The 72,089-nt window shown below is 32.3% G+C and overlaps 2 protein-coding genes and 2 long non-coding RNA genes across 4 annotated transcripts; all 4 read left to right on the top strand.

Annotated features, from left to right (window-relative positions):
* Positions 1–14,461: 14,461 nt before the first annotated feature.
* Positions 14,462–17,914, top strand: LOC134687633 (uncharacterized). The gene is made up of 3 exons (XR_010101784.1): positions 14,462–14,537; positions 16,310–16,363; positions 17,809–17,914. It is a non-coding gene; the product is annotated as an uncharacterized LOC134687633 (long non-coding RNA).
* A 46-nt stretch (positions 17,915–17,960) lies between these two features.
* Positions 17,961–20,602, top strand: LOC134686419 (uncharacterized). Its single transcript, XM_063546087.1, has 2 exons — positions 17,961–18,192; positions 20,340–20,602. The coding sequence occupies exons 1-2, from the start codon at positions 17,961–17,963 to the stop codon at positions 20,600–20,602; spliced, it is 495 nt and encodes a 164-aa protein (XP_063402157.1).
* Positions 20,603–36,789: 16,187 nt separating this feature from the next.
* LOC134687306 (uncharacterized) lies at positions 36,790–49,007 on the top strand. The gene is made up of 3 exons (XR_010101759.1): positions 36,790–36,906; positions 47,298–47,357; positions 48,902–49,007. It is a non-coding gene; the product is annotated as an uncharacterized LOC134687306 (long non-coding RNA).
* A 46-nt stretch (positions 49,008–49,053) lies between these two features.
* Positions 49,054–55,427, top strand: LOC134686418 (uncharacterized). Its single transcript, XM_063546086.1, has 4 exons — positions 49,054–49,288; positions 51,360–51,542; positions 52,731–52,821; positions 54,492–55,427. Exons 1-4 carry the CDS (start codon positions 49,054–49,056, stop codon positions 54,985–54,987), a joined length of 1,005 nt encoding a protein of 334 aa, XP_063402156.1. The 3' UTR covers positions 54,988–55,427.
* Positions 55,428–72,089: the final 16,662 nt, after the last annotated feature.

Here is a 72,089-nt window from a genome sequence, read left to right as displayed (position 1 = left end):
TTTTTGATAACAAAAGTCTGACAACTACATTATTAACAATTGTTATAATTCATTTGATAATACTAGGTATTGTATAACATGAATACTGTATGATAACCAGAATAAGGAGATGTGGTATGAATTTCAATAAGACGACCATCAATCGTAAGCCAAGTGATGTAATTGTTAGTAACTGTACATCCTTCAACAATGAGCAAAATCAGTTCCGCATAAGTGTGATAATGAAAAACCTATAACAGGCCTAGCCATATTGGATGATGTAACACAATGTAAACAAGTTTAGATGAGAAACCCAAGTTTGATTTTTATACCATGTACACAAAAGCAACATTGATACACCAATGATGACAAATATATTGTGTTTAACCAAAGACTTGTACTTTAAATAGGTGATTTTCTGCCCTTATTCATGTTTTTTTCTACAAATCCATTCTATCTGCTTTTGAATAAATGCCTTCTTAATATATGACCTAAGATGTTGAGCAACATTTTCCCATTGTTTTCCATAAACACAATAAGCATTACAAAGTCATACATGTATAATGCACTAATAGTGAGCTGTTTGTTGTAATTTAATTATAATATTTATGTTTGGAAGCATATTTTTGGGGTTTTAATTTGCTATTGTCCAGTAGCAAGTATTACATGCATGTTCAGGACAAAAATAATTTACAATGAATACACTTGGTAGGTTCTTTAATAGTTGCCATCCGGGATGAAACAAGTCACAAGTCACTGAATCTGTGTATTTGTATACCCCCACTTTAAAAAAAGGGGGTATACTGTTTTACCTCTGTCTGTCCGTCAGTCTGTCCGTCAGTCAGTCCCTCCCATGAATATTTTTCGTTGCAATTTTCTTAGGAACTACAATACTAGGATTTCGGAAATTTGGTTTCAGGGTTTATCTAAGTCAGCTATACAGTGTGATGCGTTTTCAGATTCATCACTTGACAACTTCCTGTTAACTGAACACTTGTATGATTTTACACATGAAAGCCAAGTTGAAAATTTTCGTCACACTTTTCTCAGGAACTACAATATAAGTTCTGAAATTTGGTTTCAGGATTTATATAAGTCAGCTATACCGTGCGATGCGTTTTCAGATTCATCACTCGACAATTGCCTGTTTACCGAACACTTGCATATTTTTACACTATTTATATTATCCACTTGCGGCGGGGTATCATCAGTGAGCAGTAGCTCGCAGTTTCACTTGTTTTTTCTAAGGTGTATATATGAATTCAGAATATGGGACCCATTTTCGTAATTTATAAATGTGACCATTTTTGAAATTTCACTTACTGTACTGTCATAGATAAAGGAAGATTGGGTGTGTGTGCCAATGAGACAACTCTCCATTCAAATAACAATTTACAATAGTAAACCATTATAGGTCAATGTAAGGCCTTCAACACGGAGCCTCGGCTCACACCGAACAAAAAAAATATTAAGGGACCCAGAATATTGTCTACATCTAGTAACATTGTTAGTTTTCTTTACTAATTAAATAGTATGTCATTATTGTACAAGCTTACAAGATTAAATAATTTGAAGTTGAACAATTGAAATGGGAAAATATTTTGGATAAACGTAATTAGTACGACATCTGATCAACTGAAACCACGTAAGAGAATCCGATGTCAGTCTTTAGAATTGACCAAATACATCAAGTTAAAAACCATGATGTGAAAAAACATAAAAGAAGATTTGATTTTCCTGTCTGAAACAATGCGAGTTTTCTTGTTTTGAACATTTGAACTTTCACTTGCGCTAGTTATTTTTGTCGGGTCTTGTATGAACATTATGTCCAACTACTAGTATTTACAAATGTACAAAATATGTATGGTAAATTGTTGGCGAAAAATCCGGTGAAAATATGATTTATCTCGCGAGTGATAATATTCGTTCACCTTAATCGTGAATGCTGACGTGCTATTTATATGTATCATGTGTATCAATTACAATTGAACTCATTGACCATTCCGTACAATATGAAGAATATACAGTACAAAGTCGAGTTAATATTGAACTATTCTAAAATTAAAAAAAACGATAAAATAAAATAAATTAAATTTGGATAGATTTAAAATTTGTTTTCCATAGCCGCTAAAGATGTGTTAAATGTCCGTAATAGCTTTGATTATATGTTTTACATGTATAGAAATCAATATGGCTAATACGGCAATATTTATAATTTTAAAAGAAAAAAATGTAGCCCCGAATAAAAGCTCAAAATAAGTGTCTGAAATAAGCCCTAAAAAAATATAAAGCAGTTTTATATGGGGATAAGTTTGACAAGTGTGTGTATAAGGAGTTCCCGGCTAGGTTTAGAGTATTTCATGTATATTAGCGTTATTATGAAGTAATGTGATTCGTAAAACTACGGGTATTGAAAACAATTGTATATGCATGAATGATTTCACACCTAACTAATTTAATAATAAAATAAAAAAAATATTAAAAATTGTCAACTGTTAATTAAGTTATAAAGATACGTTTGGTTTACAAATACATTGGGTAACGTTTTTCGCTTTTTCTGTTGGCAGTTATATTTTATCTAGGTATCTATGGCTGGTTCCGATTTTATTTGTTCGAAGAGATAATGGCGAGGAAGTGTTAAAAAAATATATAAATTCAGCACATTCACTAAATAACCGAGGAATACAAAAATGTGTTCAGCAGCAAATATTTCAAAAAACTATTTTTTTAAAACAATATACATCTAAAATTAATGTATTAAATGGGAATGAAAGGTGTTTCTCTTTGTCACAACCTTATATTTCACACGGTAAAATTGTTTTACAAATAATTTAACCTTTATCCCGGTCCTGGCTGTCAGACAATTTGTATCCGTGACTTTTAAGTGTACACGAATATCAATGTTTTGACGTTGCTATGCTTATAAATTAGCTAGGCCTATACAATGGTTGAAGCTATTATATTTTAACTGTTACAACTTTTTCTGCGTTTAAACAGTTTATTTATGACTGTTTCAACGTTTTCCGTGTTGGGACAGTAATAAAATAACTGTTACAACTTTCAAATAGTTGCATCAGTTTTATTACGACTGTGACAACTCTTGAGGCGTTTAATCAGTTTATTTATGACTGTTGCAACGTTTTTCGAGTTGGGACAGTTGTAAATCAACTGTTACAACTTTGAAATAGTTGTATCAGTCCTTTAATGTCTGTGGCAGTTATTTCTTGCGTTGTTGCAGTCGATTTATGTTGTAGACAAACACTTTTAAAGTTGGGACAGTTACAAAATAACTGAAGCAGTGAAATTTAACAACTGTTACAACTTTAACAGGCCTTATCAGTCTTAGAACGACTGTTACTGGTATGGACAGACGTTTTTTCGTCCAGTAGTGAGAACGTGAATATAATCATTCGGATGAATACTCTTGGTTTTCAATTCAGCCCTGTCGAACATTACTGTCTGTAACAACTGTATTACTTTTTTGCACTTGCGCTTTATGCCACATGTGAAGCAGGATCTGCTTACCCTTCCGGAGCACCTGAGATCACCCCTAGTTTTTGGTTTGGTTCATGTTGTTTATTCTTTAGTTTTCTATGTTGTGCCATGTGTACTATTGTTTGTCTGTTTGTCTTTTTCATTTTAAGACATGGCGTTGTCAGTTTATTTTCGATTGATGAGTTTGACTGTCCCTCTGATATCTTTCGTCCCTCTTTTATCAAATAAGGGTTCTTCAAAATATTGAGCATGTGAAAAAAATCTTCTTCCAAGTTTTGTATTCATTTAAAGGGTCTGTTGAAGATTTCATCCATGTTGATATAATTGATCATCTTATTCTTTTTTTTTTTTTTTACATTTCTGCTACTTGAAATTTTCTCTTTAAATTTGAATTTTGGTTTCTGCTCAAGTGTTTAAAAGCGTTTTTCAAACGTCAAAATTCATTTAATGATTCAATTGAAAATTAAGCTACGTTGACAAAAATTACATTTTGGTTTACTCAACGCGTTTAATTCTAACATGCATGTCCAAACGTTTACAATGAAGCATGGACAATGGACGATGAAACTCTCAGATTTCTCATCTCTTGGTAATTTTTAAGGAAATTTTGCTATTTTTGGTTATTATCTTTTTTACTATTATATATAGAGATAAACTGTAAACAGTAATAATGTTCAGATAAAGTAAGATCTACAAATAAGTCAACATAACCAAAATGGTCAGTTGACCCCTAAAGGAGTTATTGTCTTTGGTAGTCAATTTTTTACAATTTATATTAATTTGGTAAATCTTGGTTTTTACAAAATATTTTCCTCTGTAACTAAAGGGCCAAGTTCATGACAGATAGAGAAAATTGTAAGTAGCAAGAATGGTCAATAAAGTAAGATCTACAAACACATCACCATCACCAAAACATAATTTTGTCATGAATCCATCTGTGTCCTTTGTTTTATATGCACATAGACCAAGGTGAGCGACATAGGCTCTAAAGAGCCTCTAGTTCATTATGTCAGGATGTCTTAAAAAAGGCTTCGAACTCAGGACAATATTTATGGGATGTTATTTCAAATTAGCACGAATATGATGTCACTACCTGGAGATTATTAAACCCCGAATGTATAATACAAGCTAAGTAGTAAGGCTTTCGTTTATATTATATCTACATGTTTATTAAGAAAATAAAATTCCAACTCCCTTTGACCTTTACTGAACTTGGCTTTTCTGTTAAAATCCCTGTTTCATATATTATTAGAGGCATTTCTACATATTTATAAATCCCTGGTAAATCATGAAAAAAAGCTTTGGACAAACATAACATGAAAAGTTTTATTTTCATACGCCAGTAGAGTAAAATATTAACAGTCAGTCAATGTTCTACTTCCACAGAAATAAACTAAGTCAAAAGAATAGTAGGATTTATATATATTCAGTATATTTTGGTGACAAACCATAATTATGAATGTCATGGTACACTGATAACTTCTTATCAGGTTATTAGTTTTAACAACTGTAAACAAAACTGTGGAAGAAAAGTGTTAAACCATCAATAACTAGATATCTATAACATAGGATGAACAATTTTCAAGACCACAAATTAAGAAATTCAAAACAAGTGACCGCTATTCTACCAACAACATCAAACTAGACAAGAAACATATAAAAACTTAGCTAGCACTAGCAATTTTTCAGACAGGGATCAGAAGACATATAAATATAGAACTGGGTTAAACATTTTTATATTTACTTTTCACTTAGTTGCAGACATGTGTACAGACGATTATGCAACCGAAGAGAACGTTGATGGAAGTAGCACTGTTGACATTTTATTATTACGTATACCTAAACAACAAAACAACTTCATATGTCAGGTTAGTCTTCACAATTATGCGACAAATTATACCATATTCATGTCTAAATACGACGGCCAAAGAAGTGCTGGCCCGGAACAACAAATCTGTGGACTTGCAGTCGAAGTTGATTATGTAGATACATCGAATACAACTCGATCGCTTCTTCCGATCGAATGTACCAGATGGACTGATATAAGGTCTTTCAGTTTGGATGACAATAAACTGAGATTCGAATCGAGAATTATAGGCGGTACCTTCACCAGGGGATACTTTATGCAAATATTTTGAAGTAAGTAATTGCTAAATAACATATGAATTTAGTACCAATTATAAAAATTCAATATTGAACATACGTGTTGATACATTTAGTTAAAAACAATTCAACACGCACATCATTTTGGATTATAGCTCTTCATCTTTTATATAAGCTTTGGATTTCAAATATTTTGGCCACGAGCATCACTGAAGAGACATGTATTGTCGAAATGCGCATCTGTTGCAAGAAAATTGGTACCGTTAATTTTATCATTCAATCATAATAGTGTAAATACGATAGTGCAGTTTGCTGATATTCCGCAGTAATACATCAAATACGCGAAAACAAATCCGGGTCGCGAACCAACTTTAAGGAGAAGAATAAATGGGTTTGCATTTGTTTTATTAGAAACACAGATGGTATATCTTTCTAAAGGCAAAACCAGAAGAACTCTTAGGCACTGGAATTATCAAATGTGTCGTACGACATTCACTTCTCATGTTTTAATTTTTTTGTAAAATGTTAACGCTTTGCGTTACCGTGATACATGAAGCAATGCAGTGAGCGTTTTGTATAATCAGCATCTGTATGTCTCGCATTATTTGTAAAAGTGTACAAGTTTCTGTTAAAACTTTTCCAATATCTTGCTATTATACATCATACAGTGTTAAGAAAAATATACATGATCATTTTTATTATCATAAACAAACCTTTACCGAAAACAAATCAAATAATATGTCTACCATATAAATTTAACGACACCGTGCGAACATGTATTAATTTCAATACGCACATATAAGAAAGAAGATTCTGTATGATTGCCAGTGAGATACTTCTTCACATGAGAACCAATGACACGTACATTTACAGCTATACGTTTTATATTGTTGAAATGCAAGTGAATGTATATTTGCTATGCAAAGAAATCATTTTTGCAGATCAATCAACAAATCCTTGCGAAATGAATGCACGAGTTAACCTCGTGGGTAGAGACGATGATTGGATACAAACACACGGAACCCATCACAAAACATTTAATGAATGTGAACGATACTGCCTTCAAGAGACAACATGTGTAGCTGTTCATTATGAAAGAAGCTATTGTTTTGTATACAAAAAGAACTCAACAGTTTCACAAAAAGATGATGCAATGTATTCACAGAAATAGTGTGTGGAAACCAAAAGTAGGTAGACATTGATGAGTGTAACTAAATATAAATGTTCCCAACAGACCAAAATCTAACGTTCAATGATCAAGGAACCCTGTTAGTGTATGCTCTGTACCTTAATTTATGTTTATTGCTGCTGAATTTGAAAACCAATATATTTAAGAATAGAAAGTGTGCATTAAACTGTACCATATCAATTGCCTTACTATACCATTCATATTTTCAATTTTTTTTTATTGACTTTGAACCACATCATCATGAAATCACTATAATGAACAACTCACATACACCTGTGGTTTGAATCAATCTTTAAAAAAATCAAAATCCAAATGTAACAGTCCGTGTTAAGAATTTGTCGTTTTTCTTAATATGTACCTTCTTATAATTGATAGTATATTTCGTCGGCTTATAAAGCACGTTTGATGATTCGCTCGTTTTTGAAAATAAATAAGGAAAAAAAAGCACTAGATCAGACACCGAAAACCAGAACGAACGATAGGCTGACATTTAAAACCAATGTGATTTGTGAATTTTTAACCATTTGTATAACCATCAGATGTTGGATGATTGCAAAAAAACAACTATTAACTGATGCCGGCCTATCAAAATGAATAAAAAGTATACCTCATAGAAAACTGTTAAAGTCCCTAACATGAGAAAACAATAATCAAATCATACGATAACAGTTTTCTTGGTTTATAACAAATATACACAAATATTAAATCTTAACATTGATAAAAGGGACAAGGTTAACAAGAAAATCTGCGGAAATCGCATGTACTCAAAAGGATTGAGACCGGGCACACAAACCCATTCTTTGCTGAAAATATCTGAATACGTATCCACAAATCAATAAACAAACATTTTTTTCGATGATGATGACTTCGTTTAGTTGAACGAGATGGCATTGTTTATTTATGGAAATTTATATAATATATGCAGTCAAAATAAAACATGATTTCGCAGATCAAACATCTTTTTCGTGTAATATGATTGACCCCCAACATCATACAGCAGGAACAGATGGTAACTGGATAGAAACACAAGGTACACAACACACATCATATGATGAATGTGAAAGATAATGCCTGCAAACAGAGGCTTGCCAAGCTGTCCATTATGAGTCAAACTATTGTATTGTTTTGTTTACAACAAGGGGACAACAGTTTCTCCGAAAGATAAACGTATTTACAAAAACATTGTGTAGACACCCATAGTAGGCAGATATATATGGTATTTTGTATAACGAAAATTTTCCTAATATGAAACTACTAGTATTCCGCAATATCTACTATACCCTTTTCATTGAATATTTCCCTTTCGTCATTCAGGTCGACTTTCCTCGCAGAGCTTACTTATCTTGAATATGCATGTAGTATATATTGCTTGGTAGAAGCAAGAATATTTCTTATTGGAATGAGCTATTGGGTACTTAATGAACAATTGAGGGCTATGGCAGTTATTTTATTATTAGTTTCATTAAATACCGTTTGTATCATATATCATATTTGACGGGAAAAAATCCCACAATATATGCAATATGTGTGCTTTAAAACCTTTCAATCGTTTATGGGTTGATTTAACATCCACAAATAATTCAAAAATAAGACTGCAATGAATGAGGTTGTTACATTTAATATATGCCTTGTTTGTTTATCTTTGTTACATAATTGTTTGGATTAATTGTTTTTAAGATGCTTTTGGTTCTTGTACATTATGTCATTATTGTTTATAAAATGTGCTTTGTCTATATGTCATTTGGTGCTACTTCGAATACTTGTTTGTTGCTCGTCTTTCATTTTTGATATGTGCTTTGTCTATATGCTTTTTTATGATTCTTTGTTCTGTGTATGGCGTGGCTCTGTATTTATACATTCCGTCATTGTGTAATTGTATCATGGTAAATTTGTGTATACTTGTCTTTAACTTACTTATATGCTTTATCTGTATGCAATTTTGTGCTTCTTTGTTACATGTTTGTAGGTTTTTGTTTAGTGATTATGATTATAGCACAATGTTGACAATAATTACTGTATTATTGACATTTTGACCTGTTGCCAATTCAATGGAATTTGATGTAACTGTCATACAAGAGGGGGGTTTAGCTAGCTATAAAACCAGGGTTAATTCACTATTTTCTACATTTTACAGTATCAAGTCAGGAATATGACAGTTATTGAGCTTTCGATTTTGCCACTTATTTAGAGACTTTCCGTTTTGAATTTTCATAGGAGTTCAGTGTTTTAAGGATTGTACTTTTTGTTTTAGAACTGTTTAAATGTTTGAATTGAAGCCACGAACTGGATTATACTAGTTCAATTAAATCATTTAATCTATGAAATTTACAGAATTGCAAATAAGGTGTTTCCCACCTGAATTAACAACAAAAACTGATCAGGACAATACTTTTGAGGTCAATCCTTCAATAAAAACGGAGGCAGTGACCACCCGAATACGACAAGACACTATCTTGGGGGACAATCGTTCAACAAAAATGATAACAGTGACAACAACAGCAAAACTCATATGACAAATTATTATTCAAATACTAAGATAATTAAAAAATTTAAAACTGGTATTTAAAATGACTTATGCAACTCTTTGCTTTCACTTTCAAATGTATTGATGATGCCCTGTCACCAAATACACCACATTTACATAAGTGATGGTACTCATTTATCCAAGGAAAATTCCGAGTAAGATACTACTGACACTAGAAGATTTATATCGCCTATTTTTTCCCTTTTAATTCAATTCACAAATTGCTACGCACACACAACAAAAACATAAAAAAGGTAAAGGCAAACTGCTTGTATTGCAATCTCTTCATCTTAGGTCATAGTAAGGCCTTTTTTGTACTCTTTGAAAACAAATGCTCTCGGTAAATATCAATTGTATTTGGCAAAAACTATTACGGTATCGAGCATCACCAAAGAGACCTAATAGTCATAATTGGAATCTAATGCAGCACCATAAGTACCGTCAATCTTATAATCACTATTTTTCTGAGTCTCTAAGTGATTAGAATTAACCAGAAGTCAACAATATTCAAAATTTGTAAGAGAATGAAAAATATTGAATCTTGAGTTTTTCAATCTAACCTACGTGTTTGTCCAATTTGGAGACTGTCGAAAATAACTTCGATTATAATATGTTTGTTTATGTAATATTCATAGTTCTACCTTACCCACTTGCATACCTCTGTACATTATTTGTATGTCATACTATATCCTGAATGTTATAGGTGGAACGGTTATTATGCATATTCAAAATGTGTCAGGAAGTGGTGAAACTTTTATAAATTGTTACTCGGAAGGAGAGTTGTCTCATTGGCACTCATACCACGTCTTCCTATATCTATATTATTTTTTTCAGACATGATTTCAGATTTGTACGTTTATATTGGAGCTGTAATTGGAGTGCCAATACTATTAATAATCGTTCTGATTATTGTCTGTATAAGGTACTTTATCAAAGATTTCATTATAAATCAATCCATTGTTTTACGTTATGTGGAGCTCTTACCTATACTCTTTTGTTTTATCTAATAAAACAATGTATATTGCTGTCGGAACTCATTCAATTTGTAAGTTTATCATCATGAATGTATCTTTTTTTAAGGAAATGTTCCCACCAGACATATAAAACAGAAAATCAGTACGAAAATTCAATGAAAACTCACAATGACAAGACAGGCTCAAATAACGACTATGATGAATTGAATGGGGAATATATTACTCTTAAAATAAAATCCAGCAACATTGCGAGCGACAAGAATATGTTTCAAAGCACATCTGAGCCAGTTTATAAACAGAAAACGAACACATATGAACACATTAATCTTCAAATATAATCAGACTGTTTATCCTAGGTTGTCATACAGTTCATAATGTACAGTGGCAACTAGATGGTAAACCTTGTTATTCAGATGTCTGTCAATCTAACGTATCTTGCAGTCTAACAAATACTTATTGTTTATGTATGGTCGTCTAATAAAATTGAGAAAGGAAATGGTGAATATGTCAAAGCGACAACCACCCGAACATAGAGCAAACAACATCCGAAGGCAACCAATGGGTCTTCAATGTAGCGAGAATTCCCGCACCCGTAGGAGTCCTTCAGCTGGCCCCTAAAATATGCATAAAAGTACATTGATAATGGACGTCATACTAAACTCCGAATTATACACAAGAAACTAAAATTTAAACATCATACAAGACTAACAAAGGCCAGAGGCTCCTGACTTGGGACAGGCGCAAAAATGCGGCGGGGTTAAACATGTTTATGAGATCTCAACCCTTCCCCTATACATCTAGCCAATGTAGGAAAGTAAAAGAATAACAATACGCACATTAAAATTCAGTTCAAGAGAAGTCCGAGTTCGATGTCAAAAGATGTAACAAAAAAAAATAAATAAAATGACAATAATACATAAATAACAACAGACTTCTAGCAGTTAACTGACATGCCAGCTGCAGACCTCAATTAAACTGATTGAAAGATTATGTCTTCATCATATGAATATCAGGTACAATCCCTCCCGTTAGGGGTTTAGTATAATAACATACAGTTTGAGATATGACATTAAAATTAAGTATGTGTGTACAATTTAGTTCATTTCTGTGTACCCGATATTTGAGTGTCAGGCATTTGTTCAATTTGTAGAATGAATTCATCACAAAACATTGAATTTGAATTATTTTTTTAATTAAATTAATACCAGGTGTACCTTTTTTATCAGAGGTTTTTGAATATCATTTATCAAATAACACACGTAGTCCTGTCATTTGACCTACCGAATTATACCTTTACCTTTATTTGTGACATTGTTACTGATTGTGTCTTTGTTTTGTTCACGTATCATTATACAAGACGCGACTGTCATACAAGTGAGAGGTTTATCGCTGTAAAATCAGGTTCAATCCACCATTTTCTACATTTTTAAAATGTCTGTACCAAGTCAGGAGTATGAAAGTGTCGTCCATTCGTTTGATGTGTTTTGTCATTTGATTTTGCCATGTGATTAGGGACTTTCCGATTGAATTTTCCTCGGAGTTCAGTTTTTTTTGTGATTTTACCGTTAGCCATTCTCATAGACATTGCTTTCAAACACTAGATTCGCAATAAATTTATATGAGGACCCCATCACTTTACAACCCAGTAGGTAAACAATTTAGTCATCTTTACATTCATGTTTTGTCCCCCGCTGACAGTTTTGTGGGACATAGATATTCAGGGAGTCTGTTCATGCGTTCTCGTCAATACGTCCAGTATTATACTCATAAGCATTCAAACGTATGCTCAAATCAGAGAATTATATGAACAAATCCTGTCACAAGTTCTGTAAACTGGTTCCAATCAACTATTTATAAAAGATTGATCCGAGTAATGTTTAAAACATTTAAGAATAATGTAACCGATATCCATATCTTCAAAAGATTATTTGAGTTGATAATTAAATCGGTTATGTACCCATTACCTAAAAGATAAGATACAACATCGTTTCAGGTATCTTAAGATTAAAGACCGCGAAACCATATGAATATAGATATAAACAAGTTTGAACTGTATAAAAGCTATGAACGGCTTCGCTCTATCTTTATTTAAGGTAAAGGACGGACGAAATATACCAGAGGGATAGTCAAACTCATATATCGAAAATAAACTGACGACGCCTGCCAAAAAATGAAAGAAGACAAACAGACAAACAATAGAACACATGACACAACATAGAAAAAAGAATAAGCAACACGTACTCCACCAAAATCAAAGGGTGATCTCAGGTGCTCCGGAAGGGTAAGATGATCCTGCTCCACATGTGGCACCCGTCGTGTTGCTTCTGCTATAACAAAATCCGGCAAATATAAACAAAGAAGATGTGGTATGATTGACAACTGTCCACAATAGACCAAAATGACACAGACATTATAGGATACCGTACGGCCTTCAATAATGAGCAAAGCCCACAACGCATAGTCAGCCATAAAAGGCCCCGATATGACAATGTTAAACAATTCAAACGAGAAAACTAACGGCCTTATTTGTAAAAAAAAAAATGAACGAAAAACAAATATATAACACACAAACAAACGACTACCACTAAATTACAGGCTCCGGACTTGGGACAGACACATACACATACACATAGTCTTATTCGGTAGGTCACATTCATGAAAGAGAAAGGAAGTATGTGTGCATGTGGTGGTTAATTTATTATTGGAAATTCAGTATTCTTAAATACCACATTTGATAATATTAAAAGCTCAAATATGTCAAACGAATGAGAATCAACTATTTTATTCCTCCTTTGGTACAGGCATTTCCTTATGTATGAAATGGTGTATTAAACCTATACTACCCACTTCTTCGACAGTTTCATAGAATTCCAAAATTTGCGAGCAAAACATAAGTAAAAAGGTAAACATATCGAGAAAAATACGGTACAGCAGTCAACATTGTGTTATTATCTTAATCACTATAAAAGTCAACAACTATGTCAATAAAGGAAAACAATACTATGGCATATTATTCTAACTTTGTGAAAGTGACGACTAAGCTTAATAAATGCAGTTTTGAATGTACTTATTCATCTTCATAATCTCTAAATTCGCACAACCTTGTGGATAATTAAGGAAAAGATTTAAACATGAAACAGACCGTCTTTTTATGTAGTATACTTAATCTCAATTCTATTGGGATATGGAAACATATTCATCAATAAAAAAGTTCAAAACATGCATTCTATTTACATTTATTTAGCAAAGGATGGATTCAGTTTCTGGTAAACTGTTTATCCAATGATATCAGCTCAGTAGCATATTTTACAACGGTAAGAACACACATTTTTGCATTGCCAACCGTTGATAGAATTAAAAAACTTTTAAAAGCATAATGTTTAAACATCTTTTTATAAAACTGACATTATTAGTACCCGGCCACGTCCACATGTATTTTTTGTCTATCTGATGAGTTAAGCCTTTTTCAACTGATTTTTATAGTTGTACTGTTATACCACTGTCCCATGTTAGGGGAGGGTTGGGATCCCGCTTACATGTTTAACCGCGCCACATTATTTATGTATGTGCCTGTCCCAAGTCAGGAGCCCGTATTTCAGTGGTTGTCGTTTGTTTATGTGTTACATATTTGTTTTTCGTTCATTTTTTTTACATAAATAAGGCCGTTAGGTTTCTCGTTTGGATTGTTTTACATTGTCTTATCAGGACCTTTTAAAGCTGACTATGCGGTATGGGCTTTGCTCATTGTTGAAGGCCGTACGATGACCTATAGTTGTTAATGTTTGTGTCATTTTGGTCTTTTGTTGATAGTTGTCTCATTGGCAATCATACCACATCTTCTTTTTTATATGAGTGGATGTAGCACTTCTCATAAGGTCCGTTTTGCTTATGCAGCTCGCCAAACGGGCTCGTCTAGATATTCCACCTATTATTCTATATATATTATTTTAAGTAGAAAAAGATATATTAACGATAAAATAAAGTCGTCTTCATAATTTACTTTTGTTTTTGAAATAGGGTATGTTTTCTTACAAAGGGATAAAAATTATCAGATTTACTATACATTATTTATTAACCGTCTTATTCATCTTTGTTAAAACACTTAAATGCACAAATGCAATATGAGTGACAGGAAATTACTAGACTGTGAAATATTCACAAACTGATCTACATTTACAAGATATCACTTCCTCAATCATATGGTGTAATAGAAAAATAATAACAATGAAGTTTAAGACATCAATAACGATTTTATCACTTGTTATTCTTAAAGGTAAGATAATGATCAAGTACTAAATGATTTGTATATCGATTGTCAATTCAATAATTCCCCCATGTTTTAAAGTGTTTTTTTTTATTTTCTTTTTTATTTAATTTTCACGCCTTTCTTATATCATGTAACTCTGGAGATATGAACATGAGTATAATTTTAGACTGTTAAAAACTTGACTTAGACCTATTCTAAATGTATTAAGATTTCTTGTTAGATAATAAATGACATTCGTCTATGACAAAAAGTTGATTTCGTAATTGGACACCCAAAATTTCATTCAGCTAATTATCTTTTTATTGCCCGGATAATCCTGTATATCATTTTTTACGAATTTATTAAACAGCAAAAAAAGTTAGGAGTTTTTTTTCGTTAAATACTCTTCATATTTAAATTACAAGTTAGATGGCCCTACTTCCAAACATCAATGATTTGACAAAAATTAATTAAGATCAGAATTTTAAAGCACCTCTGAGAAAGAAAAAAAAAGGGAATTACACAAAAACTGACAAAACCGAACGCTCGACTATACATAGGAACGTCTGACCAAATCTATCCTTATTTTTCATGTAAGTATATTTTCAAAGTTTGCCTATTTGAAGATTTGTAACACGTTATATCCCTAACACTGATTGCATGAAATTGAAAACCGTTAGTAAAAAAAAAAATTCTTACTAGACTTAGTGCCTCCAAATAGCGTTTCTGGATAAAAATCCAACAGGAGCGATCAACAAAGAAAATGAGGAGACATATGACTAGAATTGTACACCAAAGATTGTTTAATATATACTAGTAAAGTAGTAAGTGTTTTGGAACTGACGTGATATGAAATGAACCTTTTGTTATAGTATACACTATCGAAATCATTATTAATATATTCTTCGGTCTAAAACCACAGCAATTTCATGGTTTTAGAAAATCGACCATATAATGTTCAATACAGAAAACTATTGAGCTGTAGTGCATACCATCTAATGAAAATAATACTTTTGTCACTGTCAACAATTTGTGTGTCTACTGATCGAGATTGAATTAAAAGGAGGGTTGTATTCACCTTTGAAATCAATTCAGTATTTCTGTTAAACCATTTAACTTGCGTTCTACAGTATAGGTTAATCATAAATGTAAAAGGTCCACAAACAAGCTAAGATCAAACAATCGGATATTATAATTGATTGAAAAATTAACACGAAGCATACATTTTTTACATATTACTTGGCTCTGTACTTATACATCCCGTTATTTTGTTAATTTGTGAATTGTGAAATTTTATTTTTGCTAATATGCTTTGTATATATGCCTTTTTGTGTTTTTCGATACAGTTGACGTGGCTCTTTATTCACACATTTCGTCATTGTGATACTGTGCCAAAGTTTGTTGTAATGGTGATTAAGAGAATAACACAATGTTGACTGCACATTGTTCTCAATATAGTGTAATTGTATGCAACTGTCATTAAATTGAGAGGATTGGCTAGCTATAAAACTAGGTTTAATCAACAATTTTATATTCAAGAAAATGCTCGTACTAAGTCTGGAATAGGACAGTTTTTTTTCTATTCGTATGATCTGTTTAAAAAATAATTTTGCCATGCATTTGATTAAGGACTATCCGTTTTGAATTTTCTCTGAGTTCAGTATATTTGTGATTTTACTTTGTATACACGTTTACAAAAATCTATACAGAAGACTGATGATATGACCTTAATATGAATGTCGCCCTCTTGTTTGAAAAAATAGTATTTGCGCATCTTAAATATTGTTTATAAATTGTAGTTATACATGCAGCAGTACCTGAAGATCCTTGTCCAAGTAATATTAACGATATTGGTATGTAATATTAACTGTACTGTATTTATATCAGATATTAAAAAATATCAAGTAAATAAATAAAAGAGAAAAAAGTGTTATCTGATAATATGTGTGACATCCTCTTTTAGATTCATAACGACATTTTATATTAATTGAGAAAAACAGCTACGGACGATTGAAATAGTTATCAAAGGTACCAGGATTATAATTTAGTACGCCAGACGCACGTTTCATCTACATAATACTCATCAGTGACTCTCTTATCAAAGTATTTATAAAGCCAAACAAGTTCAAAGTTCAAGAGCATTGAGGGTTCAAAATTTCCAAAATGTTGTGCCAAATACGGCTAAGGTAATATATGCCTGGTATAAGAAAATCCTTAGTTTTCGAAAAATTCAAAGTTTTGTTTACAGAAAATTTGTATAAATGAACACATAATGATATTCATGTCAACACCGAAATGTTGACTACTGGGTTGCTGATATCCTCGGGAACGAAACGTCCATCAGCTGTGGCATCGACCCAGTGGTGTAAATAGTTATCATTGATAAATTGTTATCGTCATTTGATAGAACAGTAAATCCTCAGCGTTGAATAACATACAAAAATGTAAAATGTTAGAATTATACATAGCACATACTCAGTATACCTTGTGACAAGTTTTAATGTAGCTAAACTTAAATTTTTAAAGGTTAATGATAATGTCTTATACAAAATATACATTAGAAAACTGTTTCAATAATAAGTTCCTTAACGTTTTGGACTTATAAATAGTTTGGTCACGAGCATAACTGTTAGAAATTCAATTGTCGAAATAGGAATCTGGTACAATACAATAACATAATCTTAGAGGAAAGTATGAAAACGACAAGTAAACTAATCATAGATACAAGGATTAAATATTGTATTTACGTCAGACGCGCGTTTCGTCTATAAAAGACTCATTAGTGACGGTCGAATCCAATAATTTAAAAAGGCCAAAAAAGTACGAAGTTGAAGAACATTGACGACCAAGACAGAAATATTTTAACATAAGCTCACAGAGGATCTATAACAAACGGTGTTAAATAGCTGAAACATACACTAGTAAAGGAATAAATTGAGTGATAACACAATTGTTACAAATGCAAGAAAACTCGAAATTGAAAGTGATAATTGATAAATTTTGACGGATATATCGAATGTACCAATTTTTCTAGTGTAAACGTCATACAATTGTGTGTAGTATCAAATGGAAATGATACCTATATGATACAAATAGACATTGTCTATGTTTAACTTTACCTGTAGTAGTTAAATTATTAGTTTCTAAAATAATTCAATATATAAGTACCAAATAGCAATATTTCAGTAATGATACAATTTTACAATTTAATTTGTGTCTGCTTAGAAAGTTATTATATAGTTTATTTGAATTCATTAGAAACAGAGATTATCTTTTTAAAAGATGTATTTCGTTTTAGTGGTAGATATGTGTACAGACGATTCTGCAGTAGAAGACAGCGTTGATGGAAATAAACCAGTTGATAGTGTAGTAGTACGTATAACTAAACAACAAAACAACTGTATATGTCATGTTAGTCTACAAAATAATGCGACTAATTATACGATATATATGTCTAAATACGAAGAACTAAACAAAGCGGGCCCAGAACAACAGAACTGTGGACTTGCAGTCGATGTTATATATATAGATACATTTGACACAGCTAGATCTCTTCAGTCGATTGCATGTAGCAGTGGCACTAGTATGAGATCTATTGCGCTAGGAGGAGGTGAATTGCAACTAAAATCAAGGATTATAAATGGCAGCTTCAATAGGGGATATTGTATGCAAATATTTAGAAGTAAGTTATTGTTTATACATAAATTAATATAATAGTACAACATTAACAGAACTCGTTAAGTTATGATCGACCAAATCAATACATTTAATTTGAAAAATGCAATTGAATTTGTTTTTATTAGAAATGTCGAAATGATTTATTGATATGGACAATATTGAAGAAGACAAATAAAGCTTACTAATAAAAAACTACATGCTTATTGTTTCATTAAAATAGAAAATGATACTTGCGAACGACCGAAAAAAAATGAAAACTATACCAGTACAACAATCAAGCCAAATTTATTTGAAGATATCTATTCGTTTAATGTTTGTTTGTTTATTGTTTTTTTTTAATCTCTCTGATTGTTTTGAAAAATCACTGAAATCAAGGAAAATCGCTTCAATTAGGCCTTTATATTGCACCTGTTTCTGGCAAAATTAATAAGGCTTCATTGATCATTGACACAATGAGTAATGGCTAAACCTTTACAAGATAGAAAAATGGTTTACTAATAGCGTTATTTTGTTGACGTGATATCCATAGACTAGAAAGATATTTTATTATCTTGTTTGTGGTAGCAAATAAATTTTCCGTCTTGAATATCTTATTTGTTATAATCAGGTTGTAAATGCCAACAGATAGAAGAAAATGTGGTATGAGTGCCAATGAGACAACTCTCCATCCAAGTCATAATATTCAAAAGTAAACCATTATAGGCGCCCTCTATTACGGAGTCTTGGCTCAACCGAACGGCAAGCTATAAGGGACCCCAAAACTGACTAGTGACATTCCATGCAAACCAACTTTAACATCGTGGATCAGAGGAGGAGATCTTGGGTAGCAAAAAAAACCAGTTATATAAAATGAAGATTTGGTATGATTGCAATTAGGACAACTCTCTACAAGAGGCCAAAATGCCACAGAAATTAACAATAAAAGGTCACCAAACGACCTTCAACAATGAGCAAAGCCCATACAGCATACCGCATAGACAGCTATAAAAAGTCCCGAAATTCATAGGAGATAACTAACGGCCTTATTTATGTAAATATATGATTTAACTTCAACAAACGACAACCACTGAATTACAGGTTCCTGAATTGGGACAGACAAAAACATACATCATGTGGCGGGATAGAACATAATAGTGGGATCCCAACTCTCCCCTAACCTGGAACAGTGGTGAAACAGTACAACATAAGAACGAACTATAAAAAACAGTTGAAAAAGTCTACACTCGTCATATGGATAAATTGAAATACATCTAACAAAAAACACAGAGTTGACCTATTACGGGTACTTTTATAACCCATCAACAAAAAGACACTAATCACTCAACTGAGAGTATTTGCAGTTGCTGACAGTAAGTTCTTCCCCACTAACAACTAATAAGAAAAATCATGCATCTAAAATTAAATTATGAATCAGTACACAGCCAGCATCTAATGGAGAAAAACATGACTTTGTGCAATGCAAAGATACAGGTAATGACAAATTGTAAATCCACGAATGTTAATATATATATAACAATTATATTTGGTTTGCTTTTGATTTACTGAATCAATATTGATACCAATAAAAACAAAATTCGATGATCTAATTACAGTGTTGAATTGGTAACCTTTCAGATAAGTTCACCAGGATCGTATCTGAATTTTTGGGTACTGTAAAAAACATTTTCTTTAAAAATGAGGATGTGCTATACTGTTGAAATATGTTTTTCTGCAGGTACAATCAAACTTCAAAACTAATATTTATATCTATGGAAGAATTTAGTAAGGTTTTAAGTAATTTGTGTTAACGAAATCCCTGGCTAAAAAAATTACCAGTAATATACCAGTAGTAATGTTTGTATTTCGTTATGGGTGACAGCTATCCGTTTTACAATGGTAGGAAACCGATGTCATGGGATGTACAACCGAAAGCTGTTGAGTGTTAAAGTATATCAATAAGAAACATTTCTGGAAGATTTCTACAGTTTACTAGAGAATATGTTAATGTTAGATTAATGTTAGATCAAAATGTGCATATAATTTGTTGTAAAAGTGACAATATTGTTTTGCTGATCAATAAAGACTTTCTTAATAATAAACTTTTGAATGAACGAGGGTTTCAGTATTAAAAGTTTAATTTTTATTAAAATAAAATATTGAGATATGTTGTAGGTGAAGCAATTTACAACTGTAATATGAACGACCAGATAGATACAGTTGGTGCAGATAGTGATTGGATAGAAACAACTGGTACACAACACTCATCATTTGATGCATGTAAAATATACTGCCTGCAAACAGAGGCTTGCAAAGCTGTTCATTATGATTCTAAATATTGTTTCGTGTACAACAAAATCACAACAGTACAGCAAAAAGCTGATTCAATTTACTCACGGAAGGATTGTGTTGACACTCAAAGCAAGTGGACATTTTAGTCTTAGATGCATGATTTATTTATTAGTTTTTAGTGGCTTTGAACTAGCTGTCAGATAACTGCGAGTACTCTCAGATCTGTTTATTGTGTCTTTTTGTGTCGGGATGTATAAGTACCCGGCCACGTCCACTTGTATTTTTGTCCATCTATTGAGTTAAGCCTTTTTCAACAGATTTATAGTTCGTTCTTATGTTGTACTGTTATAGCACTGTCCTAGTTTAGAGGGAGGGTTGTGATCCCGCCGCTAACATGTTTAACCCCGCCACATTATTTATGTATGTGCCTGTCTAAAGTCAGGAGCCTGTATATTCAATGGTTGTCGTTTGTTTATGTGTTACATATTTGTTTTTCGTTCATTTTTTACATGAATAAGGCCGTTAGTTTTCTCGTTTGAATTGGTTTACATTGTCTTATCGGGGCCTTTCATAGCTGACTATGCGGTATGGGCTTTGTTCCTTGTTGAAGGCCGTACGGTGACCTATAGTTGTTAATGTCTGTGTCATTTTTGTCTTTTGTGAATAATTGTCTCATTGGCAATCATACCACATCTTCTTTTTTATATTGTACACAATTTAGGTATTGAATTGAAAAGTGAAAATATGAGACAAATATTTTTTAAACCTATTTTATTTTTAAATAGACACTGAATTTTTAGAGTCAATATAGGATGAACGGATCATATAATTCGGAGCGAATATAAGATACAAGCCCAAACGAAAAAATATAAACGAGTCTTAATTGAAAACTACGTTCAAACCTATGATTGCGTTGGATAAAAACCGCAATTTTTATACGTCTGCATGTAAAACAAATTTCGTTGTAGAAGGGTCTAAAAACAAAACAAACAACATTTTCCAAAAGACCAAAAAAGTCTAAGTCGCATTTGACTAACAGGTCGAACAACTGATGTTCTTTAACCCTGCTGATTGCCATTGGTGATTGCTAAATAAAATTGATCACAAGATGATACAAAATGGATCTTAATATAAATTTAATACTAAACAGATTTTTTTTTAACTTGTGGCCACGATGTTATGCCACAAACATACGATGTCAATAGTTTTGTTAGTACACCAGATCCGGATTTCGACAATAAATGTCTCTTCAGTGATGTTAGGGATCGAAACGATATTTGGAAAACCATATAAAAAGTACCCTCATTTTTAGGAAAAGTACCCTCATTTTTAGATATATATATATCGTTGTTAGACATACTATTTGAAAGCAAAAAAGCTAAATAAAAACAAATATACATGTAGCAAATAATCAAAATTTACTAGCATTCCTTAACCATAATATCAGTACTGAAATCAGAAATAACAAAAACATTGCATAGTTGTATATCCTGGCCCATAGGTATCTTGATAACCGTTTTTAGACTGTTTACCTCTGGCTAACATGGTTCAAGTACCTATTCTACTCATTGATTGATGAAAGACATTTGAAAAAAAACCACAACATATTATAATTAATTTTTGAATAATATTATGTAAGTACTTCAGTTTATTGTGCAAGTAGGTTTTTGGATAGTGCTAGTAAGTAGTGAAAATTCTAAAAAGATTTTTTTCAGAAAATACTATCGTGCCATATGAAAAGTAAACAAAGCCACATTATAACCGTAGAAGTTAAATGTAGATACGTTATTTTCCCGATTGGTAAACTTTTATTAACCAGTTCAAATTTTATTTATTTATATATTGTTTAATATTTATAATAATCAAAAGTACGAGGTTTATAATTTCAAACGCCAGACGCGCGTTTCCTCTACACAAGACTCGCCAGTGACGCTCGAATAAAAAAAATACTTAATTGAATTATACTAAAACTTATACATGTTTTATAAGATGTTTTCCCTGAATACATAATGACTTAAACACAAGGACATATAGTCAATGCTGTAAACTAAGTATCTCATTAAACAGCAATAATACAACAAAGATCAATTGTGTTAAAACAAAATAAGGATTGTAGCTTCTAGTTGTTTCTTTTAAAATTGTTATACGATGATGACTGATGTACCAATATTTTGACTTTCTTATTTTATTGTGTCTGTTTATTTAACAATGTGTTTATTATTTCTGATTTCAGTACTGATATTATGATTAAGTAATGCTAGTAAATTTTGATTATTTGGTACATGTTTATTTGTTTTTATTTAATCTTTTTGCTTTCCAATAGTATGTCTTACAACTATGAACATATAGCAATAGGGGTAAAACATTGTATTGATGAATTAATTAATTAGTTTATTGAATACATAGTCATTTGAAAAAGTTTGAATCAATATATGCATCCTTTGTTGAATTGGGCAGTGAGAATCTTTCAAAAATTAATATTATTTTTATTTCAAATTTCAATAGCTGTTTTACCGATCGTAAATAGTCTCTTTATTTTCCGACATATATTTCGGACAGTAGAGTGACAATGACCAGTATGAGTTTTGTCATTATAGAATTAATAATCCCTTCCATGCATACATTTGCATTTGAAAGGTAGTATAAGTTATCAAAGGTACCATTCGTATAATTTGATACACCAAACGTGCGTTTCATCTACATAAGACTCATCGGCGTTCAATAAAGTTAAATGATCTAAACTATACGACAATCAGACGAACATTCATCAAATTATGAATGGAAATGGGGAATGTGTCAAAGACCTGTTATTCTGTGGTTGTCGTTTGTTTATGTTTTTCATTTGTTTTTCCTGACTTTGCACAGGAACATACACACAGAATATGGCGGGGTTTTGGGTTTCATATGTATCTGTAGGTGGCAACCACAGTACAGATATAACAAACACCTTAACATTTATTTCGTTTACCCGTCAGATTTGAATCAATTTTAATTAATAGCGGAAAAACCAAACAGTGCCTTTCCATTTTAGAAGAAAATGTAAGTAAATCATTTATAGTTCACGGAACTCTAAATTATATTAATAATTACAGAATTGAAACTAAAATGCTACCCGTCAGAACCAACAACCCAAATAAGCCCGGTAATAACTACACAGAACACCTTTTCAACAAAAATGGGAACTGGAACGATACTGATCGGCGATTCCCACGTGACAAGTTCTAACACTCAATCGACTGATGAGAGAGAGCAGAAAATTAACAAAGGTATACCAGAGAAATGAACGAATTTCTAAAAAGCAAAAATAAATTCCAACCTGGTGTCGCATTAAATATTTCTTTCTTTTCTACAAATTTAATTCAGATCTTTTTGTTTTTTGTTTTTCTGTTTACTAACAAACGTAGCTTTCAAAAAGATTCTTATGCATAAGTTTTATGATATATAACTTGAATGACATTTAAATTTTCAGCAAACTATGATTTCAGTTTATTTAACATTGTTATTTGTAGAAAAAAGCCCTGTCGGTGTACCAGTTATTATTGTTGCTGTTGTTGGTTGGTGCTTTACGGCACTCTTTGCCATAACAACGTTCTTTCTTTACCGAAGGTATACACAAATCTTACCTTACCGCTAAAGCTATTATGTGTTTCCCAACCTTGAAATTGTAAGACATATTTGTTTTTGAAAAGTTTGCATGTAAAAGGTCAGTAAATAATATAACAGAGATTTGAGGAATATCAGTACTGTATTTGGAATCAGTAAAACTATATTAGCCACCGACACATTTCCATTTGATTGCGGATACTCTTCAACTACAGAAATGTTATTCTGTTATAATTTAAAAAAAAAACCATACAAAACATACACAAATAATTCACATATCGAAGTTTGTACAAATCCGCTCTTCTGTGCTTTTGTGGTCAATAGTCTCATTGTCCAGTATACTACATGTCCTTCTTTTTATATATATTTAAGAAACTACATATTAAATAGTTCTGGTTAATAATCACTATGACATCATACATATGAAACATATAAAACCGAAGGTTATGTCGTTACTCGTACCATTCCAATTTGAAAACAATCTAAATTAAGTCATTGTCTTGTAAGTAGGCAATGAGTTATTTTCCGATTATGTCGTATCATTTATAATTCCGAATTATATTACATTATCTAATTTCAAAACTTTTATACTTTCGTCTAGTCCTTTTATGCAACTGCATCATATAACCAAAATTCATCTGTATGTACAGAATCCATACACCTTTCCATTTGTTGTTCAAGAAAGAAAAACATTTTTTTTTCATATGGTACTCACGCCTATCAATCTTCTCCTTAGACTAATGGCTTTTCCAAAAGCTGTTGTATTTAAAATGTATAATTAGGTGAACGCTATGGTACGAATAAATCATTTATTATAAAATGATATGCATCAATTTAATTTCAGAAACAATAAACCACGAACAACCAATGGTAGGGAACAAAATGTCACCAACCAGTATGAGGAATTAAGCGCATCACGACTTTCATCTAATTACAATTCCCTTACTGTGGCAACAGTTACAACATGAGTTGAACAATATTGAAAACTTGTGACTTACATGAAATAACTGGCTATAGGCCTTGGATTGATAATGCAATTGATAAATAAATGCACCAACTTAAGAAAATGTGTCTAATATGAATAAAGGTCAGTTATTTAACCAATGAATGTTACATAGATTTATACAAACATTTGAATGGTTTTACACTAGTAATTTTGGGGCCCTTTATAGTTTGTTGTTCGGTGTGAGCCAAGGCTCCGTGTTGAAGGCCGTACTTTAACCTATAATGGTTTAATTTTTAAATTGTTATTTGGATGGAGAGTTGTCTCATTGGCACTCACACCACATCTTCCTATATCTAATTACATAGATATTAATACATGGCCTTTTCCATATCCGCCTGGGTATCATCCCGAGACCCCCATATCAGCCCGAGACGGAGTCGAGGTTCTGATATGGGTCTCGGGATGAAACACAGGCTGATATGTAAAAGGCCATGTATTAATCGCTTTATCATATACTTCCGACAATAGTTTTATGTAAGGCAAATAAACAAATGCAATAACTAAAACAGTCAAAAACTTTATAAAGAAGTTAAATTATGAATCAAATATACTATATTTGTCCAACAACAGCATCAATATCTTCATATATATATTTATGGTAACATTTCCTTTAGAGGCATTTTGAAAAATTTGAAAATTTAGAAGAGTTTTATGATCATTATTACTCCATGTTTGTGCAGTACTGATTCGTATTTGTCAATGACATTTGTTAGCGAGTACTTAACTATCCCAACAAAAGTTCCCGTAAAATTTGACTTCGTAAAAAAAAATATCTGTCGTCACATTGAAAAAGTAAACAACCTATACCGGAAACACCGGAAGTAACTTGCACGAGATGCACTATTATAGGTTTTGTGCACGAGATGCACCTGATATGGATTATAAGCCCGGATTGGAAATTATGGCTTGTGTACTTCCGCTCATTACACATATACAAAAGCTACCATATCAATGCTAAGTATATGATAAATAGAATTATTTCTACATGATATTGATGGTTCCGCATAACATTCATGTAGTTTTTATGTAAAGTTCCTTTTTTGACAGGTCGTTGATACAACGAGGAGTGGAACCACTGAAGTGGTTTGTGACTATATATACTGCTACACTCGCTACGTCGATCGTTAAGAACCAAAAGTTTTGCTAAGTACTAAACAACATTATGTTTGTGGGTAAAATCAACTTAAATGAACTTCTTCATGGAGGAATTGGTATTAACAACTCACTTAAAATCTGTACATTTATTTCCCACGATATTTGATTAGGAGACAATACTGAATACTCATGGTCTTTTATATGTTCCTGTAGGAATTTCAATCAAAAATGAGGAAATTGGATCTTCCACTGTGTTGGATACGGATATAACACAGGTGTCCTAACACACAACGTTAATCATACTGTTGGGTCTGTCCTTTTTGTTTAACTTTATTCTGATAATTAAAAGAGAGCGAACTTACTTTATTAACCAATTTTTTCTGTGAAAAGGTAATTGCATTCAAACAAAATTCCAGTTACTGTTTTTTAAACTTAATTATAAAAATTAATAGGATTATTCTATATTGATAAAATTTGGTTTTTCTATATAAATTGGATTTTGAAGAAATACGCATATTCACCTGCAGAAAAAGTATATTCACCGCCAAAAACGTCGCGTTCTTTAACGTGGATAAGTTTGGTAAACGTTTGATCTACAATTGGTTTTAGTAAGTAATTTCCATTACATACATTTCTCTCGGAATATGGAATAAAACAATTACTGTCTTTTGTTTCAGTAAATATGTGGTTAAACTGAATTTTGAAAAACCTTGTGAAAAGTAAAATCTCAAAAAAACTGAACTCAGAGGAAAATTTCTGACTTGGTACATTTAAAATGTAGAAAATGGGGGATTAAACCTGGGTTTATAGCGCTAAAGCTCTCACTTTGTACGACAGTCTTATCAAATTCCGTTATATTTACAATGATGCGTGAACTAAACACACATGATAGATAAAAGTCAAAATATGGGTACAGCAGTCATCATCGTGTTACAATTTTAAAAGAAAGAATTTCGCGTGTCTGACGTCAGAAAATGTATACATCACATATTTTTGTCGTTTAATGTTTATACAAACAATTTTAAAATTTCACATGGACAATGTTAGCAAACAGGGTTTAAAAATCAAAAGTATGTAAGCATAATTTCAGAAATAGACCGAGATTAAAAACAGTCCAAATATAGAATTTATAAGAATCCACAAAAGAGTCACTCCACTACGTGATTAAATAATTTTAACGTTTGTTGTTCCACGTATTTTTTTAATTTATAACAGATTTATAACATAATTACATATTATAGAGCAATAACATAGTGACATTCACTTTGTCCGTTGACCTCAGGGAATATCAGTTTTTTTTTTAAAGCCAATAAAACTAAAATTGAGAATGGAAATGGGGAATGTGTCAAAGAGACAACAACCCGACCAAATAAAAAAACAACAGCAGAAGGTCACCAACAGGTCTTCAATGTAGCGAGAAATTCCCGCACCCGGAGGCGTCCTTCAGCTGGCCCCTAAAATGATAAATATTCCTAAAGTAATGAACTAGAGCAGTTCTCGCTCGGACACACACTCCATAACCTAGTATATTATAAGAGCATAAACCTGAAGCACGGGGAGGCCCTCTACTGCCTCCACACGGCACTAAAGACAAACTCTGTAAAAAATAAAATTGAGAATGGATATGGGGAATGTGTCAAAGAGACAACAACCCGACCAAGTAAAAAAACAACAGCAGAAGGTCACCAACAGGTCTTCAATGTAGCGAGAAATTCCAGCACCCGGAGGCGTCCTTCAGCTGGCCCCTAACATGATAAATATTCCTAAAGTAATGAACTAGAGCAGTTCTCGCACGGACACACACTCCATAATTTAGTATATTATAAGAGCATAAACCTGAAGCTCGGGGAGGCACTCTACTGCCTCCACACGGCACTAAAGACAAACTCTGTAAAAAATTAAAATTGAGAATGGAAATGGGGAATGTGTCAAAGAGACAACAACCCGACCAAATAAAAAAACAACAGCAGAAGGTCACCAACAGGTCTTCAATGTAGCGAGAAATTCCCGCACCCGGAGGCGTCCTTCAGCTGGCCCCTAAAACTACATATTTACCTCATCAAAAGACAGTAATTATATATCTCTTTTACATTATTGTATTTTTTATAGAGATATATTTCCATCAAAAACAAACCACATTATTTATGTATGTGCCCAAGTCAGGAGCCTGTAATTCAGTGGTTGTCGTTAGTTTATGTGTTACATATTTGTTTTTCGTTCATTTTTTAACATAAATAAGGTCGTTAGTTTCCTCGTTTGAATTGTTTTACATTATCTTATCGGGGCCTTTTATAGCTTACTATATGCGGTATGGGCTTTGCTAATTGTTGAACCTATAATTGTTAAAGTTTGTGTCAGTTTGGTCTTTTGTGGATAGTTGTCTCATTGGCAATCATACCACATCTTCTTTTTTATATTGTATGTTTGTGCTGCTAAGTCCTTGGTTTTCTATGTTGTGTCTTAACAATTATTTGTCTGTTTTGCTTTTTCTTTTTCACCTTGTCGTTGTCATGGCGTAGTCCGTTTATATTCGATTTATGATTTCGACTATGACTCTGGTATCATTTGCCCCTCTTTTTACTGATATTAACAAAAAAATATTTGCTGCATGTGAAGTTAAACACTGAGGGAAACTGTGCATTCAAAACAACAATTTCCCCCAAAATACCTACAATTTCTACAGATAGGTGATTGAACGCGTTATCGACAACTACATACACTTCTTATTGTTTGAATTGAAAAAAAATAGCCTTAATATCGTTATGTTATTTGTAGGTTATAAAGGCACGTGCATTCTTTCGGAAGTTTAAAGGGTGGAGCTCTGTTGTATTATATAGAGACATGGTTGGGCTGTCAGGTGCTCACAGTAACTAGTATTTTTTTTCGTTAATTGTTATATTATGGAACATGGATCATAAAGTATTATGCTATGTACCATATCAGTACTTGAGCAATAAGCATATGGTCATGACCCTGTTAGTATTACTCGTTTTGTTATTTACAGGTCGGACCATATGAACACTGTACAATATACACATTTTGTGAATATATAATAGAAACGTTAACAAATGATTTATATTGTTCAATTGTCCTACGTGTTCAGCAAGTAAGAAACCAAGCAGGTATGTTAAATTGATGGTAAGTTTCAATAAACACATGCAATAATTTCTATGACAGTTTATATGCTTTTAATTGTTTGGTCTTTAGTGTATTGTTAGTCTGCTGGTAATTTTCTGTATTAGCCTTGGCGTGGTCTGTTTATTTTTTGTCTTATTCGTTCCTTTGTTATATTTCACCCCTCTTTTATATAATGGAGATTTTATATAATGGAACGATTTTTGACCAGCAGTATACTACTGTTGCCTTTATTTGTCCCATATTTAATTACCTTAAAGTTTGACGGTGTTTGGTAAAACTCAGTATCCGTTGATGAATTAATACATGTTCAAAATGAAAATGGGGTTATAGCTACTTATCACATGATAACATCAACCGCAGTACTATACGTTAAAACACTTTTTTAAGTTTAAAATTTTATAAAACATTTAGCGACGCTCAAAATTCACTCAACTGTTAATTGTTTACGCTTGGCTGTTCATTTTCAAGAGATAGCTTTCTCAATAATTTCAAGTAGTAACAACGTTATTTTCAAAGGAGATTTCTCTCTACACAACGATATTATATCTATCACTTGCTAATTTGAAGGTAAGATGGTGATTTTGTAGAAATTATTCGTTCGACTGCTTAATGTCCACTATGTTTTCATGATCTACTTTATTGTTGGTGGATAAACCTTCAAAACATGCTAATATCATTCGTGAACTTCGGTAAAATTTAAATGAGTAATACATTAAAATACATAATTCAGAAAAAAATAAACTTAAACATATTGTAAATATATTAGACATTTGTGCTAGTTAAGAAATAAAGTATGCTACATAATTGTATTTCAACTTAAATTGATATTCAGCTGAGTCCTTTATCATTACATATATGTGTCAATTCTTGTATATTACCATTTTTATTATCAGATTAAGCATGTTAAGATCGGAGTTTCTTCAGACACTTGTCAAAAACAAGAAGATCAAAGAAGCCAGGTTATTTAATTTCACTTTCAGATATATTGATGATCTTCTTTCCATTAATAATACGAACTTTTCTGATTGGGTTCCATTAATATATCCACCAGAACTAGAAATTAAAGAGACAACAGACACGGCTTCCTACGCCTCATTTTTAGACTTATACCTCGAATTCGACATATACAGTCGTCTTGAAGTATAGATTGTGCGTACTGACGTTGGTTATCATCTTAATAACGTGTTATATTATTATTTTATTTGTCGTTATTAATATAGCTTTTACTGTTAAGTCAGTTTTTTGAGATATTCTTTTGACGTGATTCTGTGCTTAAGTATACCATCATACTTTGAACGACAACATTATTTAATTTATTTATATATTTATATTTATATTTGGATGATTGATTCTGACGGAGGTTGATTTATTTATAAGTAGTGGAATGATTCGAACTAGTTTTCATTTACTGCAAAGACTCTTATATTGGTGCTTAGTGTCATTTCTTTTGGAAGAAGTTGCTTGTGGTTCTATCTTTAAAGCTAAGGAAATTGCCAATGATATTTAGTTTGTTCTCATCTTGTGCTGTCAAACCACTATCATAAGTTAGGAGAGGGCTAAGCACTCATACAACAACGTGTGAACACAAACAACTAACATTATAGGTAAACTGGTTTAGTGTTTTGATAATAACGTTTGCCTAGATTTAATCTTAATACAAATGTGAAGGTACATTTTGTTTGCAGATCGAACAATATGTACATGCAAAATGAACGACCAGGTAGAAAAGGGCGGTTCAGATGCTTATTGGGTAGAAACAAATGGAAAACAACACACATCTCTTGATGAATGTAGAACATATTGTCTGGTTAATAAAGATTGTGTAGCTGTTTATTACCAACAAAATTATTGCTTTGTCTACAACAAGACGACAACAGTATCTTATAGAACTAATGCAACTTACTCATGGAAGAATTGTGTCGACACTCAAAGTAGGTGTATACATTACTCAAGTAAGAATTTAACTGATTAGTAATAACATGAATTACATGAGATTTCCTAAAGACCACAACTTAATGGCATTATTCATAGTCAGACGATATATATATATACATATTTGTATTAAGTTTAGATCTGTTCTCTTACATGTGGTTACAACGGTCAAACTTAAAGAAGATTTTTCGTAAAATGTTTTTAATATAAACTGTATTCTTTGAATTTTCCCCATAATTAGAACAATATATTTAAAAGGTTACTACATAATACATACTAAGAACGGAAGAACATTGTTTATTTCACAATATATTGTGGTATAATAGGTTAAAGAACGGTCTTCAAGCTATCAGATTTCCCAGAATGACTAGTGAAAAACATTTTGAATGGGAAAACCAACGGTTTAATCTATATTAAAAAAGAGAGATGATAAATACTCATGAACCACATCAACAAACGACAACCCTTAAACAGGCTGAACTCGATTTTGTCATTTTGGGAGATTTTTGTTGTTTTGGTTTCTTCCACATGTTTTATATAAAAGTGTATTTGTAGCTGAATTCCTAGTCAACATATGTGATTAAAAAACACAAAAAAACATTGTGATTTAAAAAAAAATCATATCCTGTTTATGTTCTGTAGTAAGATTATCCTTGTGTTTACCCGACTACTTTGGTCATCATTTCAATGATGTAAATGTTCTCTTTTCTATTAACCTATTTACAGAACTGAAAATTAAGTGTTACCCTCTATGGCCAGTTACTTCAATTCTTACAAGCCAGGAGACTATCATAGAGGATACGGTTGGCAACAGCCAATGGTCAAATCTTAACACTATCCCAACTATTGAGAAAGAGGAAGAAAATATCAAAGGTATACATGATAAATAAAATAACAAAAAACAAATCATCCTCGATTTATTGTGACTATTAATGTAAGGTCTATAATTATAAAAAAATGTTTAAACGTTATTATGAATATTCTTTTTCGCCATTATATACGTACATGTATATACATTGTGTAATTTACAGATTTCGAGTCATTCATTAAAAACGTTTCAACTGATTAAGTGCATTTTCTCCATAAACATAATATAATGTATGCTATGTTTTTCTACTGGGCTTAACATTAAAGTTTAAGATATATATTGAGTTATAACCTTTGATGATCATAATGTTGGTTTTTCACTAAGTATTGATACATGATTTTTTTCTCGTCATTTCTTATAACGTTTCTTCTTGAGATGTACGAGAACGTGCTAGAACGAGTAAAAAATAAGTTTGAGTAAACCCAATGCTTACATCATAGTTTGATTGAATATTATATTTGTTTTCATGTACTGCCGTAAAAGTAAGGAGTATATAGTCAGTCATATGTTATGACGTCTTTCTTCAGAATTAAAGAATCCCTGAAATATCATGTGCGATACATTAATAAGGTTAAACGATAATTCATCAAGTGAAATTTGTTTTACTGTATTCCATAGGAGTGTTTGTCTATAAGTTTTTACTCATTTTCACTTTTTTAGTCATGATTTTGTAAAGAAGGAAATATTTTTGTTAATTTCGGTACTATATTTTCATATTCCTCGAAATTTGTTTAGGTCATTATCCTTTAATAGTATTTTTTTTGCATTTTAATTCTTAATTTTTTTCCTAATAATTCTTTATACAGTTTCGCTAGTATTAGTTCCAACGTTTCATGACCGTTAGAATTAAAAGAGAGATATGACAAGTGTCAAAGGCAGCTTCCCTACGAACCAAAAAAAACATATTAGTTAATTACAACAATTAAGGTTTAATTTAAGGTTTCTAAGTTTACTATTGCTAGGTTATCAAAATATCATTTTTTGGTATTTTAAATTCAAAAAGTGTAAATGCCGATTAGTCAAAATTTAAATCGACTTTGACATCTAATTTCGTATATATGACAATGTACTAAATTTTTGAAAGATTTGCGTAGGGATCATTTTTAATCATTTGCACACTTGAACATTTCTGTTTTTCTTTAAGATAACTGAAGAAAATACCTGTCAAGCTATCACTGTGAAAATTAACAAAACTGAACATGACCTATACTCTAGGTCTATGACATAATTCTTATTTAATTGCCCATTATTAGGTCTTTCCACTTTTCTGTGGAAAGACCTATTGTATTTTTTTCTGATTTTTTTTTTCCCCGCTTGTTCTTGCGATAAATATTTGTTTCGCAATATATCGCTTAGACAATTCTCATGTTGTATGTTTTTTTAACTCATAAACTGTTTACCGTATTGCCCTGGACTGTTTTTATTTAAAGCCCTTATATCCTCACATAGATAATGATGTCAAGGTCAAAGGTCAAGGTCAAGTTCTCAATTTTAACTGTTCCTTTTTTTTGGCATTTTCTCCAACACTTTTGAAGATATATATAAAAGAACAAGCGCAAAATGTTTGCTTTATTGTAATGAATATATGTTACATTTGGTCTGATACAATCTAATGGCACATTATAGGAGTTAGTGCCCCTGAAATGTATAATTATCAGGAAAATTGATTATAACTTCAACAGGGTTCCTTATAAAGCCATATGACCTTTTACAAAAAGGTTGGGTGACATATGACCTTAAAAAATGACAACCAGAGGTAGCATTTTTTGCATGCAAAAGTACTCGGAATCCAAATATTTTATAATATAATACATTTTTTTATCACCATAAACTAAAAGTGACTTTCGATAAACTGGAAGTGGCCAATTATTTCCTGGTTTACAGGCAAAGTTATATAGTACTATATATTTTTGGAATCGGTGTGAAAGAAGCTACCATATGAGACCGGAAGGGACATTTACTTCACCGGATGTAGCAAATTATCGCCCTTATTTCTCTCAAAAGTAAAATCATACCACATCTTATAATGAATTTTATATAGCTACTAATTTCTACGTAATTTGGTGGTGAATTTGACATTTATACATCATCTTAATTGTATATAACGAATAGTTATCAAAGGTACCAGGATTATAGTTTAGTACGACAGACGCGCGTTTCGTCTACATAAGACTCATCAATGACGCTCATATCAAAATATTTATAACGCGAAACAAGTACAAAGTTGAATATTACGAAAATATCTACATTACTGCAAGCCAAATTTTACATGTATCTTTTTTATCAGGAAGGTGTCATGGTCGTTTATTCCGACCATATGGACTCTTGCAAGACGGAATTTGATTTGATATACAACTGTAATATAAATAAGAAAATGGTGACAATAATCAGTACAATAATTAGTACAATAATCAATACAATAATCACTTGACATATCGGATTAATCAAATGTTGTTTCATATTTGCTGTGGTCATCTGAAAAAGAACAATACTAAGTTCGTTAAAAAAAATGTCCTTCAATGTAAAAGGAACAGCATTAAAACAATATGTATCGAAAAAGAAGTATGCATCATTTAATCATAACATTTAGACTAAGTAGGAGACTTGATGTATAGCATACAATCATTTACCCTTAAGGTGGCTCGGGCGTTTTCCACGATCTTGGATTTTGAAGTACCAGATTACAATTGTTCTAGACCTTTAATGAAATGTGCAAATTTTTAGAGTAGTTTGTAATTCATGCGTAAGACCGTTACTGTAAATATAGATAATTATGTGTTTACTCATATTTACGACTTTATTTTATACAAAAAAGGCGATAACTCAGATAAAGTAATTCTATAATAGCAAATGTTGCGAATTAACCTATTTGAATATTTAACAAGAAAACAAGTCCGCTGACCCCATTTGTCTTCATCTTATCTTCTAACATTTTATCTTAACATCATATGGTGTAGTTTTCTTTTGATTACACAACATTGGATTTGCCATGCATACTCTTTACAAAATCTGACAATTTTGCACAACCTGTAGCGTGAAAAAGGTTTCACCGACCCATACTTTTTATTATATTTTTTGAAAAAAGAGAGCATGACAAAGGCTTCATTTTGACAAATTAGTAAAACAAATTACTGTGGATTTCAATTAAGAGGCCCAAGACACCTGAAAGTAACAAAAATTCAGTAGTAACGTTAAATCACATATAAATTATGTTTATGATCGTTCATTGATAAAAAATAATAGGATTGTCAATTGTAATCTTTATTTTGCCCTCATATTATTTGAATCAAGAACAACTGACGTGTATGTTGACGAAATGTCTGGTGCAGCAAAAAGAAGCTTGATATATTCGATGAATTCGAAAAAAAAAATCAGAATGTATTTGTTTGTTTCATTATTTGAAGCCTTTATACAAAAAATCTTGAGTAAAAGAAACTCGAATTGTGTTAATTTATGCGCTTATGGACAATAGATGTATTTACACTTGTATTCCAATTTGTTCGCCATTACGTACAATCACACAGGTTCCCTTAAACTTTGACATCGCAATCCCAATTATTTGACGTCAGAACTAAAAACTGATTGTTGCTTGACGTCGAAAGGTGATTCGGAGAAGATCTAAGGTCATTCGGAAGCGAAATACAGCTAAATACCAAAAGTGTAAATACTTTTATTTTAACCGGCATCGAATAAGGGTAGTTGTAAATCAGTAAAGAAACAAGACTGAAATATCTGGAAAAAATAATAGTACACAACACTGTATCCCCACGGATTTATTTTAAAGGACATTGTTTTTTTGTACTATCATTTACTTTTCTGTATTATTTGACTAACACATCCACCTGATGGATGCTGGACCCCTTCATAGCTTTATGTTCGGTGTGTGCCAAGGCTCTGTGTTGAATACCGTACTTTGACCTTCAATTGTAAACTTTTTATACATTGTGACTTTGGTGGAGAGTTGTCTGACACTCATACTACATTTTGTTATTTATATGTAACACATTATTTATTGGGTCAGGAGCCCCTAGCCATTGCTAGATATAGGAAGATGTGGTGTGAGTGCCAATGAGACAACTCTCCATCCAAACAACAATTCAAAAATTAAACCATTATAGGTTAAAGTACGGCCTTCAACACGGAGCCTTGGCTCACACCGAATAACAAGCTATAAAGGGCCCCAAAATAACTAGTGTGCTAGTCTTGTATTATTTCTAATATTAGTTTATTTTGTATATTTCGGAATTTAGTATGACATCAATTGTCAATAAAGTAGTACACGTTTTTGTTTAAGAGCCAACTGAAGCTCTGGGTTCGGGATTTCATCGCTGTATTGACTGCACATTGGTTGCCTTTGACTGTTTTCCGTTCTTTCGTCGGTTTGTTGATGTTCCAAGAAGTGGTTTCTTTCTGTCTCATTTTAGTTTGGTAATTCAAATCATCCATATTAATGAACAAAGTTAAGATTTGTTTTAATTAAAATCAACTCTTAAAGTGCAAACCCAGAATAACAATTTAAATGAATCGTATGCAGACACTGATGCAATTTATTCACTTATAACTTGGAAATACTTATATATGAACTACTTAAAGTTAATTCAAGTAGGGAAAACTAATTGATTAAGCACTGATAAACTTGACCTATAAGTGTCACCCACAATTACTGGTATAAAATTTACACAACGGTCTATATTTGCACGGTGTACTTCCTCATTAATGCAGTTAGTTCTTTGTATCACTAATTAACATGAAGATTACTAGTTGTACATATTTGTTGTCAAGAATTTTGTTACTTGCCGTTATATCAGGTAAGCGTTTGATCTATACCAGGTCTTTGCATTTTGTCTGCTGTTTATGCATTTTTATCATGTTTATAACGCTTTATATGCTTTTGTTCGTCCGATTGACGATTTCAGGGTTTTGCCAAGGCTTTTTCAGCTTTTTCGACTGCTATAATAGAGAGCTGTTACAGGTAAGCTTTTAGTATATTTCATCTCATTGTTTGCATTTTGCCTGCTGTTTATAGTTTATTCCATGTGAATAACGGTGTTTGTTATATCGTTTTGTTTATTTTCAGTTCAGTCTATGTCAAATGTTTTCTTCATATTACTTTTTCATGAATTGCTACCACTATATCTTATCTTAAGAATCAAATTATATTAACTCACCTTGCCTGTCCCAAGTCAGGAGCTTGTAATTCAGTGGTTGTCGTTTGTTTATGCGTTACATTTTGGGACATAAATAAGGCCGTTATTTTTCTCGTTTGACTTGTTTTACATTGCCATTTTGGGGCTTTTTGTTAATTTCTGTGCAATTTGGTCTCTTGTGGAGAGTTGTCTCATTGTCAATCATACCACATCTTCATTTTTATATTAATCTTGTTTTGTATTATTTGATAGATGAGAAAATGCGGAAGATATCATAGAAGTCGACAAACTAACAACGCCATGATCAAACACGATAATCGAAGAACAGACGAGCAAAAATATACAAAGTCTTTATATAAATAAACGATTGAATGAACATATCACACCGTACCAAAAACTGGGGTTGATTATAAGTGCTCCGACAATGTAAGTTGATTCTAAATTGATAAGATGAAATTTCCTCTGACTATTTGTTAAGTGACTGGACACTTTGTCTCAATATATCAAGCTTTTCGACAATGCATTCAGAAGTGCACTATGATACTACGATGTAGTATGAGCATATGGATTTCTAACCCATTCAAGAACCTCGAGGTTATGGATGCTTAGTATTCTTTTTACGACAAATATGTCATTCGAGCAGATGAAGCCGCCATTAAAATTGTCTTCATATGTAAAAACCATTTATTTGAATGTCGCATAAAAGACCTTGGAATTAATTTGTCTGTCATTTTGGTCTCTCGTGAAGAGTTGTCTCATTTGCAATCATATCACGTCTTCTTTTTCTATATTGGAATAAAGAACAAAACTGCATATTCCTTTGTATTAGCTAAATCATAAAGATAATGGACAACTTTCTTAAATGCTGACTTCTATTCTTTCGACAGTAAAAGATGGTCTTCAGAAATACGTCGATAAAGATTCGTAAAAGTTCTAAAGATCTACTGCTGAATCTTAGATCACAATCTCACCATTTTTGCACAAACATTATGACCTTCGATTTTATACGTTTTACACTGTTATTCCTCATGCTCAAATTAAAGATTGACTTAACCATCTCATTTTACAGAACGTTGTCCTATGAATATGGTAATCGTAGATATACATTTCTTGCTTCAGGTAATAATTCTTATCGTTGGTGATGTCCTATCATTGAATAACCCATATTTATATCTCATACATCCCAGCGAACTTTAAATTAAGGATACTATTCAAACTAGAAGGACTGCTTCATACCTTTATAATTCATCAATACTGCAGTGATGGATGACTTCAGACATTATATGACAAACGAGATGATTCCGCCCTCCAATTTATCAAATTGGAATTTCTCACCAATAACCTATCGTTTGACCCGTTGAATGTGTTTACATATCTCAGGAGTTACGTTACACTTGTGCATGTTCACACTTTACGTTTTCATATACAAGAGTAAGATATTTACGTAGAAACTGCCCAAACTGAGTTATGAAAAGTAAAGATTGAAAATGACAGTTTAACTTGTATGGACATCATCACGAATTGCTTTACCTATACGATGTGTCTTAACAAACTACGGAAATGTTTAACGCGTCTTAGATTGTGGTTTACCATCTTGATAAGTACCGGACGTGACCTATTACCGAAAATATATATATAAAAAAATAGATGTGATATGATTGCTAACGAAATAACTCTCAACAATAGAATTAATGACACAGACATTAATTATAGGTCGGCGTACGACCTTACTGTTTAACTGCGTTTGAATTCGCATTGCTTCCGAAGTTTCATGGTATTAGTATATCCAACATTCATATATTTAGCTAGTCCGGTTGAAAAATTTGTGATGTCTTGTGTTTGCTGTTTAAAACAACGTTGTTTGGTATTTATATATTCCACCAAATTTTCACTTGAATTTTCTGTGAGATTCATGTGAAATTTTACATCAGCAATATTGTCCTGTATAAGTGTGAGTCCGGAATTTCATCTTGTGATGAACGTTCGCTGTTTACTTTAATTGTGGCTTGAATTCTGTATCATCAGTACATTTCACATATGTCTTATTTTTCAGTATAATCAGTTACTCGTGGTTAGTCTACAGGGTTCTTATTTTGTGGTGTTTGTTTTTATATGCGTTTACTGTTTGGTCTGTTTGTTCCCGTAACAAGTAAACATGGACAGAATGAAAAAAAATATATCTACATTTTGGAACTGTGATGTGTTTCTTAATGAATGATATATTGGCAATGCATGACGTCAAATTGGGCGTCGATTAGAGGATCGAAATAATAGACGTCGATCTAAGAATGTGACGTCAGATTTGGACGTCGATTAAAACGTCGATTTCATACACGGACGTTGATCAGAGTCTAATATATGTAGGACTTACGAGTCTAATATGTTTTTCACAATTTGTTTTATGATAGCCTCAGTCCCATTAGCCCATTGTTTTGCTATCGTCGTAATTGTACTAACAAGTTTAAAAAATTTAAAAAATGTGGTCGCTAAATGATTAATGGAACAGTGTGACTTGCTGTTAGACGTGTTAGTGTGTGTTCTACAATGAACAACGTCCATTAGTTTTATATAAAAATAAGCAGATATGGTCTTATTACCAGAGACAACTCTCCAAAGGAGACTGAATAAAACAGAAATTAAAAAGGTCATTGTATGGACAAATTGTAAAACCCATACCTCGAAGCCAGCTTAAAAGGGCTACGACATGACGAATATATATAACATTTCAAACGAGAAAACTAACGGCATGCCTGATTCTATGATGTTATTTGATTATGTCATTGTCATGAGTCTTTTAAAAGGTGATGAGCATTACTATTTATATCACTTTATTCGTTATCAACCTTTTATCTGAATATAATAAAAAGGAAGTAAAATGTAAACGTCCTGATTGCTCTGTTCATTAACTAATAGCCGCTGGATATGCTATAACCAGGAACAATGAATAACTGATGTTGATAGCCGAATATATTGAATTATCTAGCCAATTAACTTAAAGAAGAACTTCAGGTTATTGATTGATGGAGTTGAACCGCTGTATGTCAGCAAATTTATGAAGAACGAGACAGATGACTTTATACAGGACACTTTAACTGAAACGAAAAAAAACGAGTTCGGTCATGCATCTACGATTTGACAAGAGAAGATGGATTACCATTCAAGTAACCCTAGGTTTTGAATGCATTATAATCAATTTACAAGAAATATGTTTGTGCTCCTGCAGACAAAGCATCGAATTATATTTTTCGTAAATGCAAAACTTTAAAAGATGAAATTCGCAGCAAATCTTGGGATCCCAGATAAACGCTTACATGTACATCATAAACAAAACAGTTTATAAAATAAAAAAATCCACCCTTCTCGTCTTCTTCAACAGAAAATTGACAATAAAAACATCCCTCTGTTCACTCGACACGTAAACCTTATAAAAATCCTAAAACGAACGACAAAAGCAGCGTCTTCATTTAACAAATATATCGAGGATGGTATCATATCAAACTTTTGATTGACATCATATCTCTTGGGTTTAGTGGCTTGATATGTTTATATAGGGTTGAAGGTGATGTTTTTAACTTTCTATTTGTTGATTTCAAAAGTTTCAAAAGTAACATAGATTTTGAACACACATCTATTTCATTAATATATCTCGATTCACACTATTTGGACATATTTTACCAAATAATCTTCTTTTCGAAACACTTCGCAAACAGAGTAATAACAAAAACAATTGAAATCGAATAAACATACGTTTCATTGTAGTTGTCACCTATTCGATGACTGATACGACGTGAATGTGTCCTAAAGTATTGAAATACTAAAATACCTCCATGCAAAATTCAAAACGAAAAAATGAAAATCTCAAACACACTAAGCGAATGAAAAACAATTTAAGTTAATTTAATTTGAGTTCATTAAAATATATGTTTTGGAATTATTTTTGACGGCCATTTCCACTCAACAAGTACAGAATTTTGTAAGAGGACAGCCGAAGCCCGCCTCTGAAGGCGGGATTTTTTTCGCTATGTCGAAGTCGGATTGTTGTCTTATTAACAATCCCTCAATTCCTTTTTCAATTTGAACAGATATATTCATGACTTCTTACCGAAACGTCCTTTATATGTAAGAAAAATGCTAATTTGACCTGATTTTATAGATAGACAAACCTCTCACTTGTACGACAATGGCATTAGAGTCCATCATTTTGATAACAATTTGTAATCAAAACAGACATATATATGCACCTCTTATTGCGGACCTGTTTTTGTATTGCTATGAGTTACAATTTATGACAAAAATCTGCAAAGACCCATCGAAACAACATCTGATACACAAATTTAATAATACTTTTATATATTTGAATGATATTTTGGCTATCAATAATGACGACTTCAGTATGTATACTAAAGAAATTTATCCTGTTGAACTTACTTTAAATAAAGCTACTACTAACAATGACCACTGCCCTTTCCTCGATCTTGATATTTATATCATTAACGGAAAGCTTAGTTCTAAAATTTATGATAAAAGAGATGATTTTTCATTTCCTATCGTTAATTATCCATTTTTAGATGGTGACGTTCCCTTGTCACCATCTTACGGTGTTTATATATCTCAACTTGTACGATTTGCTCGTGCATGTAACAATGTTTTAGATTTTAACGAGAGAAATCTTTTTATTACTGAAACAGGGTTTTCGATATCACAAATTTGTCAAAACATTTACTAAATTTTATCATCGGTATAAGGACATTATTCGTAAAGATAGCTCAAAATGCAGACTTCTTATACGTTCAGGTATTTCACATCCATTTTTTTTTATGGAAATATTCTTTATAAAGCACAAAAATGTCAGTATTCACCTCAGAAGCTAACAAAACCTTTAAATAGACTTATTAAGAAGGGATATAGTTACGATACTGTTGTCAGGTCATTAAAGATTGCATATTTTGGCGTTAATATTGATTTACTTGTAGGGTCTTTGCATCGGAACTAAACACATTCATTTAAAAACCAGTTGTTGGCATGACACGGGTTATGTTCTTCTCATATATGTTATGATGGTATGACACTAAACAACTAACGGGAAGGATTGTGCCTGATAGTCATATGATGAAGACATAATATTTTAATCAGTTTTAAAGTCTTGAGCTGGCATGTCAGTTAACTGCTAGTTATGCGTTTACTTTTCTACATTGGCTAGAGGTATAGGGGAGTGTTTAGATCTCATAAACATGTTTAACCCCAACGCATTTTCCCGCCTGTCCCAAGTCAGGAGCCTCTGGCCTTTGTTAGTCTTGCATTATTTTTAATTTTAGTTTCTTGTTTACAATTTGGAGTTTAGTATGGCGTTCATTATCATTGAACTAGTATATACTTTGTTTAGGGGCCAGGTGAAGGACGCCTCCGGGTGCGGGAATTTCTCGCTGCATTGGCGACCTTCTGTTGTTGTCTGTTCTATGGTAGGGTTAATGTCTTTTTGACACATTCCCAATTTCCATTCTCAATTTAATAAAAGGTAAAAATAGAAAAACAAAATCATTACAACAGGAATTATTTTAGCTTGAATATGATCAAATTGAAACTTCTATTATTTCACTTTTGTTCTTGTCTCAAAAACATTCACTAGTATTCAAGAATTAAAAAAGTGATTTTAGCTTACACTACAAACTGCTCAGAGTCTGAATTGACCAGTTTTTGTGCTCGACCAGTAAAATCGAGCACACATTTTACTCCAGTAGTCTCGACATTGTCTCGACTGTACCTAAGTGTACTCAACTAGGTCTCGACTTTACTTAATTAGTCTGATTCAGTACTTGATGATTTTGGTGTAGTCTGAAATGGTCTTGACCAAGACTCGACCTGTCTCGATTAGTCTCGACCTGTCTTGACTAGTCTCGACCAGGCTCGACCTGTCTCGACTAGTCTTGACCTTCAAATTTCGTTTTGACTGGTGTAAATCAGCCCATCTAACTAAATAAAATATTTAGCTTACAAAAGCTTATTTGCTAGTTTGATTCATTGCTGTGAAATTAAAGAATTTAATTTTACAATAGGTAAAAATGAAAATTATTATTTAAATTCAGATAGGCATCTTTATTTTTTTTTATAACTTTTTCAAATCAGCTTGGATTTTCATCAAACTATTCAGCTATCTTAGATATATATTAAGCTTACTGAATCCCATGTCAGTTTTGCTTTTTGTTGTATTGCTGTCTAATTTAAGAATAAAATTAATCTAGGTCAAAACCTAGAATTTGCAACTCGGACAAAACAGAGATAGTACACTTTGATTTTTTAATAACTTTTTTCAAATCAACTTAGATTTTCATCAAACTACCCAGCTATCTTAGATATATATTAAGCTTACTGAATCCCAGGTCATTTTGTTTTTGTTGTATTGCTCTCAACTTTAAGAATTAAATTAATCTTGGTAAAAAAAGCTAGGATTTGCAATTCGGACAAAACAGAGATAGAACACTTTAATTTTTTTAATAACTTTTTCAAATCAACTTGGATTTTCATCAAACTGTGCAGCTATCTTAGATATATATTAAGCTTACTGAATCTCAGGTCATTTTGTTTTTTGTTGCATTGCTGTCAAATTTAAGAATTAAATTAATCTAGGTTAAAAAAGCTAGAATTTGAAGTTTAGAAAAAATAGAGATAGTACACTTTGATTTTTTTAATAACTTTTTTAAATCAACTTGGATTTTCATCAAACTATACAGCTACCTTGGTGATATAATAATCTAACTGAAACCCATGTTGTTATGAAGTTTGATTAATATATCACAAAGGTACATGTAGCTGTATAGTTTGACGAAAATCCAAGTTGATTTGACAAATTATTAAAAGAAATTAAAGTGTACTTACTATCTGAATATAGTCTGAACTGCAAATTCTAGTTCTTTTGACCTAGATTAATTTGATTCTTAAATTGACAGCTATACACCAAACTTCATAACAACCTGGCTTTCAGTAAGGTAGCTGTATAGTTTGATGAAAATCCAAGTTGATATAAAAAAGTTATTAAAAAAATTTCAAGTGTTACATGTAACTATCTCTATTTTGTCCGAGCTGCAAAATCTAGCTTTTTTAACCTAGAGTAATTTAATTTCTTGAATTTGACAGCAATCGACAAAAAACAAAATGACCTGGGATTCAGTAAGCTAAATGTATATCTAAGATAGCTGCATAGTTTGATGAAAATCCAAGTTGATTTGAAAATGTTATAAAAAAATTAAAGATGCCTATCTGAATTCAAATAATATTTTTTTTTACCTAATTCTTTCATTTCACAGCAATGAATCAAACTACCAAATTAGCTTGAATTTTGTAAGATCAATATTTAATTTAAATAGATGGGCTGATTTACACCTGTCAAAACTAAATTTAAAGATCAAGACTAGTTGAGGCAGGTCAAGACTGGTTGAGACAAAGTCGAGACTAGTCGAGACAGGACGAGACAGGTCGAGCACTGGTCAAGACCATTCTAGACTACACCAAGCTCATCAAGTACTGTATCAGACTAATTAAGTAAAGTCGAGACCTAGTCCAGTACACTTAAGTACAGTTAAGTACAGTCGAGACAATGTCAAGACTAGTCGAGTAAAATATGTGCTCAATTTTACTGGTCGAGCACAACAACTGGTCAATTCAGACTCCGAGCAGTTTTTAGTGATACTACGATAATGGCGGGTAAATATATGTGCACGCCAAAAGGATAACACCAAACAATGGACGAAAAATTACGATTACTAGCAATATAAAAAAGAAGATGTGGTATGATTGCCAATGAGACAACTATCCACAAAAGACCAAAATGATACAGACATTAACAACTATAGGTCACCGTACGGCCTTCAACAATGAGCAAAGCCCATACCGCATAGTCAGCTATAATATGCCCCGATAAAACAATGTAAAACTATTCAAACGAGAAAACTAACGGCCTTATTTATTTTAAAAAATGAACATAAAAAACAAATATGTAACACATAAACAAACGACACCCATTGAATTACAGGCTCCTGACTTGGGACAGGCACATACATAAATAATGTTGCGGGGTCCCAACCCTCCCCTAACCTGGGACAGTGGTATAACAGTACAACATTAGAACGAACTATATAAATCAGTTGAAAAAGGCTTAACTCATCAGATGGACAAAAATACAAGTGGACGTGGCCGGGTACCTATACATCCCGACACAAAAAGACGCAATGAACAGATCTGAGAGTACTCGCAGTTATCTGACAGCTAGTTCAAAGCCACTAACAACTAATAAAAAAATCATGCATTTAAGACTTTTTAAGCAAAAAAACCCTAACTGTAAAAAATATAAGGGCATACACTATGTCTTTTAACTCTACTTTCCGCAATATAGATAATATTCTCTAACCAAATAATTCAAAATTTGGTGACTATGTTGAACGCATCTATCCCTTAGAACAAGAGATAAAGGATACAACAGATGCAGTTAAATCGGCCTCATATTTTTACTAACATCTAAAATTGTCAATGAGGATCGGCTGTAAACAAAAACAAAAAAGACAAAAGAGATGCTTTCAGCTTCCGAATTGTTACATTTACATTTCTATGTACCAACATATTAGCAGCGCTTAAAACGGACTATATATCTCCCAATTGATACGATATTCCCGGGCTTGTATTTCCTACTATGATTTCCTTGATGGAGGGTTGCTGCTTACAAAGAAGCTTTTAAACATAGAGTTCTAAATGTTGTGAGATAAGTGTGAAATAAGTGAAAATGAAATCATCCCTTCGTAAATTTTACGGACGTCATCACGAGTTGGTTGACCGTTTTATTGATGATATCGGATATGTAGTTTATGTCATAACTACAATCCCGTTACCTTTTCACGAATGTGACACTTATAACTTATAATAGACTTGTAACAGGGTTTTAATAACAAGAGCAACACGACGGGTGCCACCTATGGAGCACGATATGCTGTCCATCCCGGAGCACCATATATCACCTCAAGTTTTTGGTTGGGTTCTTGTTGCTTAGTCTTTATTTTTCTATGGTGTATTCTGTGCGCTATTTCTTTTAAAGCCAAGGCATTGCCAGTTAATTTTCGATCTAGGAGTTTGACTGTCCCTCTTGTATCTTTTGCCCCTCTTTTATTAGTAAATGTTGACACATATACAAATTTAAAAAAAAATACAACTCGTAATAAAGATGATAGACAACGTCAGAGCCTAGATACTCACTTGTGACATGTGTATGCGGTTTTCGATCGTTAAATACTACAATTCTCGTCTGGTCTATGGAATTACCCATCGTGTCTTATCTTCAATGTTACGTGTTAACTGAATTTGAATTTGCATGGCGGATGACGCAATGATAACATGTGACGCTTACTATCTTGACCTACCCAGTCACGCTTCTTTTATAGTTTCTCATTGATAACTTCGTATTCTACATTCAGGCTGAGGTAAACACTTTCAGAATACAAAGCCATTCTAGGTACAAACTGTTTGACCATTAACTATGTAACCATAGACAGTAAAATGGGAATATGAATGGGGATACTGAAATAAGAAATCTTAAATAAAATATTGAATATACATAAATTAAAAACCTTAATAACAACAAAATGGGTATCAACAAGATTATTTTCAGTTTTCAGTTTTAATATTTGATGGTATCATCTTTACACATCATTTTCTTTAAAAGCATTTCTGTCGATTGTTAAACAATCGCAATAATTAACGAAAACCGTTCTGAATTTTAATGCATTACAGATATCAAATTAAAAAAAGAGGGACGAAAGAAACCAGAGGGACATTTAAACTCATAGATTGAAAATAAACTGACAACGCCATGGCTAAAAAAAACCCAGACAAATAATAGTACAGAAGACACAACATAAAAACTAAAGACTTAGCAACACGTACCTTACCAAAAACTGGGGGTGCTCCGGAGGAGTACTCAGATCCTACTCCACATGTGGCTACCGTAATCTTTTAGATTTTTTTACTTTTTCTTTTACATATACGATGATGGGATGCATTATATTTTTCAGAGTTGGGCGCTGTAGATGACCCGTGTTCACTGAAAGGCACTAAGTATGATGATAATATAGGTAAATCTTAAAATTTCTTTTTCTATCAGAAGTGTGTATTGGTCAGACAATAGAAGTTTTGTTTTCAGACCATCACACTGTTATAATTATAGATTTCATAATGAGTGAAAATGGGATATCGATTTATATCAATTAGAGTTATTTGATTTCAATATAATAATAAACGGCGAGTTAAGTATTACCATTTTGATTAGATACCGAAAGTTGATATCAAGCGATATCCAATTTTCACAAGTTAACAAACCTATTTATCTTATGGACAACACTCAATGTGTATATTAAAAATTCAGCGAAATTAGTCTAGTCTTTTGCATATTCCTGTATGACGTCATATGTCCTTTGTCTGTGTCAGACATTTTAAGACTTTATGTAAATTTCAGAATGTAATGAAATTTGACATATAGAATATTGTCTGGTGAAATGTAAGTGTTTTTTTTTAATTATTAAAGAAATCACATACGTCCGTTGTCATGGACGAAATGTACATCATTCGGAGTTGTATATCGATAGCCATCATCAAATTGATCCGATAAACTAGTGTTCTGCTTAGATTTAATCAAAGCTCATAATGATTTGACAGATACGGACTTTTTATAAATTCTAGCAAAAAGTAAAATCACAAAAATACTGAACTCTGAGGAAAAATTAAAACGGAAAGTTCCTAATCAAAGGCAAAATCAAATGATAACACACATCAAACGAAAAGACAACAACTGTCGTATTCCTGACTGAGAACAGGCATTTTCAAATGTAGAAAAAGGTGGATTGAACCTGGTTTTATAGTGCTAAACTTCTTACTTGTCTGACAGTCGCATCAAATTCCGTTATATTTACAACGTTGCAACATATCTTTTTGTGTTTTACAGAAATTAATATAACGGCAAAAGTATAACATTTTTTTTCGCGATTATCAGCTTTTTACTTCGAACAGAATCGGTTGGAATTAATAACCATTAAGTAATTTATTTATATTCCTAAATATTTGGATTTTCCCTCATCTATTTCTATCTTTAGTTACAGTAGAACTAGTTTGTAGAACTAGTTTGATTATTATCTAATTATAGGTCTTTGGTTAGTACTGCACAGGTATTCCATAGGCCTAGGGTTCTATAGTCATAAATAAGTCCGATACTTGTATAGTAACGTATGCATCGAGGTGCTCGCAGTAACTTCTAAGTTCAACACGTTATGCATAGTATATTATTTGCGTTATTTATTATGATTAAGTCTAGAATAGCTAAATGTGTGATTGTTTAGGGATGTTTGTTATTGTTTTATTATCTTTATTAAATGTTGCATCGCACAGAAAATAACAAGTTACTACAAGCAGACCTAGTCTACATTTTGGCTTGCCTCTTATTTAGTCGTCATGTAGAAAACTTTGAAATGTATTCAATTCGGACGAATTTATGAGCGAGAATTAAAATAATAGAAGTTCCATTTTTGAACATATTCATTATAAAATCATTCCTGTTTCAGATATGATTCACATGAAATAAAACACTTTTTATATACTCACATTTACCGATGATTTCTTCATTTAGTGGCAGACATGTGTACAGGCGACTTCGCAGTTGAAGACAGTGAAGACGGAAGGAACTTGAAAGACAGTGTAATTGTACGTGTGGTAAAACAGAAAGCTAACTGTACATGTCGTGTCAGTCTGATAAATAATACTCGCAATTACTCTGTACAAATGAAAAGATTCAAGAATCAACCAAGTGCGGTTCCATCGACTCCGACCTGTGGACTAGCTATTGATGTTGATTATCCTCAAGTTACAGGATTGAGAAGACATCTGGACCCAATTCAATGTAACAATGGTTCTGACAAGCGAAAAATTGTTCTAGAAAACAATAGCGTTATTGAACTGAAATCAAGATTTGTTGGTGGTAATTTTACCAGAGGATACTGTATAATGATATATAGAGGTATGTTTTTGTTAATAATAGAATAATGAATAAAACGCACGATGCTTCCTTACCTGTTACGCGAAAGACAAAAGTTGAAACTTTCGAGTTCTATCCACAGTTTCGAGTTCTATCCACAATTTCGAGTTCTATCCACAATTTTAAGGACGAACAATACCGCAGAGGCATTCATAAACGCGTTGAATTGTAACGCGTTGTTTAAAAAAAAAAATGCTTGATATTCATGTCAACCCCGAAGTGCTGACTACTGGGCTGGTGATACCCTCGGGGACGAAACGTCCACCAGCAGTGGCATAGACCCAGAGGTGTAAATTGTTATCAAAGGTACCAAAATATTACGCAACTGCATTAAATTCTGTTCTTTAGTCACTAAGGATGAATAATTTTAAAGTAATTTAGCGCTCTATAATGCTATGGTTACTAATATTTTTGTCGAGAGCAATAAAAGTGACAATTTTTTTTGTTTTTTTGTTTTTATTGATATTCCTGTATTGGCCTGATAGTTAAAAACTTTTTATACCTCATGATTTTGTCATTATAATATATAAAAGACGATGAGGTATGATTGCAAACTCTTCTAAAAAGAGAAAAAATGACACAGAAAATAATAACTATAAGTCACCGTACGGCCTTCAACAATGAGCAAAGCCCAGACCGCACAGTCAGATATAAAAGGCCCCAAAATGACAATGTAAAACAATTCAAACGAGAAATTTTACGGCCTAATTTATGTACAAAAATGAACGAAAAACAATTATGTAACACTTAAACAAACGACAACCACAGACTATAACAATGCACATAATCATTACACCGGAACTAAACTTCGAACTTGATCTGTTACTTGTCATGATAAAAAAATGTACTATTTGTTTTTTAATGCATTGTTTTAACGCGGGTTTTTCAGTGTGCATCACATTGTTTATGTTATTTTTCCGTAGACACAGTCATTTCTTTAGTGAACAAAACAAACTGACATAAATTGTGAAACACAATGTCATCTCGTTGTTCAATTTATTTAACACGTCGTAAATAGTGTTTCTTTTTATATTATACCTAGATAGGGTTCGATCTATGAGTTTGACCGTCCCTCTGGTATCTTTCGCTCCTCTTTTGAAAATCCGATGCTTCGGTTCATTGAAAAAGGGATCAGACGCATTCACTACTGGATATGGATTGCATACTTCTAAAAGGTTACCTATTCAACACTGTAATAAGATTATTGAATATTGTTTTTATTGGTATAAATATTGATTTTGTTATCAGTAAATTAAAAGCTAACTCAATATTACTAGTATGTTATGTACATATATACATATTCATGGATCTACAATCTGGCGATACCTGTAACTTTGCATTACACAAGGTCATGTTTTCTCTGGCTGTTTATGACGTCTTTACACTAAATCCATTGGATGTTGGATGTGTACGGATTGATGGTTTAATCTTAAATGCATGATTTTTTTATTAGTTGTTAGTGGCTTTGAACTAGCTGTCAGATAACTGTGAGTACTCTCAGAACTCTTCTTTGTGTCTTTTTGTATCGGGATGTATAAGTACCCGGCCACGTCCACTTGTATATTTGTCCATCTGATGAGTTAAGCCTTTTTCAACTGATTTTTATAGTTCGTTCTTATATTGTACTGTTATGCCACTGTCCCAGGTAAGGGGGAGGGTTGGGATCCCGCTATCATGTTTAACCCGCCACATTATTTAGGTATGTGCCTGTCCCAAGTCAGGAGCCTGTAATTTAGTGGTTGTCGTTTGTTTATTTGTTACATATTTGTTTTTCGTTCATTTTTTTTATATATAAATAAGGCCGTTTGTTTTCTCGTTTGAATAGTTTTACATTGTCTTATTGGGGCCCTTTATAGCTGACTATGCGGTATGGGCTTTGCTCATTGTTGAAGGACGTAAGGTGACCTATAGTTGTTAATGTCTGTGTCATTTTGGTCTCTTGTGGACAGTTGACTAATCGGCAATCATACCACATCTTCTTTTTTTATATTATGACTAAAAGCAGATTGTGAATTTCGTTAAATGATACTATAACAAATAATTTTAATATCAGAAGATAACTCGAATGATTCCAAAGTACAATTAAAAATCCAATGTGATGATCCTGATGAGACAACAACACATATATCAGCAGCGACAATTAAAGACAACCTACAATATGAGGGAGAAATAATGCCGACAGCTGGTACTGAAAACAATGATAAAACTGTATCAAAGAAAGGATACAATCAAGATGGTAATGTTAATCATTTTAAGATGTAGTTAAGTTCATAAAATTGAGAATGGATATGGGGAATGTGTCAAAGAGACAAAAAACTTACCATAGAGCAGACAACAGCCAAATATTTGCTAGAAGCAAAATACAAAAACATCATTAATATATTTTTAGGTAGACTTCACCGTAGTAAAATAAATACAAAAAATACAATATTACTGCATTTAGTTATGATGTTTTTATGTGTGTTTTGTGGGATGTTTTGTTTTGTCTTATCGTTTGTTGTATTTTCAGGTTATTTCACATATGTATTATTAACCACTATAGTTTAGTTAATTTTAATTTTCCCTGAATAAGTTATCGTGTTAATCCAAATAATTATGACGTCGTCACAGCCTTTGTATGCACTTCAAGATTCTAACATGACGCGCTTCTTTCGCTTTGTTAACAAAAACGTGATAAAATTTTCGATATATCTATGCTTTGCGCAGACTCATAGAGATATAAATAATAATGGCTGTAAGAAATATATCATATGTAGATACATATGTATCATAACATATGTGCAAACGCTATGTCGATTTTGCTGTGTTACAAATATTAATCCTATTAAAATCGAAATAATTCATGGAAGCAATAGATTTGATTGAATTCTACACATGGCCTGGGCCTTGGTATTCAAATTTTATCATACGCTTTAGCTGAAAGGTCTTGCGTTTGATTGTGCTGTTTCATGTCACACAATTTTACTCATCAGCCTTATGTAGACGAAACGAGCGTCTGGAGTACTAAATTATTAACATGGTACCTTTGATAACTATTTTAGTGATATATTTACATTTCTGTAAAATTGCCATATAAACAATACATGATAGTGTTGATGGGTTTCCTTTCGCACACCGGATTTGTTTTTCTCTCAATCGGAAAATGTCTTTTGAACTGTGGTAAACTGCTTTTCTTAGACTCGGTATGAATTATATAAAAAATACAGTAAACATTTTGACGGATTCGCAACGAACTCGAAAGTTGTCTTTTTACTTTGAAGAACATAAAATGAGACCATTACTATTGAGAGAAATTAAAAAAGACATACCATTTAATGTTGTTATTGGTTTGATATCAAAGATACATTAATACAGACAACTTAGTTGAATGTGATAAATATTTAAAGTGGCAAAGAATCCTATTGAATTCATTTTTTTTTTACAGATAAGAAGTTAGAACTGTACATCTATATAGGAGCAGGTGCAGGAGGATTGTTTGTGATTATAGCTATATTATTGATTATACTGTGTATAAGGTAAATTGCATTCAACGTGTTTTCCATCAAACATCTAAAATATGAATATCACTACAATGACAACACTGAAAAAGGTAAAACGTATTGCTTCTATTTGCAGTGCTGGTATTCCGTCATCAAAATGTTTCAAAGATAAAGTTAATTTTTGTACATTGAAAAACAATCATTAGACCATTGGTTTTCCCGTTTGAATGGTTTTACACTAGTAATTTTGGGGCCCTTTATAGCTTGTTGTTCGGTGTGAGCCAAGGCTCCGTGTTGAAGGCCGTACTTTAACCTATAATGGTTTAATTTTTAAATTGTTATTTGGATGGAGAGTTGTCTCATTGGCACTCACACCACATCTTCCTATATCTATGTAAGGTTTAGCAAGCTATATTACCTGGTTTAGTTCGACTATATTTATACATGGAAAAATGCATGTGCCAAGTCGGAAATATGACAGTTGTTGTTCGTTCTTTTGGTGTATTTGAGTTTTTGGTTTTGTCATTTTAATACGAATTTTCCGTTTTTGATTATCCTCGGAGTTCGGTATTTTTGTTGTTTTGCATTTTCATGAAATAATCTCATGATTTACAAAAAACAGACCTAGAACAAACAGACCTAACAGAATGGAAATAATCCTTACAAAACAAAGACTTGTTGAAGCTGATCAACTTCATAACTTTTGAAGATATCATCTCTATCCGCGTACTTTGTGTCGTTAGATGAAATTTGTTGATTTGTTTGAATCTCAGATTAACACCGTCACATCAATAGTTTCCTGACCATTAAATATATTGCTTTGCTGCAATTTTCGAATTGTACAGTAATATAAAAAAAATTATACTAAAACCCAACGAACCGCGCGTCTAAAGCTGTTCATTATTCTATAGTGTTAATGAGGCATTCAACACAGAACCAAGACTAGTTTATAATAAAGGTCTTTGCATAAAAAAACAAAAAAAGATTGGAATGGAATCAAACACTATGTGAAAACTAAGATTCTATCATGAAATCTTTCACAACGGGCAACCGGAAATTGTCTCGAACAAAATTAAAAAAAAATAAATGAAAAATTTGAGAAATGTGAAATCTCCCACGATTTCGTTAGGCCTTCCAACATGTACTTCTATTTGAAATTATAAATAAGTGGATTAAATTCCGTACATGACGAAACGAGAAAAAATGAAAACATTCAAGTTTCTTCTTTATCTTTCTGCGTTCGCTTTCATTCTGATTATTTAAAAAAAAACTTAAATGGATAATAGCATTCGTACCGCATATCAAATTACTGTTAAGTTCGAATTAACTGTATGTATGACTATAATAGATTGCATACCCTATACTTGTTTGTTTTATCCTGTATACTCCACCGTGAGTGTTCTGTATATTATTGAAAATTGTTTTTCTGACATGTTTATATTTTTTTTTATTATTCAATGGTTTTACTAATTTTGAATTTAAAGACAAATTTGTTCGTATTGAATATTACAATCTTTGCTAATTTTGAATAAGTTAAGTTATATGTTTTCTATATAACCCGGATATAATTGCTGTTATATTAGATAACGGCTCCTTGGTGAATATGCTCACTGATATTTAATATTCCATATTCCATATTTCTAAAAAAAAAATCAAGTTGTGTGTTTATCATTATAAAAGTTAAACATAATTATTTCGAATTACAGGAAAAGATCAAAGAAGAAAACTATAAATGAAGAACAAACTACGCATGGCACCAATGGTCCTGATTCTGATAATGGCGAACTAAAGGATAACATGTTATACGTTTCCTCCGATCAACAAGATATTATTGAGGACGGTAATTACCATATGATTGATTTAGGACAGAAACGAGGAGTTAATGAAAGTAGAAGTTCTAAAGTCGAATATAATACAGCTGACGGAAACTACAGTTCTATAGGAAGTCCAGATACTAAACATAAACCGAAAGCGGCCGTCAACTTCCGTGAATCAGACAACCAAACCCAACATATATTTATCGTGGAAAATAGCAATGATGAATATGCCGTGGTAGACAAAGGGAGAAAATCTGAAAGTGTTAAACATGCTTCTCCTTTGGTAATGAATAGCAGCGAAAAAGACATGGAGATGTCTGGTTTACATGTAGATCAGACATATGCAGTGGTTGATAAAACAAATAGGGGGAAAGCTGATGAATGAGAAAAAAAAAGAGTGCAACAAAAAGAACGAATTACCAGAAACTACCCTTTATTGGAGTTGTCGAACATGACTTCTAATAAATGCAAATAGCAGTTAAAACGCGTTTTCCAACAAGCGTCTGTTAATACGCAACCGCATACGATAACTTAGATAAAAAGCATGTTTTAAACATGCTTAGTGTCTAATGCTTTATGCTTTGCGTGTAATAAAAGCATACTCTTGCAAACTATACATTATATTTTGTTAAAACTGTATAATAAAGCATTGCTTTGTCATATTTTCAAATATTTAAGAGGTTAACTATTTTGTTTTTTAAAGGGTACGCTAAGTATACTTTTTTATTATTGACATTTAAGGTAGTAAGTTACCTTTTTCGTCAGTTGGAGAAAGAGAAAAATATCAACACTTCATAAATTATATATTGGAATCCATATTATACATGTATTAACACTGGAGTATAAATGTTGTTAAGCAAAGTACAATATATATGCAATTGATATCAAGAGTCTACAATAGTCTTATGATATCACTTTTTCCCAATTGTTATTTTTTTAACATGTTTAATGTTTGCTCAAATCATTTATAAATTACTGAACAAAGAAATTAAACTTATAATTGTATACTACAAAGGCATTTAGACCAGGATCTGCTAACCCTTCCGGAAAGCCTCAGTTAATAGTGGTGTTCATGCTGCTAAGTTTTAAGTTTCTATATATGTTGTTTTTTGTGCACTGATGTTTTGACTTTCGCTTTCCTTTTTTATACGCCCGTCAAAATTTTGACAGGACGTATTATGGTATACAAATGTCCGGTGTCCGTCCGTCTGTCTGTCCGTCCGTCTGTCATTCGTCTGTCTGTCCGGCGTAAACGTGTCGCACCGTAACTTGAGAACGACTTATCTAAATTTCATGAAACTTAACATAGTTGTTTTTTATAATGGTTAAATGATCTGTATACTTTTTGGTGAAAATAAGATTTAAACGTTTTGAGTTACGACACTTTGTAACTAAAACAGGGGTGTTTTTTTTTCACATGTCGCACCGTATCTCAAAAACGATTCTTGATTATTGCTTAAAACTTTACACACTTCTTGGTTATATTAATCTTAATATCTGTATATTTTTTGGTGATGATTCAAAATTTCATTTTTGAGTTATTGAGTATTTTGTAAAAAAGGGGGAGGGGTCTTTTACATGTCGCGCCGTATCTCAAAAACGATGTATGATTATTGCTTAAAACTTTACACACTTCTTTGTTATAATTGCTTAAAACTTTATCAGAAACTATTAATGATTATTGCAAAAAAACTTCCACACAAGACGTCGGGCGTATCATGCGCTCACGGCTCAGCTGTTTATTAACCATGGCGCTGATAGTTTTGTTCCGCTAATGGTTTGAGTTTTCCTCTGCTATCTGTAGCATCTCTTTGGTCTACAAAATACTCATCAGTGACATTCGAATCAACAACTTAAAAGGTCAATACATAATATACGAATTCGAAGAGCATCTGGGACTCTAACTATATCCAGAATCTAATATGAGAGGGCAGTTTCAATCTCCTTTAAAAATTATACAAGAAAACGATTTACGATAATTTTGCATCACCTCATAAGTGGAAGTCTTTGACATTGCCAAGGGAAGTTACATTTTTGTACGTGTTGACTTTTCAAAATCTTAAACATGTATATATTAATCTTCTCCAGATTTTCCCGATATATGATGTTTTATAAAAAAAATAAACCTTTTGAGTTTAGCCAACAGAAATGTTACAGTCATATTGTAATTGTATAAAGTATTCAATACTTGTAATAAAATTCTAGCTTTGATATCTTCGGCCTCTTTTCTTAGCACTCAGTTAAAGACAGTATGGTAGTGCTATAACTGAGAGTTTAACAATTATTTGTTCAACATATTTAGGAGTGTTTCCATTTATATAAATCAATAGTTTATTATTGAATAATTTGATCCTGATAAAGCTTTCTGTCATCGTTATAATTACATCCGAGACCCATCGACCTGTAATTAATCAACGTCGTTAAAGGACCGCCAAGCCGACCCTGTGAGCTGCCGTGATGAAGGAACCAAATAACCAAACAACAATAGTCAAAAACAAAATCAATCTAGCAAAACTAAAATGGCCGCCTTTGTTCCTGCTTAACAACAATAAAAAAAAACATTAAAATGTTCACAACACTCTTCGGGAAAAAATGCGGCGGGGTTAAACAAGTGTTGTGAGGTCTCAACCCTCCCCCTATACGTGTATCCAATATAGAATAAGGAAACTCATAGCAATACGTACAGTAAAACTCAGTTTAAAAGAAATTTAAATTTGAAATCAGAATAGGTAACAAGAGAAACTAAGCAAAAAGACAAGAATACATACATGAACAAAGGACTACAAGCAGTTACTGACATGTCAGCTCCAGAACATGAAACAGATTGAAAGATAATGTCTTCATTGTATGAAAATCAAGTAAAATCCCTCCCGTTAGGAGTTCAGTATTATACCGTAATAAAATATAAGAGTAGAACATGACATGCATCATGCCAACAACTGATTTTAGAATGAATGTGTTTTTAATTCCGGTGCAAAGAGCATAAGTGGATTATTATTAACACCAAATGTTATAAAAACAAAACGGTGCTTAGAAAAAATCGTAAAGGTTTCAACAGATGAAGAAATTGATGATTAAGATTGAAATAAATTCCTAAAACACATTTAAAACCTAACTATTTGTTAATGTTGGTATCTGTTTTTGTCGGATCAATGGAAGCAGTTTCTTAATGCTAGCAGTATTGAAGACTTGCTCATTTTGATAGGTCACTAATCTGAATTTCAAACGTTAAGATAGTCGCTAAGATGAATTCGTTACATATTGTTCTAGTTACCTAATGCGGTATATATATGTGGTCAGTAGATTCCATATGGGGATTCGGGCTACGCTCTCACCCGATATGGAATTTACTGACCCCCATATATACCGTATTAGGTCACTAGCACACTATGTAACTAATAATGCTTGCTTATTGTGTTGATGATATATGTCATTATACTTTAAAACATTGGCTTGTGATATTTCTGTGTAATCTGTAAAATATCTGTTGTATATAAATGTTAAGGTGGTACCCAACACCTTCACTTAAATTAATTTGGCTTGTTTAAATTTCATAAAATTTTGAAAAAGTATTTACTTTGACCCTTTGACAAAATTATAAAAATGTAAAAACATTTGAACTAACCAATTTATGCGAAATTATACACTGGTTAAATACCAATAATTTTGATCATTGAGAAGCTTAATATTCCCTTAACAACACAACGTGATTAAAACGTTTAGCTGATTTTGTAGAGTTATCTCCCTGTAGTGTTAGGTACCATCTTAAATAATTGAATAAAGATAAAAAGATTAAAAAAAACTAAATTAATGGCAAAACATTTGTAAAATGATTTTAATTTCATTGACTGTAAATATATATATAAAAAAAAAAACATATTTCTTCCTGTATAGTTTATAACAGTTAAATGTATTCTATAATTATTATAGTTTTGTAATATATATAATCTGTGAGATTCTGTAAAAGTGCATACTTATGTTATATGAAATAGCTAGTTATTTATTATGTTATATTGCCATATCAGAATTGTTTTCAACTACTGGTAACAAGCATTAGCCTTTCAAAAAGGGCTATAGTCGACTTTTAGCTGATAAAATAAAAAGTGCTCTCGCTTTGTAGATTAATTCATTTACTAGAATAGCCACGTGCATCAATCAACAAATTTTACCACACACGTGAGGTCACACGTTATCAAGCAGTATATATCGTTTAACGTTGTTGTTTACTCCAAAAGATTCGACTATTTAATGATAAAAGTTACTGGTGTAAAAAATAATTGCTAAAAAAGAGAGGAAAAATCCGATACTCTACGGGATTGAAGGACATTTGCTAGGTTTGGATTGTCCTAACCAATCAATAAACTTTGATTATTCACGTCTCGTAATATTTTCCAATTAGGTAGCAAGAAAAATTAACGCACTTACTGTCCATCGTTCAATTCTTAAAATCGACTCCTAGGAGTCGATAATAAACATCTGTTCCTTAGATCCTTGTTAGTTGTTATTCCTTAGCATAGGAAATCATCTGCCACATTAACAAATCTGAAATTTTAATTACAAAGTATTCCTGAACATCATTTTTTAATTATGTGAATGGAAAGCCGTGCGTAAGTGATTTCCCATTGGACGAGTGTATGTTTGGTATAATTGAAAAACACACGTTTGATCCTGAGTGACTTTTATTTGATAATGTCATTAAAAAGTGATTTTTCATTTCAGATGTGCTTGTTTAAATAAAAGTTTTTGGTATTATTATGTATATTTAATATTGCATTGGGTATGGCATCAAAATCAATGCACTTATGACAATAAAAATTAATGAGCCTGAACCTACCAAACGTCTGCTTAATATACAAAATTTAACTAGAACATTGCATAGTTTAGTTTCGTATCAATAATGGCAGACAGTGATCGTAAAACGTTGGCGATAGTTTGGGGAGAATTTAGTCAATCAACAGGATTCCATGGTGTAAATAAGCTTAAAAACGGCAGTAAATTAAGATGGTAATGTAGAAATATTTAAAAAAAAAAAATGTAATTGTGTTAATAACTTACTGCTGCAAATTGTTATATATTTAGTATCTTTTGAAATATGTAAGATCTAGAGGAGGTTTGTTCAAGTTGTATTTCGTACTATACGAGATTTGTATGGTCCCTCAACGAAGTTGTCAGTGCCATATAGTTTTACCCTTGTCCGCAATTCTGTAATTCCGAAATTCCGTCATTCCGCAACAAACCATTTTCTAAACGCCTTCAGATATTGGGCTGATTTTTGGTATGCGAGTTAACTATGATGAGTTACAGATCAAGTTCAATTTCGTTCCGCTCCGCTAATTTTTGCCGAAATTACGGGCTTTGGACTTTGATAATTATTGAAAATTACAGTTATACAGACTTTTTTTCTAAATGCTTTCAGATATTGGGATGATTTTTGGTATGATAGTTAACCAAGATGAGTTACAGATCAAGTTTAAGTTTTATTCCTCTCAGTTGATTTTTGCCAAAAAATTACGGGCTATGGACTTTGATAAATTGTTAAAAATCACAGTTATAGGGATTTTTGTTCGATACGCATCCAGATTTTGAGCTGATTTTTTATATGTGCGACTACCATTATGTTTGTGTCCTCGTGTGTTATTGTAATTGCAGATTTTTCAACTTTTGCATACGGGGCCATTCGTGTTGCTTTGACACATCTAGTTTTATGCTGACTTTTTATAGATTTTCCATTTAAAGCTTTTGCCAATTTTACCGACATAGCAATAACGACTCCATAAGGCAAAATTGACACAACAAAGACACAATTGGCTTAGTTCTATATATTAACTCTATATATGCAAAAATAAGAAACGTATAATGGATTTTTAAGAATTATATAATTGAGAATGGAAATGGGGAATGTGTCAAAGAGACAACAACCCAACCATAGAAAAACAACAACAGCAGAAGAACACCAAAAGGTCTTCAATGTAGCGAGAAATTCCCGCACCCGGAGGCGTCCTTCAGCTGGCCCCTAAACAAATATATACTAGTTCAGTGATAATGAACGCCATACTAATTTCCAAATTGTACACAAGAAACTATAACTAAAATGATACAAGACAAACAAAGACCAGAGGCTCCTGACTTGGGACAGGCGCAAATATGCGGCGGGGTTAGACATGTTTGTGAGATCTCAACCCTCCCCCTATATCTCTAGCCAATGTAGAAAAGTAAACGCATAACAATACGTACATTAAAATTCAGTTCAAGAGAAGTCTGAGTCTGTTGACAGAAGATGTTACCAAAGGAAATAAACAAAATGACAATAATGCATAAATAAAAACAGACTTCTAGCAGTTAACTGACATGCCAGATCCAGAATTCAATTAAACTGACTGATGAAAGATTATGATTTCATCATATGAACATCAGGCACAATCCTTCCCGTTAGGGGTTTAGTATCATACCATCATAACATATTTGAGAAGAACATAACCCGTGTCATGCCAACAACTGTTTTTTATGCCCCATCTACGATAGTAGAGGGGCATTATGTTTTCTGGTCTGTGCCTCCATTCGTCCGTTCATTCGTTTGTTCGTCCGTTCGTCCGTTCGTTCGTTCCGCTTCAGGTTAAAGTTTTTGGTGGAGGTAGTTTTTGATGAAGTTGAAGTCCAATCAATTTGAAACTTAGTACACATGTTCCCTATGATATGATCTTTCTAATTTTAATGTCACATTAAAGTATTGACCCCAATTTCATGGTCCACTGAACAAAGAAAAAGATAGTGTGAAGCTCAGGTTAAAGTTTTTGGTCAAGGTAGTTTTTGATGAAGTTGAAGTCCAATCAACTTGAAACTTAGTACACATGTTAATTATGATATGATCTTTCTAATTTTAATGCCAAATAAGAGTATTGACCCCAATTTCACGGTCCAGTGAACATGTAAAATAATAGTGCGAGTGGGCCATCCGTGTACTATGGACACATTATTGTTTAATAAATGTGTTTAGTTCTGATGCAAAGACCCTCAAAGTGAATCAATATTAACGCCAACATATGCAATCTTTAACGACCTGACAACAGTATCGTAACTATATCCCTTCTTAATAAGTCTATTCAAAGGTTTTGTTAGTTTATGAGGTGAATACTGCCACCTTTGTGCTTTATAAAGAATATTTCCATAAAAAATTGGATGTGAAATAGCTAAACGTATAAGAATAAAATTGAGAATGGAAATGGGGAATGTCTCAAAGAGACAACAACCCGACCAAATAAAAAAACAACTGCAAAAGGTCACCAACAGGTCTTTAATGTAGCGAGAAATTCCCGCATCCGGAGGCGTCCATCAGCTGGCCCCTAAACAAATATATACTAGTTCAGTGATAATGAACGCCATACTAATTTCCAAATTGTACACAAGAAACTAAAATTAAAATAATCCAAGACTAACAAAGGCCAGAGGCTCCTGACTTGGGACAGGCGCAAAAACGCGTATAAGAAGTCTGCATGTTGAGCTATATTTCCGAATGATGTCCTTATACCGATGATAAAATTAAGTAATTGTTTTGATATTTTTTCAGTAATACATAAATTTCTCTCGTTAAAATCTAAAACATTGTTACATACACGAGCGAATCGTACAAGTTGAAAAATATAAACACCGTAAGATGGTGACAAGGGAACGTCACAATCTAAAAATGGATAATTAACGATAGGAAATGAAAAATCATCTCTTTTATCATAAATTTTAGTATTCAGCTTTCCGTTAGTGATATAGATATCAAGATCGAGGAAAAGGCAGTGGTCATTGTTAGTATTAGCTTTATTTAAAGTAAGTTCAACCGGATAAATTTCTTAAGTTACATACTGAAGTCGTCATTATTGAGAGCCAAAATATCATCCAAATATCTAAAAGTATTATCAAATTTGTTAATCAGATGTTGTTTTGATTGGTCTTTGCTTATTTTTGTCATAAATTGTTACTCATAGCAATACAAAAAACAGGTCCGCAATAAGTGGTGCACAGTTAGTCCCCATTAGAAGTCCGATAACCTGACGATATACGGAATCCCAAAAGCGAACAAAAATGTTATCTAGTAAAAAATTCCAGGGCATATATAGTATCAAAGCATGTCCAATTGACATAGTTTTTTTGTTTATTGCTACTAAAAAATGACCTAAAAGAGTTTGAACATATATATTCTCATTCTGACTTTTTTAATGCCCATTTAATTAGGTGCGTGACTTTTCTTAATGAGAATGTGAGGCAATGTGGTATACAGGGTAGACAAATCAAACTTTTGAACAGATTCAAAATCACCACTATAAGCATGCAATTTATCAAGTACTTCCAACGAGTTCTTGACACTCTAAAAGTAATTAATTCCACTATTTTCGAAGGCCTTATTTGAACAATTTTTATCAGGTTTTTTATTATACCAAGTGTGCTGGTAAGAAGAATAGACAATTTAGTAGTGGAACAATGGCTTGAAGACGAAATAAATCTATATAGGTGTTTTGTTTAGCTTCGGAAGCCAATACATAGTTGGGACTTTCATTGTACTTGGTTCTGCTTGTATTTAGCGATAGCTAAAAGTTTATGTTTGTTACAGATGTCGTTATTTGAAAATGGAGTCAGTTGGAATGTTGGTGAATTGGTGATTTCTTTTTTCAGAACCTCAATGTAAAATTTACGTCAAACAATAATAATATTATTAGCAGCTTTATCGGCCGGGACAAAAACAAATTCCTTGGCTAGTTGTTTTAGTTTATGTTTGATACGAGAAATAGGTGTATTGTGGTTATTGTTAATAGTAAAATGTTCTTTAAAATGTTGAATACGTATATCAACTATCTTCATTACTGAATAAATAAAAAGAGTCCAAAGATTTTTTGTCAGCTTTTTCCCGTTTTATCCAGTTCATACAGGAAGTATGGAGTGAGTCGTGGATGATATTACGACACTCATTCCGATTAATAATTGACGGGGGACGATATTTAGGTCCTTTGCTGAGGATTGATTTTAACTCTCGGTCTTGAACGATGTTACGATCTCCTGTTATAACATGGGAAATGGGTCCATAAATATATTCGGAATTATACAATTACATGAAATATGTGTATTTTCACTGATATTAACATCTTTACATAATTGACTATAATTAAACACAAATTTCCATGTAGACTTCTTGTAAATATAATAAATAAGAGGTAGCTCAGTATTGTCAAAATATCCAGGAATTTGTTCTTTAACAGAATGGTCGTTAGATACACCTGGAATATTTGAAAAAATCAAAACCTTTTTTGACATACTTTATCTTAATAAAATGTTTTTTAAACATGTATTTTCAATGGAAATTTTACAATTACTAACAAAAATATTCACTCCAAACCTGTTTGGTTTAGAATAGAACAGTCAACTCCTTCGAGATTGATGAATACAAATCAGTTTATCACAATGAGAGTTACTTCCGGTGCCACTAAGTGTGTTTAACATCAGTTCTATAGTTTAAAGCAATGCATTTTATAATTGAAATCATTATTTTTTGGATGAATTGTATATCTGTACATGTATAAGTTACCCGATTTAATTCGACACGGGCCGCAAACAAGTAGGGACTGACGGACGGACGGACATACTTAAAATGGGATTCATATATCCTCTTTCTCTTTGCTTGTGGTTGTTTCAAACATGTAAGATAGTGATTTCCGATCTTGACACGCTTTGTTGCTGTTAACAAACAGGAGACTATTGCCACTGTTGATGTGACAAAGACGTCTACTTTATACTCTCTTTATTGCGTTGTTTTCTCTCCATTTTACTTGTCCAACTTACAAATAGTTCATCATATTTTTTTTTAATTTTGCATGGCACACCATCAATTATTGTAAATATTAACACATTTAATGTCAAATAGTTGTCAATATACGTCGGTTTTGTAGAAAGTACCGTTTTACCTATAGCAGAGTGAAAACGTCAAAATGACGTCAATTATCGCCAAACCATGAACGATATGCAACTAAGAATCAGAGAGACGTTATCATAGTATCGTGTAACGTAAAATTTGAATTATCTATATTACCAGCTGCTTCAAATAAGACAATTATACTACAAAAGTGTTATTCTTTCAATTTCTATGAATGACCTTTGACCCCAATTTAAAAAAAAATGCATCATATTTCCCTTTTACGACCGGGAAAAATGGAATCTTCACATGTTTTCCATTCGAATGATATATAATATAGCTGTGTGTTAGATAGGTGCATTACAAATATATTTTAGGTCTGAATGTCACTCGCCTATATTGCAATTAATGTGTCTTTTGGGCACATTTATAGTTTAATTACACCTTATGTAAGAATCCTGGATTTTGATTGGTTGATAGCTAGTGTATTTTTCATCAATTTACTGTTTTAAATGAATATCGTTAATTTTTTCACGCCGCCGGGTTATTTGCCAAAAGGATATGCCTTTTTTACCCTCTCTGCCGTGGTATTTGCCAAAAAATACTCTATCCGACTGGACGCCTGTAACGTCACGATCATGAATGCGTTTTTGAACATTAACATTCGGTATAAATAAACAGATCTACCATGTTCTTGAGGGGTATTTGCGAAAAAAAAAAACTCCTTAACATGATATATTTGTTAAAAGTATATACCGTAAGTAAATACATTTTACATTATGAATATTGGAAATAATTTCATCGGAAGCGCTCAGAGCTAAAAAAAAATAAAAAAAAATAAATGAACAATGTATTTTGAAAATTGTAAATACATGAATGATAGGATATAAATAAAACCGGTAAAGCTAATACAATTTTCAATTAATAGTACGTCAAAACATAAAATCTGATAACATTAAAGTTTGTTCGCGATTATTTGATTGATTGATTTGCTGTGTTTTAACGCCACTTTCAGCATTATTAGCTTTTATTTGGCGGTAATTAATTTTTATCGGTGGAGGAAACAGAAGCGCATGGAGAGAACCACTGACCTTTCTCATGAATCTCTGGCAATCCTATCGTCAATAAAGATTGGCCACGTGCGGAGCTCCAACATACATGTACAACCTCAATGTGGACAGGATAATGGCACAGTAGTTGAACAACTAATATATCTCGCCCCAAGGCCTCCCGGTTTTGTGTGAAGAAAAAACAAATTGAACCATTGTTTAAATTGAATTAAGTGTTGCAATCATCTAGTTATTATAAAGTATATGTTTTGGTTTTTTTCAGCTTGTTTTGGCTTTGTTCGTTTCTTGCATGCGCTGTATACCTGACTTATGTTATGATTCAAGAATTAGGAAATTACTACACATACCCTACATACACAACACTAGAAGTGGAGACACATTCTGAAATTGAATTTCCTGCAGTAACGATTTGTAATTTAAATTCTTTAAGTAAATCATCCGTTTTGAATGATTCAAGGGTTGATAATTATTATTTGCGTATTGGACCACGAGAGATACATCAAGTTAAAATGTACAACACGTTCAATTGGAGTGATCCGTTTTATGAACAAAACGGATTTTTCAGCGAAAGAAAAATGGAGGAAATCTTATTGGAACATAAAGGATTACATCAGGGTTTGTTTAATATCTTTGTGTTCGATCAAACCGCCTTGAATGATTCAAAAGAGTATTTCTCAGTGGAGTTAAAACCAAACGGACCATGTCTTACTTCGAACAAAACCAAAATATTGAAGACATCTAATACAGGGTCCGAATACAACTTTGTAATGTGGTTGAATTTAGAGCAAGAGGACAGTTATTTTGGCCAGCGGTTAGGAGAGGGGGTTCAGGTAATATACTTTTTATCACACATTTACTATAATTAATAATTAAAAATATATATTAGAATCGGTCGAATGAGTGACTGTTGTTCTACATAAATTAAACAGTTTTCGAGTACAACAACGTAGGGCATGAGTTCACGACAGTTTAACGTGAATGATTTTCTCAAATAATTGTATCAATTGTAACCTTGTTAAACAATCAAAACAGATTCAGAGAGCACGGGAAAAATCAGTGAGATGTTTTCTCTAAGAATCGATTGATACTATCTTACTTCCACGTTTTTTTCCATCGCGGCTTTCCTCTCGTACTTTTTATGTGAGGAAATTAATTTTAACAAGACAATTGGTTTTGTTTAACGATTGAACATACATATCAATTTCATTTAATCGCAAAACCGTAAGTTTTTCTTTTAGTTCACAGTTCATGACAAGGATGAAGATCCCTACTTCCAAGGATCTAGTGGATACTATGTTGAACCAGGACACGAGTATTACGGTGCACTTAGAAAATATACTGTAAGATATTCTGTCAATACATACTACGTGAAACATACATGTATCGTCTAGTTGTCGTGAAACGGCTACCTTATTTGATTAGAGATTCAGGCATAGCTTTTTCTAGAAACTTAGAAATTTCATTTAATGTATTAAGTAATTCAGAGTATATGAGACAAATATTTCATGTCAGTAGTTTAGATAGTTAGATATCCTGTATGAAGCCAGCGTCATATGAATAAAGGATCAAGTCGACAAGGAGAGGGACCCAGGTGGTTCCAATGGGAATGCCGATAGTTTCTTGAAAAGCAATATGTTGTCAATCAAGAAATCAAGCATCTTGATAATGTCAGTTTCAGAGAATGTTTTGTTGGAATCAGAGTGATTTTTTTCGAAGTAGGATTTATCCTTCTCTAAGACAAAATACTTGCATCTACGTTGGCCATTCTCTTTGATGAAACAAAGCAATACCAACTCTTTCAATTTGTCTGTTAGTTTGGAATATAGAATACTTGTGTTAAGTGTAATAGTCAATGTTTTAATACTATTGCAAGATGAGAGAGTCTTAGATTTTAGGTACTCAAATAGACTAAATAAAAATTACATAAAATACTCGAAATTTGCACATTTCATTTAATATATATGTCGTGTACATGTTATCATTTTGTACAGGTTATTACCTGTACAAACATTTTATACAAGTAATTACTTGTATGAAGCCATCATACAGGTTATTACTTGTACAAATATAATTGTACAAGTAATTACTGGTACAATTGTACTGAGAAAAAGATAATAACTCATACAAATCATTATTTTACCTCGGTCTATTTGAAGTTCACAACAAATCGTTCTCGTTTAACAAATAATTAATTACTTAGCCAAAGGGTACAAACATTGAATGTGTGTGTACACTTTATATGAGCAAAACTGTTCAGTTTAGTAGTCAAAACTTAAGTGTAAAGATGGAAAACAGTATATAAAAAAATAAATTTCATGATGAAGTTCCTAAATTGTGTGATGATAATAAATCTTCTAATAATTCAATATTTACACGTGAAACATACAGAGAAGCTTTTAGTAATGTAAAAGAAGCAAAATTAATTCCAAAAAAGACTGCACTTCAAATATACTTCTTAGACAACTGACTCGCAAAGGAGACGAAATAGTTCATCATTGTACAGTAGATGATTTTTACCCTTTGATTAGACCTGCACATTCTGGAGTTGAGCATGGAGCGAGGTATCCACAAAACATATAAAGGGTTAAAAAAAAATTAATATCAGCAGAGAAATGATCAGACTTTCATTCAGATGTGTGAACAGTGTGTTGTGAAAAACTCGCACTGAAACCAAGTTGATCATGCACTTCCAAGATCACCAATTTCAGGGTACTGCACACTTTAAAGACAAAAAGAGCAGCTGGAGTGACTTACCAACTCACTGACATTTTTGTTTGTTTACCTTTGTGGGCTCCACATATTATGCAAAGTGATAATTGACGTGAATGTACGTCTAATGTATTAAAGAACTTAAACTTCTTTTGCCAGAGCTAAAATTGGTGCATGGTAGACCATGTTACCCTCAAAGTCACAATACGATTGCCATAGTTTTTATTGTCAGTGGTCCGTACAAAGAGCAAACACTGGGGTCAATGTCTGGAAAGATATACAATTGCTTTCGTAAAGTGTTGGCCAAGGCCACGTTTACTGCAGCTGTCTGGTGGCTTCAAGACAGGCAAATGTAAAAACAAAAGATTGAACTTGCTGTATAATGCCAGATATCATGCTTCCTTGTTGTGTGCAAAAACATAAGATATTTAAAGAGAGAATTATTTAGATTAGGAGTTTATTAAGAATTCTAGAAAATGGAAAAGTTTACACAATGGGATGTTACTCCAGTGTTGTCATTAATTTTCTTCTGAAAAAAGGCCTTCCGTCGGTCACATTCATTATTGTGACCATGTATAAAATTGAGAATGGAAATCGGAAATGTGTCAAAGAGACAACAATCGACCATAGAATAGACAACATGGTTGTAATGATTTATGTTTGAAAATTATTTGTAGAAGGGTTACAATTTATTTTTGCTTTAAAGTCGTTGTCACTTTCCCCAGAAGTCCGTATTTAGGTTGCATCAAGCTTTTTAGCTAAATTAAGGTGTCATGTTAGCTTATGTTATTTCTTTGCGTCCGTCGTTCGTCTGTAAACCTCAAACATTTCATAATCAATCCATTGCACTAATAAACAATTGAGAACAAAAATCCAAACTAGCAAACTCAAAGATAAGAGTTTTAAATAAGAAGAAACACATATAACTAAAAGATAGTGAGTTGAACAAGTTATTATCTTTTTCTCCACAAAAATTGTACAGGTAATTACCTGTACAATTATATTTGTACAAGTAATAACCTGTATGATGGCTTCATACAAGTAATTACTTGTATAAAATATTTGTACAAGTAATAACCTGTATGGTGGCTTCATACAAGTATTTACTTGTATAAAATATTTGTACAAGTAATAACCTGTACAAAATAAAAAAATGTACACGACATATAGACCGATTATGATCTGCTTTTTCATAATCCAAGATGGAGGAAGACACCCCATTAGGTAACAATCGGTCTAGATATTAAATGAAAGTGCAGATTTCGAGAGTAGTATGTAATTCATGTGTAACACTTTTCGTGTAAATATAGAAAACCATGTGTCTCATCATTTTTACGGCTGATTTGTTTTACAAAAAAATAGAAATTTTTGTTTGATACACCTCTTTTTCATTTTTGCATAACGGAAGGTAACTCAGATATAAAGGGCGATCACTCAGATACAGTAACTGTTATATTTGTTATAGAATGTGAATTTACCTAGTTTATTGTATAGTAAGAAAACCAGTCCGGTGACCCCATTTTTTTCTGGTCTGAAAGCAGATTATTAGAGCTATCTTCTCATATTTTATCTTTAATTGACTTTTTATCACACAAAATTAGATTTTAAACGCATAATTTATATAATAAACTGAACCGCAAAAGAAACGGCGTATTTTTCGAAAGCCTCAATTTTTTTTAATCTATTTCCTTTTGGTTTAGGTAAATTACCTTCAAATGATGCTAAGTTTAATTAAGTTTAAATCTCCGTTATGGCTAACTGCGTTCATTAATTTGGTCGTTCTTAAATGTGTCTGGGTATGTCTGTGGGACAGGTTTCGCAGTCACATTTCATGTTGATGAGATGCACGTTGAATCCGTGCCTCTATAAAGGTATTTTAGAGTTACGAAGTTTTTGTGTCATCATAATCTGTTTGATGCAGTACTGATGCCACGACTTAACCAATGATAAAGACAACAGACAATTGGACTTTTGAATGTTGGACAGCAACTTCACGAAGTGTGTCTGTTCACAGTAACACATTTTAATACTAGTTATTACTAATTAAACTTACGTAAATAATCGTCATATAAGGGAACAATAAATGAAGATGAACACGGTTCAATATAGATCCATGATTTCTCTTCTTGAAATGCGCTGCGTGTTGACTGATTTACCACAACTTGTATCTATTATACTAGATTGACATACATGCTGCATATGCGCACGAGTGTATACAATGGTTCAACTGGTAAGTGCGTAAGCAATGGAACGGTTAAATGTCCAATGTCTTGTGTTTGTTAATGGCTTCCGTAGGCCTGATAAATCTGATGATAGAAAAGTAAGTTAAATTCTAAAGGTACATAAATTAGTAAAGTCATTATGGGATTTTCACTTGTAGTGGTTCGAAATTCTAGAGAATACAATTCAAATTATCAACGACTATTCAACATTTAGTGTGAATTTCGGTCTTAGAGAAACATAACAGGCATTATCTTCTTTCAGTATGAATATATGCCAGAACCGTTTAAAGCAACACCAACAGAATTCTGCAGAGAATCTTCTGTGAATGGAGATGAGTATTTTACAACAAAGTGTTGGAAGGAATGCTATGTCAGATATATTTACGAGTCCTGTAATTGTATTGATTTTCATTACAAAGGTAAGTCTGTATTATGTATAAGATATGAGACGATTACATCTGATTAACTACGGAAGCCTATTAGGGCCATTCATTTTTATTTCATCGTATTAGGTCCTTCCTTTTTTTATCACTTTTTTTTAAATTGTCGACTTTAATCTTGGAATTATCCACTTTCATCTTGGAATTTTCAATTTTAATCTTGAAACATTCAATTGTAATCATTGAATTATCAACTTTAATTATGGAATTAAATTGATAATTCTAAGATTAATGATGATAAGGTGTCTTCCTCCTATTCCCACTTTTTAAAAATACTATTCCTTCTATTCCCACTTGCAAATAACAATAGGTGTTTTGATAAATAATTTGTTTTTATAACAATCAAGGTTATTTAGAATTTTACCAAAGATTTACCAGTATTTTTTTTAAAAAGCCTAACATATTTGGTACACTGTTTAGGTATTATACCTTGTTTATTTGTAATATGTTTCTTTTTTCATCATAGAAATACTTAAAAATAAAGAAAAAATATGATAAATAGATTGGAGTTAGATTTATTTTTGATTTTTTGAATTTGTACTAAGAAATAAAGATAAATTATGATAGAAGATTGGAGTCAGATTAATTTTAAAATATTTGAATTTGTAACCTTAAAAAATTGTCTGAGAACTTTTCCATCTTGCAAGAACACAATGTACAACAAACGCAAGAAGAACCTTCCATTTTACCTAAACTGATCAAATAAATCATGCTAACAGACGATAACACAGTAGGTCGTATGCTCATCTTCAGTACGCAAAAGAATCTAACACACTTATCAGCTGCAGATATAATGCATGGTAATCCACTCGTACCCAGTTTATTTCCAGCCAAGAGTGAACAAGTATATACAAGTTTCCTGACTTCACTTAAAGATCTCTGCCACCAGCACCAACTAAAACTAATATCTTCCTGGACAACAAAGTCGCCATCTGAAATTCTGCCACTAGACGCAATACATCTGGAGAAAAGCACAAGAAAGTGGACTTCAGGTCCCATACAAGGATGACGACAATATTCATCAACTAGTATGTTGTACCGCTGTACTTCCACTTATATCCTTTGCTGAGGTTGAAGGTGTGTGCTTTAATGCCCTAACAGACATAGGTTAGATTGATACCAACATCAACTAAACAGCCTTTACAGACTATGTAACA

This window comes from Mytilus trossulus, chromosome 10, assembly GCF_036588685.1.
Source record: "Mytilus trossulus isolate FHL-02 chromosome 10, PNRI_Mtr1.1.1.hap1, whole genome shotgun sequence".
NCBI classification, from domain to species: Eukaryota; Metazoa; Mollusca; class Bivalvia; order Mytilida; family Mytilidae; genus Mytilus; species Mytilus trossulus.
Note: the sequence above shows the minus strand (reverse complement) of the source record. Positions and strands in the feature narration are given on the sequence as shown.

Coding starts and splice junctions, on each gene's coding strand:
- LOC134686419 (XM_063546087.1), top strand. CDS start 17,961: ATGTCTAAATACGAAGAACTAAACAAAGCGGGCCCAGAACAACAGAAC. Junction 18,193..20,339: donor TTGTATGCAAATATTTAGAA/GTAAGTTATTGT, acceptor GATATGTTGTAG/GTGAAGCAATTTACAACTGT.
- LOC134686418 (XM_063546086.1), top strand. CDS start 49,054: ATGAAAAGATTCAAGAATCAACCAAGTGCGGTTCCATCGACTCCGACC. Junction 49,289..51,359: donor CTGTATAATGATATATAGAG/GTATGTTTTTGT, acceptor TTTTAATATCAG/AAGATAACTCGAATGATTCC. Junction 52,822..54,491: donor TTGATTATACTGTGTATAAG/GTAAATTGCATT, acceptor TTCGAATTACAG/GAAAAGATCAAAGAAGAAAA.